The sequence below is a fragment of the Schistocerca serialis genome, chromosome 2, assembly GCF_023864345.2.
Source record: "Schistocerca serialis cubense isolate TAMUIC-IGC-003099 chromosome 2, iqSchSeri2.2, whole genome shotgun sequence".
NCBI lineage: Eukaryota > Metazoa > Arthropoda > Insecta > Orthoptera > Acrididae > Schistocerca > Schistocerca serialis.
Window position 1 is genome coordinate 1,111,230,113 of NC_064639.1, and position 72,089 is coordinate 1,111,302,201.

Below are 72,089 nucleotides of genomic sequence, written 5' to 3' on the forward strand. Positions count from 1 at the left end.
ATTAGTTAAGAAGACTATTGGTGAAGTTTCGACATTAGTTTCATATCATATGAGCGTGTTTTAATAGCTTTTCGTCTAATATGTGTCTGCAGGTCATCTGAAGAAGTCCATTTGGAAAGAACCGGAGATCTAGCGGTTGTGGTTTTTACTAACATTACTTAACATAATGGAAGCTGATTCCAAGCGCGTTTGGTGCAACCATCGACCAGGTAATATTCATGGGCTACTGATAATGTATAGACAGTTAAACAGGTATGTCCACTAAACAGTTTTGTGAGGACTGACAAAAACTTCGTAGTAATATGATAAGTTAATCTGAAAATTGTTTCGAGTATGAACTGATCTGTGTGTTTCATTGGATGAGGTATTCTGATTGTTGTGATGGTGTGCACACACAGAAAGTTGCTCTTCCGAAAAATGTCAGTTTATTTTGATTAGGTTTTGAAGGGATTAACTTTATGAATTTGGTTGAGCGGAAATACTCTCTTAAAATGTTAAATTAGAAATGCGACCACGTTTGTGTGTGTTTGTGGAAAAATGAAAATGATATATCCGCTCTGCACAAAAATTTCAGTGGTAGGCCGTAACTGATTATCTCTTTTGGTAATAGATGTTCGAAATCTGTGGAACAAATTTCCGAAACAAATATTCACGTTTTTATCGCTCTGGCTACTAGAAATGTAACGCTGGAATATTTTCAAAAAAATTGTGCTGAGGATCGTGGGAGACACTCCGTGATTGCCGATACATGTACGTTTGACAAGTGTATCGCTGTCTACCATATAATAACAGTGACTTGTGGTTTGCTATTTGGGCTCGGCAGGCGTCGCGAGGTAGAAGCGAAGACGCAGTGAAAGACTTTGGCGGCAGAAAAGCGGCGCGCCCCTTGTGGTTAGTCTGGCCCGCAGCGCTCGAGTGCCGGGCCTCCTTTTAAGCCGTCACGCACACACAGCGCGGCCGGCTTTCAGACGGCATGACAGCGCCGCGCCGGCTACACGAGTGCAGGGGCCCGCGGCTGTTGTCGCAACCGCCACGCGGGCGCAGCCGCTGCGTTTATTCAATCGTCTGCGGGCGGCGTGGGCGTTTCCGGGCGAGAGCCGAGCGCCGGCCGGCTTTCTGTGGAACAAAGGCGCCCACGCGCTGGCCACGTCACGGTGCTTTTCCTCGAGCCACTTCCGCCCAGTTCACAATAGGGGTGTTGTTTCTGCACGGCAGGCTGCAGGGTGAAGGCGTCGTCGGGTATGATGTTCAACGGCTGTAAAATTCAGAGCTCGACACTTGCTACTTGCTCATGACATTAATTCTTTAGGGAGCATGGCAGAACCTCTGCGTAAATGAAAGGTGGCAAAAACCGGGTAACATTCGACAGTGAAGTCAAATACGGTAATACTCTATCCGCAGACGGACTGCAAGCACTACTATGGTGGCCTCAATGTTTTATTTTTTTCCTATATATTTATTTATTTTTATAGCGGTCGGACATTATCCCGTTACAACTAAACCTACCCAACGGATAAACTTCGATGTTGATCAGTTTTGAATATGTTATAGTGTAGAGCAAAATAAGAGACACATATTTTCTTATTCATACCCATACGGCTGTTAAGTGGGTGCAATATCACTTTGAAAAAATTGTGTTTAATTGTCCTGAATGAAATTCTATGATTTTTAATGCACGTCACAACTGTGCACCCATATTTGTAGGAAAAGTAATTTTTTCGAAATCCCCTCATATTCAGCACATTTTGTGACCCAAACAGTTCTACACTTCATTATAACACAGATTTGCAATAACGTCACAATAATTTCTTAGCAAGACGTGGAATCCTGTATTATCTCGCATCAAAACTGAACGTTCTTCGGTGCGGCCTTGATTGCGACATATCGTTGCCAGCAGTTTTTCACTAAGGGCGGCGCCACCTCCCTGTCTTGGAAGGCAGAAACCGTGATGGGCGGCGCATGCGCCATGTACTGAACAGTGGCCTATATAGGACGTCGATTTGCAACCTGGTGTCAGTTGTCAGCGGGACTCATCAGCAGAAGCAGCATTTTCCTGAAGATGGGGACCAGTCGGATCGCCGAAATATCAAGTTGATTTTAGGATCCGGCAGCAAACCCGAAGAGACTTTCAAGACTTATTACGCCGGGAAAGCCTACGTAATCATATTTCAAATATAACGTAATTAAATCCATAAAGATTGCAACTTGAAAAAAGGCATAAATTGTAAAAAGAAAACACAAATACAACAAAAGATATTTTATTCAGATAAAAGAAAAAATAAATATCGAACAATATAGGTAGAATATACATTTAGAACATGTTTATTTGGGAAAGACTTATTGAACCCAACATAACAAATGGCGTTGAAGCAGACATATCCTGCTCACATACAATGAAATAAAGGTGTTTATAGCTTATGTCTGACAAATGCGTCTTTAGAATATCACTTCATCATATACGACTGAATCTCCTGCTAATGCTATTAGTTAAATGCCTAAATGAAACCAAAATAGTGTTGGGGGACGGGATTACTCTCTGTCCATCCGAACAGGCCTTGGAAGGCCCAACGGTACCGACCTGCCGCCGTGTCATCCTCAGCCCACAGGCGTCACTGGATGCGGATATGGAGGGGCCTGTGGTCAGCACGCCGCTATCCCGGCCGTATGTCAGTTTCCGAGACCGGAGCCGCTACTTCTCAATCAAGTAGCTCCTCAGTTTGCCTCAAAAGGGCTGAGTGCACCTCACATTCCAACAGCGCTCGGAAGACCAGATGGTCACCCATCAAAGTGCTAGCCCAGCCTGACAGCGCTTAACTTCGGTTATCTGATGGGAACCGGTTTTACCACTGTGGCAAGCCGGTTGACCAGGGCGGGGGGTGGACGGATTTCGAAAAAAAAAAGACTTTCTCGACAAATATGGGTGCACCGTTGTAACGTACTTAAAAACTGCTATACTTTTATTTGAAGTTTATTTTCATATCTGTTACTGTTTCAACGACTATTAGTCAGAAAAATTAAACGCAGTTTTTTTTCAAGGGGTGTTTCATTCCCTTAACGGCCGTATAGGCCTGTATAAGAAAATAAGTGCCTCTTATTATCATCTACGATACAACGTATTCAAAGCCGATCAAAATTGAAGTGTACCCCTCGGGTATTCGTAAACCAAAATTTAAACAAGTTCGTTGAAAAGCGACTACCCAATTTACACGAGAGTCACAAGTGTTATCACCCATGTCACCATGTAAAAACGAATCTGTTCGTTTTATTTATACAGTGGAGTACAAAACTTAAGGGCGAAAGTAACTTTCACACGATGTGTCACCGCAAAGTAACATGGCTCGATGAAACTTGAACCATTCATAGAAAGAACTGCTACAATGTCGTACAGTCGGTAACTGAAAGAAATACGCAATGAGACGAACAGAAAAGACTTTCTTATTCAAAGACAATAATTATGTGGAAGTCACTGCATTTCATGATGGACCTCTATAAAGAGAGGACGTAGTCTGTGATCACCACAGAAGACCGTGTGTGCTCTGCAACGTGCGCCTACGGTGGCCACGAGTTGTTTTTGTCGTACGGCGTTCCATTCCTCCAACTGCTTGATGTCCTTTGGTACATGTGGACGTGCTGCAAACGTCTCCCCAGTGCATGCTAACCGTGCTCGATGGGATTTTAATTATGGGATGGGGGATGGGGGATGGGAGATGGGGGATGGAGAAGTGGGATGGGGGATGGGGGATGGGAGATGGAGGACGGGAGATGGGGGATGGAGACGTGGGATGGGGGATGGAGGACAGGGGACGGGGGATGGGATATGGGGGACGTGAGATGGGGGACGGGGGACGGGGGGGGGGGGTGGGGGTGGCAGTCCATTCGCCAAATATTCTCTCGTTCCAAGGGCAGCTCCAGCTGTGAAATTCGTTGCGGTCAAAATTATCATCAATAAAAACCGGTTAAGAGTCAGTGGACGCACTCTCTGAGTATGCTCTACAAAATTAATTACATATGTATATAATAATAACTTCGTGTGGCTCAATAGCCTAGTTAAAGTCTTCCTAATGGACGCCACTTTGGTAAACTGCGTTCCCTAACCTAAGCAAGGTATCCAGCCGGTGAAATAGGACCTACAGTTTAACATGGAATCCAAACCACATGTTGTTTGTGGTGACTCCTCACATCGTTGAAAGGTGAAGGCTAGGTCAAAACTAAGACTGAAAAATCGGTGGTCTGACTGAGATTTACTTTTGAATACATTATGGGAGTGACATTGATCAATGTGTTACAACTATTTACTATCAAAAACAGTCTTGGTCACAATTTATTTATCACGGTGACCAGTTTCGACCACTACTGTGGTCATCTTCAGAATTACAAGTCGTATACAAAGCTTTAATTAGAGGGCTACGTACATTAAAGTTATAAAGCTATAGAACGATGAATTACCAATGAGTAAAAACCGCCTTCTGCTGGAGAATCACTACTGGAGAAACCAGTGCACGTCTTACTACATACAATGGAGGCTCCGTCCACTTCTGACGGAATGATGTCATTACTAAAGTAGCCCTCTAATTAAAACTTTGTATACGACTTGTAGGTCTGAAGATGACCACAGTAGTGGTCGAAACCGTTCACCGTGATAAATAAATTGTGATCAAGACTGTTTTTGATAGTAAACGACTGAGATTTGATCCCGCGACCTCGGTTTCCAGGCGCGCGCGCCCTTTACTGTTAGACCACCAGCCCGAATTGTGTGTGTGACATGTATGGTCATATCTTTTTCATTGCATTGACTTACAAACTTCAGTTATTTGCAGTGCCAAGGGACCATGGACTGTACATAAGACAAATTTCAGCTTCATACCTCTACCCACGATTGTCATACAGACAAACAGACGGGGTAGAAGATGGACAAGGAAGAGACCCTGCAAAGCTACTGTTTTTATAGACTGAGGTGTGGAAGCTTAAAAATGAAGTCAGAGCCGAATGCACCAGTGAAAGACGCACTTAGGGAAGAATACAGTGTCACAATAACGTTGACGAATGAGAGTACCGTCTTCATCAGAGCGTATACTCAGAAAGTAGTTTCGTACTTGAAAAAAGCTCAGAATAGGAACTGTTTACGTGTATGCACTAAAAGGTCTGGTAGTGACGTCATCAGGTGTAAGGTTACGGAACCGCGCTGAGGTGTGTTATGAAGCGTGAAGTGTGGAACAACATTTGTATCGCTGAAGACTGGACCAGTGTTATTCATAAGCTTCCTACGTACTTTTCAACAGATAGGCATGCAGCTAATATTTATTGTCGACAGAGATGTAAACTAACGGAGAAGACAGAAATGATGCACACACGGAGGTAGATATTTTTAACTGCACACGATATGGCTTGAAGATTAACAGAGCAAAGACGAAGGTAATGAATAGCAAATGAAATCAGGAAAACAACTTACTTAATATAGTAACTGCAGAAGTGAAAGAATTTTCCTATCTACGTAGCAACATTACAGAGCATGGGAGTAGCGTGGAAGATAACGGGAGGAGGCTGCCACAGGGACAGAAATCCTTAATCAGTGAAAGAGTTCTGGTGTCAGATACTGACATGCAGTTCAGGAAGAAATTCAGAAAAAGTCTCTGGGAGAGGCAAGGTTAACGTAAATCTATTAAGGTATCAAGGAGCAGTTAATATGGCGCTGTAAAGAACAGCACAGGCGAAAATAAGGGGCAGAACAAAAGCATATTATACAAAAAAAATATACAAGATGTGGGGATTACTAGTTCCGGAAAGAAATCAAAAGTATCACAAGATAGGGATGGATGGAAGGCAGCGTCAAAACAGCCGAAAGGCTGAGGACATAAAAAAAAGAAACCGTACGTAAGCTGGAAAAGGTATACGGCCCGTAATACTTGCGTAAGATTTCAGCTTGAAGAAGTACGAACGTTAGATCGTTTTTACGTCTACTTACGCAAATTATTACTTTGTGCGCTTCACCGACACAGATAGCCAAACCACACATGAGTCGTACTGTGGAGAGAGCAGAATAACATATGTTTCGTGAAGAGAGAAAGCAGAGTTTTTATTATTTAAAGGAGCAACAGTGTAGATAATCGACCGATCAGGCTCTGTAACACTAGCCAACATGGCCTTGCACTGTTGGTACTGCGGACGGCTGAAAGCAAGGGGAAGGTACAGCCGTTATATTTCAGGAGGAGATGCTGTGCTACTGTGTGATATAATGACGATGGCACGCTTCTAGGTAAAGTAGTCCCCCATACGGGTCTTTCGGCGAGGAGTATTGGGAAGGACGTCATCAGAAACAACAAATGTGACGTTCTACGGATAGAAACGTGGAATGCGAGATCCTTTATTTATGCTGGTAGAATTGAGAACTTGAAAACAGAAAGTGGTAGGTTGGAGGTAGATGCAATGGGAAAGAGCGAAGTATGGGGGTTGGTAGAATAGGATTTACCATATGGTGAGTACAGGGCTACCAAAACCATAACTAATAAGGATTATAATGAAAAAGAAAATAAGAATTCAGACCAACTACTTTGAACAGCATTGAGAACGCGTCATCGTAGGCAAGGAAGATCTACCGCAGTACTAAGAGTGTATTTACATACTAGCCTTGCAGATGACGAGACTGAAAAAAATGTACGACGAAATGAAAGGAAAGTAGGATAAAAAAGAGGAAGCGCTGGAGTAAGATACAAATTTAGAAACCATAATTTAAACTGAAAAACATTTCTAGATCAGAAAGTACTCTGAACATAATTTATTAGTTATGGGGTGCAAATTAAAGTTAAAGAAATAGGAGAAAGGGAGGAAACTAAGGCTACGGGATTTGGATAAGTAATAAAACTAGAGATCGTTGAGATTTGCGAAGGAAGCATAGAAAAAAACGGACAGGAATAGGGAGAAGAAATGCAACAGAACATGAATGGCTGTGTTTTTGAGATGAAATAGTGAAGGCAGGAAAGGAACTAATAAGCACAAAGATATGGGTTAGCAGGAATCGTTGGATAAAAAATGACATATTAAATTTCATTGATGAAATGAGAGATTGTAAAAATGCAACGAACGAATCTGGCAAAAGCGAAAGCATACTTCTAAGAAGCTAGGTTGCCAGAAGATGCATGTGGCACAGAAGGAATGGCTACAGAAGAAATTCAATTCAGTAAAAGCATACATGACGGGTAGATGCCACGAAGAGGAGAACTTCGAGAAAAGAGAAGCTGCTGTACGATCATCAAGACATCAGATAGTATGGTATGCCTGTACGAAGAAAAGAACGGAAGGAACATGCAGAATGACTATATAAAAGAATGAATGTTGGGGACTATAAAATGTAAAGGAAGTTTACGCAGAGGAGATGATGGATACGATACTACGAGAAGAATTCGGCAACACTGAAAGACCTATGTAGAAAGTAACCACCTGGAGTAGACAACATTCCCTCAGAATTATTGATATCCCACGAAGAAGCAACAACAACGAAACTGTTCCACCTACTATATAGGATAGACGAGACTTGAGAAGTGCCCTCAGACTTCTGGGTAGGTATTACAGAAGTATCAGCTTAGAAAGTCATACTACACTAAATCATCCATAGACGGAGGGAACTATTGGGAGAAGCCGATCTGGGGAAGGGGTAGCTTGGTAAGACTCATTCTGAGGTACAGAAGAATAGGTTATTTGAAGGTCAAGAAAATCTGCAGAGAGGGGAACTGGGAGGTTAAAAATCGTAGAGGGAGACCATGAAGCATCTATAGCAAGCACGTTCAAATGGAGATAGGCTGCAGTAGTTACGCAGAGGTGAGCGATATAAGGAAGATAGATCAGCGTTGAGAGCTGCATAAAACCAGACTGAAGACCATAATAAGTAGAAGAAAAGAAGCACATGTAAGCGACGATGTAGAAACCGTCTGTCAGTAGCACACAGAGCAGAACCAAAACGCGTTGTCATAAAATTATGCACAAAATTTTACAAAGAGAAAATCAATTTCCACTGATTCGTTCGTTCTTTTATTCTTCTTGTAATTCCTACGTGCAGAAGCGAGTCAAAAATCTTTTTAAAGTCATTTTTTAACAAATTCTCCAAACATTAATACCATGTGGCTCAAGAGTTGTTGCAGGTCATTAAATTGGACACCACTTCGGCAACATGCATATCACAAATATACCTAGTAGTCCTACCGGGGAAAAGGGACTTAAAGTTTAACGCGGAAGCCGAGCCGTGAGTCGTTAGTAGCGAATCTTCACGAATCTTCACATTATTTAGAGGTGATGGCTAGGTTAAGGCAGACTGAAATATTCTGGGATTCGATACCATGGTTTTAGGGTGTCCAGGCACGTTTATCACTAGAACATCAGACCAGACTACATACCAGTGCAATGTACGCAAAAGAGCAACTTGCAAACAGAAAAGCTAAAATATGGGTACGAATCGCAAATTTGATACGTATTCTGTTGACAAATGTGTAAAATCAAGTAAAACAGATACTGTATCATTTAAACGTCTAATCAGAACGGTATCTATCTACAGTACGAGATATCCCTCCAAACCACAGTCACAAGAAGGCAAATTCAGACACACGTAGCACAAATTACTTAGCATTCCGAAAGCAAATAGCAATTTACATGTATTTCTTACTATTTACAAACGCATAAGATTCGATTCAAGAGTTTGAGGTACGTTACTGGACATATTATGCCATGCAATAACAGTTGTGTGAACTAATGTCAGGTGATAATCTATAATACTGTATTTAATACAAAATCACTTAATGAGCACCGCATTTTACAAGCAAAGTCTTTTTGGGTACAGCTGCCAGAACTATCTGCTCCAACAGCCGGTCGGAGCATAGAGACCACTAGATGTTGACAGCAAGCTTTGTTTTGCTCAGTAAGGAGATAGTTTTCACTTATGAATAATGTTGTCACAGTCAGCTTACCGCAGAAATGGAATTAACACTGTGGCCTAAAACCGCTCTGATATGTCTCTCAAATTTGACTTCATCAGTGTGTTGCTGCAGTAGTGAAATCTGATACGTCTCAGGAAACAGTTCAATATCTTTATCAGTGCTCAAAGAATATGGACGGCTCAAATGAAAACTGCTTAAGCCACGCCTGCAGTATATCTGGGAAGAGCTTTCAGAGAATATTGTAGCACTTTTCGGCGTACAGTCGCTTTCCCACATCGCTACAGGATGTCCGGAGGCCATAGAACCGAGATCCGTGTAGTAGGATACTCAGCAACGAACAAACACTTGGCATGTTATACGAAATGGTCCTCGTTTCCGAATTTTGTCCTTGTCGTGTTACAGAATACAGTATATGATATCATTATCAACCTATTTTACAATGAACAACTTTACAAAATATATGAGCAGCAAGGAGTGTGAGACAAAAATGTTGTATTACATTGTATCGAGAAGGATAATATTATTTCATGAAAGCAAAAGCACCCCTTCCCACCACCAGTTCCACTTTTAACTAACGGAGTGTTATTCTCACGAGGCTACATGGTATAATATGTATCGCTTTTCAGCTTTTTACATTAACTGTTTTATAATGTACATGATCGAATGAAAAAATAAAGATGATGAAATGTCGAAATATTTGTTTATAAGGGACTGGTAGTAAATTTGGTAGTTGTAGTCTGTGTTGGTCAACAAGAAAAAAGAGAAAAAATTCCACAGCCCTTAAAATCATTCGAAACGACCCTCAGTCTGCAAGTGATTGTATTTCAAGAAAAACAAAACAATGCGTGATAGAACTTAAGATAATCATAAGATGACTAGGTTCGGTGAAGAAAATTTTGATTAACAAATAAATATTTGGTTTCCCGGTAGTATTTCCGACATTACCTCAGTTGGAAGAAACGTTTCGGGAAGTTTATTTGTTTCAGTGTCTAAGTTTTAGTTCGTGGGATATTTTCAGCGCTTGCTACACTAGTGTCCACACCTCGTTGTATCTGGAAATATGGAATACACGCTTGTCCATCGGCAATGAAATCTGCATAAACAGAAGTAGATCGTGCCGGTCACGAAACAGAGAGCCGCCTTGTACATTTAGGTTCGCTTTCGACCTTCCGTGTGGGCACTACCGTTTATTACGAGAGATAAATGTGTGTAAGATTGATTCGCGTTTCCGATTTGGTTTCGCGTTTAAAAGAGCTAGGTACGTCTGGAACTGCAGGTGCTCACTAGCAGAAAATCTACATATCATGTGAAGGTGTGTCAAATAACCTGAATTGAGACTTAGATTTCCTTAATAGCTCGCTGAATACAACTCAATGAAGTGACTGTGTTATATTCGAAACATTAACTAATTCAGTCAGTAGTTTCCCAGTCTCTCTTCACATTGTCACTTCAAATGTCGAAAAATTTGGAGCATATGCCAAGAATTACAGTTTTCAATAGTCAAATAATTTGACGAAGATCTGCGAAGAAGGTTGCGTGCACCTGTCCAAAGGTTCCTAAGGTTGTGTGCACCTGTCAAAAGGTTCCTATGTTCCGATATTTTTTACGTATTTGTAGGTGTTTCTTAATTTGGTAAAAAAATGTTGTTGTCGAAATAAGACGTGTGTATAAGAGACAGTTCAAAGAATGAAACGTCCGACTCTAAGATATATTACAGTCTGCAGGCTGTTTCAAGCTGAAATGGACATACATGAAGTGTACTACGAATGTACTCTTCTGAAGGGAAACACTTGTACATTGGTTTCCTAGGTCTGAAACTGCCATTAACGGGAATGTCGTAGGTCAAAGTAAATTAACACGTTATTGCTGCTTTATTGTAGCGTTGCCTTTTAAACTCTTATTAACAAATGCCACTGGACATTCTCCACTGTAAGTGGTACAGCACACACATGAAGCCAATCTTAGGGGTTGAAAAGGCATGGTCGTGTGCCCACCAAGATTACATGCCATTTCTATATGTCATTAGTGTCTATAAGATTACGTGAAGAGAGAAAACTATATGAAAAAAGAAAAACTAGACGTTAATCGCTAGGATTTTTAATACTTGTGTATGAGTTGATATAAGATTTAGATACGAGGAACCAATATCAACACATGTATCTTGATACAAATGCTGCAAGAAAAGTTGGGAGAGTTTATTGAACAGTCCTGGCTGCAGCCAACACTTGGCTTAAGAAGAGCTATTGAATTTCTTACTCATCTTCATCTGTTCGTTGGTATTTTGAATGCAAGACTCGTCTAATACGTAGAGTCAGTTGGTAAGACTGTGAATGCACTGGCTGGAAATGTAAGCAGATTCTCACAAGTAACGTGTAAGGTCTCGGGTGGTCATAAAAAAGCATGATTAGAGATTTGTTTTTAACAACAAAATTATATCTGCAATATACATCGAATTTGCTAAGAGACGATCTTACAGATCTCATATTTTGCATATTTTTATTCAATAATGTCAAATGGAATAATGTTCTGAAGAAACTCATCTGTTTCCAAAATAAAATCTACACCTTAAATACAGCTGGAAGAATTTCTTCATTTTTAATCTAAATTTGTACCAGCTGACGTCCCACTGTCCTGCATTTCAACTATGGATGTACGAAGATTTAAGAAGAAAGTCTTCATTGCGCAAAAACGTGTTTTAAGAGTAATATGTGGTGCTCACCCACAATCACCTTGTGGATATCTCTTTAAGAAATTCGGCAATGTGACTGTGGCTTCACAATATATTTATCCCCTCATGAAGTTTGTTGTAAATAATCCACTACAGTTTATAAGGAACAACGACGTGCATAATTACAATATCGGAAGGAAAAATGATGCCAGACTGAAATTCATTGGAAGAATCCTAAGGAAATTCAATCCGAAAACAAAGGAAGTAGATTACAGTACGCTTGTTCGCCCACTGCTTGAATACTGCTCAGCAGTGTGGGATCCGTACCAGATAGGGTTGATAGAAGAGATAGAGAAGATCCAACGGAGAGCAGCGCGCTTCGTTACAGGATCATTTAGTAATCGCGAAAGCGTTACGGAGATGATAGATAAACTCCAGTCGAAGACTCTGCAGAAGAGACGCTCAGTAGCTCGGTACGGGCTTTTGTTGAAGTTTCGAGAACATACCTTCACCGAGGAATCAAGCAGTATATTGCTCCCTCCTACGTATATCTCGAGAAGAGACCATGAGGATAAAATCAGAGACATTAGATCGCACACAGAGGCATACCGATAATCCTTCTTTCCACGAACAATACGAGACTGGAATAGATGGGAGAACCGATAGAGCTACTCAAGGTACCCTCCGCCACACTGTCAGGTGGCTTGCGGAGTATGGATGTAGATGCAGAATGACATCCATTTTAAAGTTGTCTTTAGTACAAAGAGGGATGCAGAATCCTGTAAACATATTTTGGTCACTTACTCAGAGATATAAAGTGTCTGACAGATTGAGAAAGTTTCTCCTTGACAACGCCTTCTGTTCCGTAGACGGAGATGGGTAGGAATTACTAACTCAATGTTTACTTTTTGTAAAAAAGAAAAAAAATAAAGAAAAAAAGCTGAACAAACTTAGAAATGTTCAGAATGTTATCCATATGAGGAATTTAACTTGACATGTGAATGTGCAATGACTGGTTCAACATCATTACGATCTATCGTACAAAATGATCAATGGAACATGTAACTAACTCGATCCTGTTCCTGGTAGTTTCATACTCTTAAATCTAGGAAACCATTGCGACTAAAGTATACTGTGTTTTGTCTTCAGAATATGCTGTAGCAACACCTGTTATCGCATACCCGTATGCTGCTGTGGAACACCTGCATATGTTACAGCGACATGCGAGCTGTCCTTTTGAACGACAGGCCGTGAAATAGGAGCGAACTCCAACGATTTAGAGGTACATGCTACCACAGTCGCAGAAAAGAGCACCACCATTGGTATCGCTTCTAATTTCACAAGCGCCGAGTCACTGTGCTTAGTTTGGGAGGACGACCGCTAGGGGCGCGGCCCTGAGAAGGTGTTCTGCTTGCTCTGTCCGCGCGTGTCGCGCCGCACTTGGGCAGGCCGCCGCTAGAGGCGCGACTTGTCGAGTGGTGGCGAGCCGTCGCACGTCTTGTCGGTGTGGAAGAGCGCCGTCTGCACGGTGGAGTTGTGGCGGGAGCCGCCGTGGCAGCGGCCGCGCACCGTGCTGCGCAGGTGCGCCAGCGACGTGTGGTCGGCGCCGTCTGCGCGCGCCGCCGTGCACGAGCTGCCGCTGCGCGCGCGCCCCTGCCCCGGGCGCGCGCAGCAGCAGAACAGGTACTTGTTGAAATGCTTGCGGAAGGCGCCGCTCACGCAGTACAGCGTGATGGGGTTCACGCACGAGTTGATGTAGCTCAGGCAGAAGCCCACGATGCGCAGCCCGTGCCACGCCAGGTTGTAGTCCAGTCGGGAGTTTGGATACAGGTGGAACCTGCAGACATTGACAGTTTGTTTTTATCTTGCCTTCTCACTAACACCAGTTATGTCATGACCTTATGAGTGACTCTACAGACTGAAAAAACATTGTACAGTCATAAAGAAAATCATTCTGAGAATGTACCGGGTGATCAAAAAGCCAGTATAAATTTGAAAAGTTAGTAATGTAGATAGAGAGGTAAAAATTGACACACATGCTTGGAATGACATGGGGTTTTATTAGAACAACAAAAAAAAAAAAAAAAAACAAACGAAGTTCTTGTGGTGTGCGTACTGTAAGACCTTCGGTACACACACCATCAGATTATTTGACTTGTCGCTCTAACGAAGTAGGCGAGTGTCAGCAATATGTCTCGTGGTCTTATCGTGGCGTGTTTATCTTCTGCCGTTGGGGTTGGGTTGTCTGGGGGAGGAGACCAGACAGCGAGGTCATCAGTCTCATCGCTCATCGGATTAGGGAAGGATGGGGAAGGAAGTCGGCCATGCCCTTTCAAAGGAACCATCCCGGCATTTGCCTGGAGCGATTTAGGGAAATCACGGAAAACCTAAATCAGGATGGCCGGACGCGTGATTGAACCGTCGTCCTCCCGAATGCGAGTCCAGTGTGCTGGCCACTGCGCCACCTCGCTCGGTCTGCCGTTAGGTCAGACAATAGAAATGCAACTTGCACGCTTAGAGTAGCAGATTGACGGTGACCAACTTTAAACAGAACTTGATTAATTTTCACACACATTTATTAAAATAATAAAAACATAGATATTACGTAACTTGATTCTGGACGCTGTTTACAATTGACAATCTGAAGTTCCTTTGGTCTTGGTACGTTAATCTTATTCTCACATAGCTCTGATACTTGACAATGTGTCTATTCATTTCTCTTCATGGCTAAGTACAGGAATATGATAATCTTATTAGGCGCAGACTGAAACTTGACTACAGACTGGTGCAGACAAATGCAGACTAATGAAGACTGATGCAGACTAATGCAGACTCGTACAGACTAATGCAGACTGACTAATCGGAGGTCTGTACACTCATTATAGTACCTCGAGCGTTCAGGTATCACTGCGCGAGTGTGATCCGCGAGGAAAAAAGGTTCTACGTTAGCAGCCATCTCATTGGCTGCGTTACATATTAATACGCGGGTCGGCGGAAGCAGAATTTGGTACATCTCTAAGACAGCGCCATCTCGTAGTGCGGAGACGGACGAGTGCTGCGCCTGCCCTGTTGTGCTTAGCGGGGCGCGCTCTGTTGGGAAAGATGTGTACGCGCTGACTACGCGGAACTATGTACACAACAGTTCACAAAAAGGCCGACAGATGGCGCTGGACAGCAAAACGTCAGTGACTGCTACCGTGACGGGTGAGAGGTACGCCGATATGTTACAGAATCGCATCATACCCAGCCTGGCTGATAAACACCAGCTGGAATGTAGGATGTGTATGCAGCATGGCGCTCCACCCCATATTGCTAGACGCGTGAACGATCTCTTGCGCGCGTCGTTTGGTGATGGTCGCCTCCTCAGCCGCCACTTTCGTCATGCTTGGCCTCCCAGGTCCCCAGACCTCAGTCCGTGCGACTATTGGCTTTGGGGTTACCTCAAGTCGCAAGTGTATCGTGATCGACCGACATCTCTAGGGATGCCTCACCATACCTCAGGACATACTTTACAGTGCTGTTCACAACATTATTCCTCGACTACAGCTATTGTTGAGGAATAATGGTGGACATATTGGGCGTTTCCCATAAAGAACATCAACTTTGCTTTGTCTTACTTTGTTATGCTAATTATTGCTATTCTGATCAAATGAAGCGCCATCTGTACGACATCTTTTGAACTTTTGTATTTATTTGTTTAAACCCCATGTCATTCCAAGCATGTGTGTCAATTTGTACATCTCTATCTACATTATTCCGTGATTTATTCAGTTTTCAAATTTATACTGACTTTTTGATCACTTGGTACATTAGAAGACAGCAATAGTAAAAATCCTCTAGAAATAACTTGTTCTTTACAAATGATGACTTCAAATCGTCGAAAAAAGTAAAACAAACAGGGTGTCCCAAACATTTGCATCAAGTTGAAACAGATGACAGTGTCCACAAGTGATTATACTAAAATATGGAACCATCGCTCAGAAATACATATTTATTGTGTTATGGAAATGCACAGCATACACCACATAACAAAACGTTCTTTTTTCTTTCTCTTGTGCCCTTGTCCTGCAGGTAGCCAGGGTCACCGTGGTTAATCGGATTTGGCAATGTTAGTTTAAAGGATGCCCGGATGCCCTTCCTGCCGCCACCCCATACCCCCCCCCCCCCCCCCCCAGGACGGAATTAGTGTACCCCAACTGTTTGCGACTAGTGTAATCCGTGGAATAATGCAAAAGTGTTCAGATGTCTGCGAGCCATATAACTGAAGCGGGACGTGGGGACCAGACCGGTATTCACCTAGGGGGATGTGGAAAACCACCTATAAAACCACATCCAGGCTGTCTGGCACACCGACGGTGGTCGTTAATCCGCCGGGCGGATTCGATCCGGGGCCAGCGCGCCTGCCCGAGTCCACGAAGCAGCGCATTAGCGCTCTTTTTTTTTTTTTTTTTTTTTTTTTTTTTTAATTGACTTAACATCTATGGTCATCAGTCCCCTAGAACTTAGAACTACTTTTTTTTTCTTTTTTTTTTTTCCGACCCAGCCGGGAATCGAACCCGGGCCCTTAGGATTGACAGTCTGTCGCGCTGACCACTTTTTTTTCTTTTATTTGTTTTTTTTTTGTTTTTTTTTATTTTTTTTATTTTTTTATTTGGATCAGGTAGTGGGCTGGAGGAGGCAAGGTGGGCAGGGGTCGCGTCCCGAGGCCTGTCCACGATGTCTCCCCCCTCCCATCCTGGGGATGTGAAGTGGTACAAAGGATGCTGTTGGTGTATTATTGTGATTTTTTTAATTTTATTTATTCATTTATTTATTTTGATTTTTTTTTAATTTTTTTTTTGTTCATTTTTAAAAAAAAATTTTTTTTAACAGTAATTAACTGAAAACTAGTAAGTGCACTCTTTGCGTCGAGTTGGGGACGCACATAACTAAAACCATGCTAATAGTTGTAGAAAAAGGCATAAAGAAAGAGAACAAAGTGCGGGGCGAAGGAAACCATGAAACAAAACTGAAGGGTGGAATCCATACCACCATTAACCAGTGCTACATCTTGCACCGGATGGGGAAACTAAAACTGCGAAGACCTTTTCGCACCGGGGACAAAAAGAGGAAATGGGGCAAATACTGCTACAGAGTGTGAGGGTTCACAACGAAACTCTCCATCTGCTGTATCATCCAGGTATGACTTCTCGTAATGATGAAAGTAGATCCCACGTCGTACCGTGTAGTGTTCTATCATCGTATTGTAATTTTAGCTTCTCTTACCCATGATGTTCCAGCTACGTGGAGGGTCGTGGAACGCACTCCACAAAAAATTGGAAAAATATTGTCGATACTTAGGGTTACGGAGGATCTTGCAATGTCGTTCCTGCAAATAGTTCCAAAAGTCCAAAGTGTCCTTAGTGCCGTCTTGAAACAAATAATGCACTGCGTGTCCACGAAGCCACGTCATTGCATTAGTTTTAGTGCGTGGGTAATACGTCTCATCCTGGAATAAGATAATCTTGGGGTCGATATGATTCGGCGTTACCCGAAGGAAGTATGCTGACATTTGCCTCACTAAGTGCCACACTGCCGTAGACTCGCCACAGCTAAGACGGTGTTCATCGTCGTCTTGAACGCCACAGTACGTGCACGTGGGTGAGTCCACCATGTGGATCGCATGTAGCCTTGATCTGGTCACCTGCTTACCGTTGACAGTGATATACCACATCGACGTGACGTCAGTGTCCAGTGTTACGTGGTGAATTGTCCTCCACACTACTCGCCAGTTGACGTTCGGGTGCTTACTCTCCACGACGTTATCGGGTCGTCCACGTTGTAGGACCCTATAAACCGTCTTTGCCGTCGCCAGTTGAGTCGCTGGTAAGGCAAGTCGAACGTAACTGAGTTCGAGGTAAAAGACACCGATGTAGAAGAGCGAGGAGGGGACGTGGTGTATCGGCACAGGCGGCAACAGGCAGGGCGGTGCTAGTTCTTCTATTAACAAACTGGTCAGACTGTCCGGACGGCGGTGCCGTAGTTTGACTAATGTGCTCACAAATAGGGCGACCGCTCTGTCACAAACGTGATAAAGGCCAAGCCCTCCCCGATCCGGAGGGAGGGTGAGAGTCTCATATTTGATCTTGAAAAGCATTCCTGAACTCACGAAGGACCCAAAAGCCGCATGTATACGGCGTGCTAACATCACCGGTATAGGTAATATCTGGGCGATGTGCGGAATGCGTGACGCTAAATGTGAGTTAACATACTGGGTCCGTTGGACGATGTCCAGGGCTCGTAGGCGGTTGTTGGCAATTCCAGTCCGAACATTCCGTAAAAGCCGTCGAAAGTTGTGAGCAGCGGTCCGTCGTATATCGTCTGTAAAGTCAATGCCGAGACATTTCAAACTATCTCTGAGCTGTAAGGGGGTGACACTGTTCTCAGACAATCCGACCCCGATGTTCATCGCCACCGATTTTGCGACGTTGATACGACTACCAGCGGCCATGCCATATTTCGTTATCCAATTTAGTGTGCTAGAGGTGTCGTTACCGTGGCGGATGACAATCACCAGGTCGTCAGCGTACGCTTTACACCGGAAAGTGTGGCCTCGTAACGTCATACCCGTTAGTCGTTGGCGCAGGCCGCAGAGGAGAGGTTCCATGGCCACAGCGTAAAGTAAAGTGGACAGAGGGCACCCTTGGCGTATCGATCGAGAAATGGTGAGGGGGCTGCGAAGGTCGGCCGTTGACGATCACCTTGGACGTCGCGCCACGGAGTAGTCGCATGACGACAGTGACGAATGGCTGTGGGTACCGCATATGTTGGAGGACCGCTTCCAAATAGTTGTGGTCCACTCGGTCGAAAGCTTGACTAAAATCGATTGCCGCCAGTGCACCCTTCAGACGACATGCCCTCGCCAGTGAGATCAAGTCACGATATTCACTGAGTGCTGTTTGAATATTATTGTCGCCTCCTAATGACGTTTGATCGGGTGAGATAACATTTCGTAGGGTCTGGCGTATCCGCGCCGCCAACAGTCGAGAAAAGATCTTAAAGTCGCAGTTCAATAGCGTCAACGGGCGGTAGTCCTGCAGTCGTGAGCCACCGGACGGTTTGTGAATAGGAATAATCATTCCTTCCACAAGGGCCGCAGGGAGCGGCACGTCCGGGGATAGGAGTTCGCGACAGATGTCCGTCCATCGGGAGGCTAATAAATATTGAAAAGTCCGGTAAAATTCCAAGGGGAGGCCATCAGGACCCGGAGACTTGTTGACAGCACCTTTTCGAAAGGCGTCGATCACTTCTTCTTCTGTAATTTCTTCCATCAAGGCCGCTTCCATTGCCGGGGTGACGGTGCCGTAAATCGTCTGAGAGACGTCCTCCAGTGCTGTCGGATCAGGGGTCTGAGCGGAATAGAGTTGGGAATAATGATTGTAGAACGCTGTGTTTATGTCTTGTTGCGTGGTGAGGCGATGACCGTCCTCCGTGTCGATGAAGCGTATCAGCGCTCGTTGGCGTCGTTTACGTTCACGAAGGACGTGGAACATTGACGGGCGTTCGCTCGGTATCCGATCCTGCGTCCTCGAGCGGATGACTACCCCCTCTAGGTGGCGTCGCAGATGAGCGAGGATCTGAGCCTTAGCACGGTGGACCGCCGTTTGTCGTTCCGGAGACGGCGCCATAGCATCGCAGTCGCGCAGGACCCGGAAGTAAAAGTCGAGTGTATGTCTTCGCCAGGTAGCGTGGTCACGACCGTAGGTTATCAACGTTCGCCTCAGTGCCGGTTTGGCGCAGTCCAACCACCAGCGGATCGTTGTGGGATATGCACGGAGGCGATTTGCACACGAATGCCACGTATCCTCAACGGCTTGGCGGCAATCCGGGTACGACAGGTGAGCGATGTTTAATTTCCACGGGCTGCGGCTTCTCCACACTTGTTACCGCCGCAGGGTGACGGCACAAATGTAAGCTGAGTGGTCCGAGAATGCTGCAGGCCACAGTTCCGCATCCTGTGTTCCAGCGGCGAGAGAGCGTGAGACATAGATCCGATCGATACGACTGGAAGAGTGACTTGTGAAGTGCGTGAATCCCGGTCGGTGGCCGTGAAGATGTTCCCAAGTGTCCACCATCTGCAGGTCTCGAATTAGCGTCCCGAGTTCCGGGAACGGATTATGTCGTGGGAGTTGATCTCTTGGCGCCAGTACGCAATTGTAGTCACCTCCAAACACCAGATGGTCGTGGCGGCCTTGGAAGAGCGGGGCGACGTCTTCCGCAAAGAATTGTGAACGTTCGCGACGTTTGTCCGTCCCGGAAGGTGCGTAGATATTGATAAGGCGGACACCCAGTACTGTGAGTGCCATTCCTCTTGCCCCAGGCAGAAACAGGATATCGTCCGCCACTATCCCTTCCCGAAGAAGTACAGCGACACCGCTGCCTGTTGGGGAAGCTGGAGAGACGCAAGCATCGTAACCGTACATGCCTGGGAAGTCGTCGACGTACACTTCCTGGAGAAGGGCGATGTCGATGGAAGCAGAGTTCAACATATCCTGAAGCAAGGATAACTTAGCGCGCGTCCGTATAGTGTTAATGTTTATAGTTGCAACGCGATAAGTTTGAGGTCTATCCACAGCATCCGTGTTGGCCATCAATACCCTGGTAAGGCTGTCTCGTCACTGTAACTGACGGCGGGAAAGGATCAACACTGGTGGGGTAAATTTCCCCCCCGTGTCGTCCGACACGATGGGCAAGGAGTGTTCCTCACAGTCGTCCGCCCAGTCGCCGTGAAACACCATCGGCTGTTGGTGGCTGTTAGTGGCTGCTGCGGCACTCGGCGCTGACTCCATCGGCTCTGCTGGCTGGGAATCGGCAGCGGATGTCTGCTTGCGATCCTGCTGTGCTGTGGGGTCTGAGGGGCTGAAGCCGTCACCACGGCGATCTGTTGAGTTTGAAGTTACAGCGGCCTCTGTACCGCCGGTACCGTCGTCGGAATTTCCATAGTCCATGTCAGACGATCGCTGCAAACACTCTTCCGATGGAGCACGCCGCCGTCTCTTGTGTTTTCGCGGGGAACGCTGTTTACGGACGTGTGTTTCAGTATCTGAATGTGGGTGGATTTCGTCAGCTGCTCCGGTGTCTGGAAGAAAAGCCGCTGTCGGCACAACCCGTGGGTCAATGTCCATTCTGGCATCCACGCCTTCTTGCAAGGTCGATCGGTGATTATCTTCAGGTGGGGGCGCCGTTGTAGAGGCCGGATCCTGTACTGCAGAAGCCATTTTGGTCTCTCCATCGGGGGCGGCTATCGGACTACTGTCGTCAGCATCGGAAAGAGTTGCTGCCCGTGTAACTTCGGCGTAATTGAGAGGAAGGGTCGTCACCGTAGGAGGAGTCATAGATTCACCTGTCGGGATTTGAGTAAGCCGTCGTCGGAGACAATCCGACCGGACGTGCCCTTCTTGGCCACAACCAGAACAAGTGCGTGGCTGACCGTCATACATAATGATCGCCCTACATCCGCCGATGACAAGATATGACGGAACATGTTTGGTCAGTTCAATTTTAATCTGTCGTACCCCGTTAAGAACGGGGTACGTTGTAAAGGTGGTCCATTTTTCGGCCATATGGCTGATCACTCTGCCGTAGGGCTGGAAAGCCGCGGTGACTACGTCCGGTGGTACTTCGAAAGGGAGTTCGAAGACGCGTATCGTACGGAGGCCAAGCCCCGCGTGATCGATAGAGACCGCCCCAATATGGCCATCAGAATGTTTGAATTTAAGATCGTTCGCATGTGCGCTCACGATTCTGTTGCACACCTCGTCACTTACTAGCTTGACGTAGACAACACTGCTCGTGATAGAGAGATGGATACCAATTATGTCTCGCGGGTCAATTTTAACGTCGTCACGTATAAAACGTTCCACTTCAAAAGCTCGCGGTCGTGCATGATCGGTTTGAAAACTGACCTTGATGGTGGTTTGTCTGTATGAATGTGCCATGTTGCGTCGGTAGTGATGGACTCTAAACTAGCGGCGACGAAGTAGTAAACAACTACGGGCACTCGCGACCGCGCGGACGGGACGTAAACAAGACGTCCTCGCCGCAGCGCTGCGGAAAGCAGACTGCGCTCTCGGCTAACGTGGCGGGTACACCACATAACAAAAACATATCTCACAGTAATTGTTTAAAGTCACGATTGCTTGTCTCAGGGCTTATATGGCAGTGGCGCTTGCAGCTCTGCCGCACGCTCGTCTACAGGGGTTTCGTACACCAACATCTTGACGTAACCACAGAGGGAAAAATCCAGAGTCGTCAGATCCAGCAGTCGCACTGGCCATGGGGTAGGACCTCCCCTTCTAATTGCTCAGGCGCTCGCGAGTATTATCACCAAAGTGGCTTGGTACACCGTTGTGCCGAAACCATATACTTCTGTGGACAACAACTGATATAGTCTCCAAGAATTGTGGCAGCACATCTCTCAGGAACAGTAGCTAACATGGACCAGTCATACAGGGAGGCAGTATATAAGCTCGTATTAGGTGATCTTCGACAGTGCCCGGCCATACGTTGATAGAGGATCGTTGCTGGTGGCTACCGCTGTCGGTGGTATGGGGATTGTTCTCGCTCCAGACATGGCTGCTGTGGCTGTCGGAAACATCATCACAAGTGAATGAGGCGACATATGTGAACAATACAAACTTTACAAAGTTCGGCACAATTCACAGAGTGAATGTGGGGTTGAAAATCCGTTGGTCCCAATGTTTCAGCCCGCCCGGCTAGCCGTGCAATCTAACTCGCTGCTTCCCGAGCAGAAGGCGTGCCGGTCCTCGGAACGAATCCACCCGGCAGATTAGTGTCGAGATCTGGTGTGCCGGCCAGCCTGTGGATGGTTTTTAAGGCGGGCAGGTTCCCCTTATTCGGTCTCAGTTACACTACGTCGGCGATTGATAACCAAACACTTTCTCCACGTATGCGTACACCACCATTACTCTACCACGGAAACATTTGGGGTTACACTCGTCTGGTACGAGACGTTCTTCGGGGAGTCCACTGGGGGCTGAACCGCACAATAACCCTGGGTTCGGTGTGGGGCGGCGGTGGGGTGGGTGGACTGCAGTGACCTCTTGTGGGGTTGTGAACAACTAAGGACTACGCTGGGACGAAGCCTCGCCATCGTTCCTAGGTCCGCGGTTCAGTACACAATAGGCACAATGTTTCAACATGCACTTTATTATAGGGGTTTAATACCCGCTCCACACTGTAACATTTGAAGTTTGCGTTTCTAGGGCGAGTTGATGGGTCCTTGTCGCTGGGTGGTCAGTCACATGATCCATCTCCACAATGTCTGGTGATCGGAAGTGGTGGGTAACTTGGCTGGCTCTCTGTGACGTCAACGACCCCATCTCTCGTAAGTTGGTAACTCCATAGATAAATTTCTTCCAATTAGGCTGATGCCTATTGAGAACTTGTTCTGTGCACATTCGAGCTGCTTTATGCAAACTACATCCTGCCGCCCCATATATTAAATGCATGTCCGACAACTCTCGTATTGAGTAATATTTCATCTCTGACTACACGCCATGCCTGTATGCAGTAGCCGGCCAGTGTGGCCGAGCGGTTCTATGCGGTTCAGTCTGGAACCGCGCGACCACTACGGTCGCAGGTTCGAATCCTGCCTCGGGCATGGCTGTGTGTGATGTCCTTAGGTTAGTTAGGTTCAAGTAGTTCTAAGTCTAGGGCACTGATGACCTCAGATATTAAGTCCCACAGCGCTCAGAGCCATTTGAACCATTTTGAACATTTCTACATTAAGTTCTACAAGGCTGCACATGACAAACTGTCGAAGGAAACAGGAAAACAAGTGCAATACAAACGATAAAAAAACCCAGAAAAACCGCGACTGGGTAAGAGAAGAAAAGAAAAGAATGTCTTTTGCTCAAGGCGAACCCCTTCCAAAAACAAATTTATTTGTCAGCTTCAACCTTAAGATGATTAAAGACATACAATTTCTGAAAGAGAGGTCCTATCTGTAATCGTTCTGTATTTAGGGAGTGTAGATGTACTGTCTACTACCTACTTTTTGAGGTTATGCTCAATCGCTAACGTTACCATATCTTAACGTTTGTAGAACGCTTTACACCATTTTGATCCCACAGAATGCTACAGTTCTACCGGAAGCAGTGTGCATCGTTGTCAGCGTGTCTCAGGTAGCTGCAGGCTGTCGGCTAATGGAGTGCTGATTCCAGATGGACACTCAGAAAAGAAGCGCCATCAAGTCCAGTATCTGTGGGGTATGGCGCAGGATAGGCTTAAAGCCGCAACACCAGCCTCAAACCCACACCACAGGGTCGCCTTGTACAAGTCATTGCGATGGGAGGTACTAAACTAAGCAACCAAAACGCGACGAAACCCGGAGGATTTACGTATACAGCTCAGAATGGTGCACTGCGTTTGGTACACCAACTGCTGACGGAGTTCAAACACCACAGATCCTTAAAATGACAAGCTCGCCCCACCACTTGCCCCTCTCTCTTCTAAGGGGACTTTCCCGGGAGACTGCAAGTTTATTTCAGGAAGAGGCTCGGCGTCAAGACACGAACGCCAGCTCAGTGGCAGTACGAGATTGCGAGACCTACTTCCCCGGTCATCCGCATCTGATTATAAGAAAACCATGTGTATTACATAAATCACCATTTCAACAAAACAGAGGAGCGAACCTAAAGGTTGGACACATAAGTCATACTGAAGAAGCCCCTGAAACACTTCTGCTCCAGTCTTGTGAAATAGTAGGAGCTTTAACTTTTGCGTGGCGAATGAAAAGAAATATCCTTTTGCACTTGATGGCGCGAGTTGTCCAATCTCGGTGAAAGCATTGCTACCCGCCCATCGGAGATAGAGATTACAGCCTAGGCTGTCCAATATCGTTACCTACTACGATTGCCAGCACGCATCGATCCCCATCAAAGACAAATTAGCTATCGCAGTACACCTGGCTATGGAGAAGCATTATCTCTAATAGTGAGATCAACGGCTCGCATATGTCTCTGACATATCTGAAGCAAGATTTTGATTTATGATGGACCGCAAATATTGTTAATATTTCTTAATATTTTATTTGTCGATGTATTGATGCAAAAAGATTTTCCTACAATGGAAACTAGAAGGAAAATTATGTAAACGCTTCTTAATGTCTGTAATTAAGTGCTCCGCAATAATATTCGGGGAATGTGCTAAACATGACATAGAAATTTGGTGGCACAGCAAAATTGTACTAGGATTGCCAAGCGTTGAAACCTACTTTACTAGAAGAAACTGGTGTTACTGTTAGCAGCTGGATTCAGTCTTATGAAATATGTTTGTCACAGGGATCGTCGCCGACTATCATCAGTTGAAACAGTTGATACACGGACCTTAGTGCAGCTTATCTTTAGTCGTTTCCATTCTGGACAACAACAAACAATCGTAACCCATACCATCCAGAAACAGCGCCCTACAGTTGTGTCTCTGCTCACCGCACTCATAGGGTAAATCTTAATATGTATACAAATTCTGCAACCCACACTATGTTAGATGATGGAGGGTACTTCGTGCCAACATTATCCACTCTCTGTTGTGTTCCATTCTCGCACTGCCTATAAATCTCCGTACTCGTCCTAATCTCTGTTATCCTCATGATCCCCAAGCAAGACAATTGATGGTGGCAGCATAATGCTCCCACTAATCTTCTTCGAGTACACCCTCGCTAAATATATTCAACAAGTTTTCGTAGGAACTGCGTTGTATCTCTTTCCCAAGCATTTCTGTTACACTTTCGTACCGGCTATAAAGACATGTTAGATCCTAGCAGAGTTTCTTTCATTTCTTTCGCTGTCTGTTGTCCTGCCTACCTGCTGAGAACTCCAAATTATGGAACAAAACTGTAAAATTGGTCAGGCTAGCGTCTTGTAAGCGGTATTGTTTACAGATTTAGAGGAATATCCCAGAACATTTCCATAAAATGTAAGTCTTTTATTGGCCATTCTTAATACTATTTCGATGTGATCGTCTCATACCATACTGCTTCTTAATATTTCCACATATACTTATGCAATGGGACGGGCTCAGTATTTTGTAATCAGATATTGTCGGTTCTTTCTCTTTATTATGGGCATTGTCTTGCATATATTCACATTTAAAGAGCGTTTGCCATTCATTACACAGAATGGAAATTTTGCCCAAGTCTTTCCACTTTTCTTCGGCATATACTTTCCTGTTACAATCAACTGCAAATAATAATTTGTTCATTTTCTGACCTAAATTTTCCATGAATTGTATTAAGCACTTTGGCACTAATAAAACGTTCTAGGCTTCCGTTAAGTCCAATTAACGCATGGGCTATGTCTATTAATCTTGTATCTTAAAGTTCTTCGTTGTGTGAAGAGTATGAATGGCGTAACTAGCCGGTGTTGGAAGGTAAGTAACTATCCTTGATGGAATAAATTTCTTTTCTCAGTTATAGTTGTGCTGCGCGATTGTACAGAGGGAATCACTTAAAGCTCTAAATTTTGTGAAACGTTCAAGACGTCGACACTAGGTTTGGAACGAACGCAGAGGGACAGGTAACTTAGTTGCGTGTTTAATCAAGAGAAGTATTCAAGAAAGTAAATTTCATAAATGGAATCCTTTTCTAACTTCCTAAAGTTTCTTAAGAGGGGAGAACAGTTAACGCTGGCGTTGAAACATTTCGAAGAAGTGTCCGAGAAATGAACCAGGAATAAAAAGCAAGTTTGTCAGTTGCCGTAAGACTGTGCGATTGTACAGAGCGAGTCACTTAAAACTCTAAATTTTGTGAATCGGTGGTATGTGTGGCATCTGAATCCTTTTCCTTTGAGACGCTACAGTATGTGGTGGGAAAATTCACGGTTCATTCTCGTGACCTCCGTACTCATAGCGGCAGGTATTTCTAAAAGATTGGGATGTGATTGCCAAGACTGCTTGCAAAAGACGAGTTTAATTATGCAGCGCTGATACTGTACGAGCTACACAGCGTACGGGAACATCTATTAGCAGTTTTTCGAATTATTTCGAAACTTCTGTATGACTTTTGTTCTCACAGATTTCACGATAAACATAATTTTTGTTGCACTCGTGATCTTAGTTTTAGAACTATTTCATTTTGAAATGGTGGTCTCCTTTGCTGGACACCCTGTAGCATACCAGACGGGGAGGGAAAATGATTTTAGATATGTGTACGTACTCATCTCTAAGCGAACAACTTTTGCGAAAACGAGTAGACAGCCGAAAGTCGTGATATATCACAACAGTCAGTTCTGACCAGATTGGCTTCCAATATTAGCTCAGCTCACGGATATTTTTTGGGAAGTTTCAACACCAATATTAACAAGAAATACATCATAGAATTCCTCTTTTCAAGAGATAATGTTGATACTGTCGTATGCCGAAAACCTAATTTCAATGTTCTGAAAGGTTCACGAAATGAAGACGGCGCAAGTTTGAAGTATTTCACGATATTTTGGTGGAAATTCAGGTCGCAGCTTAATAAAACAGATTCATTAAATTAATCTTTTTCCCCTTTTTTATGTAGACAACTGGAACCAGTCACTTTTTTGGATAATAATGCTTTATTACATGAATCGGTTTCGAACCTTTTCAGGTTCATCTTTAGATGGTTTCTGGAGGATCCGGGAAGTTGCATCATTACTGGTAGTAGCATAATGCTGGCTGCTGGTTTGCGACAGTATAGGCGGCTTTTCTCGGATCTGTCTGCCTCCATTTTGATGTCCAGAACACTTTCACACAAACTATATTAGTTCACACTTTGTCAGTGACACTTTACCAGCATCTAGCATCCAGGTTGTAAAGCGCATGCTGGATGCTGGTAAAGTGTCACTGACAAAGTGTGAACTAATATAGTTTGTGTGAAAGTGTTCTGGACATCAAAATGGAGGCAGACAGATCCGAAAAAAGCCGCCTATACTGTCGCAAACCAGCACCCAGCATTATGCTACTACCAGTAATGATGTAACTTCCCGGATCCTCCAGAAACCATCTAAAGATGAACCTGAAAAGGTTCGAAAACCGGTTCATGCAATAAAGCATTATTATCCAAAAAAGTGACTGGTTGCAGTTGTGTATAACTTATTTACATTCAATATACAGTCACGGTTCTAAAATATCCGTAATGGATAAGCATAATCCTTTTTTTATTGTCCGTTAACCACTCACTAACTTGAGATGAAAAGATTGTTTCACTAAAATGAAATGAATTAATTACCGAAAATTCTTAAGCGTAAGTCGGTCTCCTCATAGCATTATGATTTGAAATTTATTCAGAAATGCTTGGTATCTACATAAACTTGGCTTACATGAGGTTGTGGAACTCTCAGACCGAAGGCCTTCCTGTCTTTTGTCGTAATAATGAATGTTCCTGTTGACAGGAAGAAGAGCACGATAAATGCGGCGCTAATCCTGTTTTTGTACACAGCAGGTCACAGCTATGATAGTGGCCCGTTATCTCGCGTGGCCGCCCGTATTTTGGGAAACCGCACGTCTGGCATGTGTGCGGTATGGCAGGAATGCACGCGCCCTGGAATGTCAGTGTATTGGGACGCGTCTGCGTAGCGAGCGCTGCTTCAGATAAAAAAGTTTGTTTCCCACAGTTTTTTTGTACAGTCTTCGCAATATTCACAGTGATCGTGCCTGCTGCGTACAGTACGGGTATTTCACAGGGTGCAACGCGAAATACTTCTTTGGCTGCGGCAGATTTGCAGGTAAAACTCAGAATATGTCCACTCGACCTCAGATACGGACAAAATAACAGGAATAATGGACAAAAAAAAGCAGCAAATTCACAATCAGATCCTCCACCTACGGGAGAAACGACTGGATGACAGAAACTACTCGATGATACCCAAACAGCGACCGGCACCTATAGTTTTCTCCCAGATGTAAAACAGACTCGAAAGAGGCACCTGAATTCCTCAAAAGCCTGTCAGGCTGCTTGACTGGTCATGGACGTTGTGCCACCCATCGGCACCAAAAACTGGTAGAAGAGAAATCTCCAAATGTGTCTGTGGTCAAGATAGCAAGCCTAGGCAAGATAGCAAGCCTAGGGATATCCACTGTATGCCTAAGTTGCTGATGACGATCGACAACAACTGGCTCGACACGGAATACTCAATTTCAAGCAGATGGTGTGTTACGGGGCAGAGGATCCTGAACAATACTGTCTGCCCTGTTTCCAGAAAGGCTTAGGTAGTGCCTTACGTTATCAATCTACCACCGTCTACTTCACCACTTGGAGGTTGCGACAGAAGATCCAGAACCAACACAGAGATGACATGTAAGGTCAACCAGTTGCGGCAGATGAACAACCAACACCGCATGAATGGCAGTCGTAGCGATTCCAGTAGTGTGACGTGCGGCCGGTTGCCGTGTCTATCGCCATCCAAGGAACTAGAACCAGCGCGATGAGGACGACCCCCATGCGTCTACACTTCTCGCCTTCAGCAACGGGTCTTCCTGGGAACTGACGAGTCTTTTCCTGCAGTTAGGAAGCCGACAGACAAAGGGAGAGGCAAATGCAACAACAATGTCCTCTACAGCGCCCAAGCAACAGTGTAAGTAGGCTGTTTAGGTTTCTATGTTGGTAACGCCACGTAGCGCTGTATGAAAATCACTGACTGTGCTGTGTGCAGTCTGTGGCTGGTTTGCATTGTTGGAATATTTGCTATTGTAGTGTTGGGCAGTTGGATGTGAACAGCGCGTAGCGTTGCGCAGTTGGAGGTGAGCTACCAGCAATGGTGGATTTGGAGAGAGAGATGGCACAATTTTGAGAGCAGACGATCTGGACGTTTGTCCGTCAGAAAAAAGGAATTTGTAAGACTGGATGTCATGAACTGATACATATGTTATGACTTTTGAACACTATTAAGGTAAATACATTGTTTGTTCTCTATCAAAATCTTTCATTTGCTAACTATGCCTATCAGTAGTTAGTGCCTTCAGTAGTTTGAATCTTTTATTTAGCTGGCAGTATTGGCGCTCGCTGCGTTGCAGTAGTTCGAGTAACGAAGATTTGTGTGAGGTAAGTGACTCATGAAAGGTAAAGGTTATTGTTAGTCACGGACATTCTTTTGTGGAGATTACTGAAAGTCAGACTGCGCTGCGCTAAAAATATTGTGTGTCAGTTTAGTGATGATCAGAATAAGTAAAGAGAGAAATGTCTGAGTACGTTCAGTTTTGCTCATCTGTTTGAAAATCAAATAACGTAGAAGTTCACCAGCACAGTAATATATAATTTTCCAAAGTGGACGTTACAACAGGTAAAGCGTACTTCCAAATCGGGAGCGATGTAGTGCATTGTGGAACTGATGGCTTTACTGCTTATAACTGTTTCACTTGTTACGGTGTATACTAGCGACAAACAGGAAGAAAACAATCATATGTTAGTAATAGTGCTAGACATCGCTTCGATAGAAGGTGTAATCTTAGTAAAAATAGTAATAATAGTATAAATAACAATGGTGTTGGAAAGCAGTATGTCTTGGATGTAATAATCTATATTACATAATTAGTTACCGGTGTGTATGGAAAATTGTTTGAGATAGTAACAGTTTGTGTAAGAACGAATACACCCAGTGTTTAAACTATACTACAGATAAGACACTGAGGTGACAAAAGTCATGGGTTACTTTCTTCCCACCATAGCGCAGGAACTCGACGTGGCATGGACTGAGCATGTCGCTGGAAGTCCCCTGGAGAAATGCTGAGCCATGCCGCCTCGTGAAGGTGTTGCCCGCGCAGGATTTTGTGCACCAACTCACCTCTCGATTACATCACGTAAATGCTTGATGGGACTCGTGTCGGGCGATCTGGGTTGTCAATCCATTCCCTGGAACTGTTCAGAACATTCTTCAAGCCAATTGCGAACAACTGTGGCCCGGTGACACGACTCACTGTCATCCATACAAATTCCATCGTTGTTTGGGAACGTGAAGTCCATGAATGGCTGCAAATGGCCTCCCAGTAGCCACACTCGGACCTGCCGTCAGCTAGCTCTTACCAGCTGGAATCGGCACTCATCGGATCAAGGCCCCATTTGACAGTCGTCTAGGGTCCAACCAACATTGTCACGAGCCCAGGAGTCGCGCTGTAGACGATGTCGTGTTGTTAGCAAAGGCACTTGCATCGGCCGTCTGTTGGCATAGACCATTATAGCCAAATTTCGCTGCACTATTCTCATACTTTCGTCGTACGTCCCACATTGATTTCTGCGGCTATTTCAAGCAGGTATATAGAAAAGGCAGGTAGGCCATTCCGGCCCTAAGCGATGCAAGTTAATGACGTCTTTGATGTCCTGAACTGTAAGAGTTCCAAAAGATGAATGCTCACCCATGCGTAGTGGGTTTGGAATGAATATCATAATTCAAGAAAATACTTTGAAGAGATTCTTAGACATCTGTTCAGCAATGCGAGTTGGTGACAAAGAAATAATATTGCCTTTCCAAAAACGTTTCATAACTTCAATAAAATCTCTCTTTGGTCTTTTCGAAAATCTGAAAAGTGTGAAAGTTAGCTACACTCCTGGAAATGGAAAAAAGAACACATTGACACCGGTGTGTGAGACCCACCATACTTGCTCCGGACACTGCGAGAGGGCTGTACAAGCAATGATCACACGCACGGCACAGCGGACACACCAGGAACCGCGGTGTTGGCCGTCGAATGGCGCTAGCTGCGCAGCATTTGTGCACCGCCGCCGTCAGTGTCAGCCAGTTTGCCGTGGCATACGGAGCTCCATCGCAGTCTTTACCACTGGTAGCATGCCGCGACGGCGTGGACGTGAACCGTATGTGCAGTTGACGGACTTTGAGCGAGGGCGTATAGTGGGCATGCGGGAGGCCGGGTGGACGTACCGCCGAATTGCTCAACACGTGGGGCGTGAGGTCTCCACAGTACATCGATGTTGTCGCCAGTGGTCGGCGGAAGGTGCACGTGCCCGTCGACCTGGGACCGGACCGCAGCGACGCACGGATGCACGCCAAGACCGTAGGATCCTACGCAGTGCCGTAGGGGACCGCACCGCCACTTCCCAGCAAATTAGGGACACCGTTGCTGCTGGGATATCGGCGAGGACCATTCGCAACCGTCTCCATGAAGCTGGGCTACGGTCCCGCACACCGTTAGGCCGTCTTCCGCTCACGCCCCAACATCGTGCAGCCCGCCTCCAGTGGTGTCGCGACAGGCGTGAATGGAGGGACGAATGGAGACGTGTCGTCTTCAGCGATGAGAGTCGCTTCTGCCTTGGTGCCAATGATGGTCGTATGCGTGTTTGGCGCCGTGCAGGTGAGCGCCACAATCAGGACTGCATACGACCGAGGCACACAGGGCCAACACCCGGCATCATGGTGTGGGGAGCGATCTCCTACACTGGCTGTACACCACTGGTGATCGTCGAGGGGACACTGAATAGTGCACGGTACGTCCAAACCGTCATCGAACCCATCGTTCTACCATTCCGAGACTGGCAAGGGAACTTGCTGTTCCAACAGGACAATGCACGTCCGCATGTATCCCGTGCCACCCAACGTGCTCTAGAAGGTGTAAGTCAACTACCATGGCCAGCAAGATCTCCGGATCTGTCCCCCATTGAGCATGTTCGGGACTGGATGAAGCGTCGTCTCACGCGGTCTGCACGTCCAGCACGAACGCTGGTCCAACTGAGGCGCCAGGTGGAAATGGCATGGCAAGCCGTTCCACAGGACTACATCCAGCATCTCTACGATCGTCTCCATGGGAGAATAGCAGCCTGCGTTGCTGCGAAAGGTGGATATACACTGTACTAATGCTGACATTGTGCATGCTCTGTTGCCTGTGTCTATGTGCCTGTGGTTCTGTCAGTGTGATCATGTGATGTATCTGACCCCAGGAATGTGTCAATAAAGTTTCCCCTTCCTGGGACAATGAATTCACGGTGTTCTTATTTCAATTTCCAGGAGTGTATATATGAACTTGTAGACTGAATCAAGATTGCCTGGATAACTTTTTTTCTAAGGTACGAGGATTATGTATATCCTACAACTTTTGAAGTAAGGAACAGGATACGTCTCCTTATAATGATGGGTAATGCAAGTGATATTTCTTTCTCTGGGAACACGCCAGTTACTAAAGAATTAAACACAGAGTCTTCCCAGTGTGACGTCGAACCGGATTCTGCTTCCCTAAGTTTCATTACCAGGGAGCTCTGTGTAAATGTTGTTGACGAAGCGCCACTATGAGAAATCCCAGAAACTGAGAATGTGGAAGAAAATTTACTGACAGATGTGGTAACAAAGGGGGATGACTCTGTAATCTCAGATGTTCTTCCAGATGCGGTAAAATACATTGCAGGCTATATTGCATTTAAGTGCCACAACATTGATAAATCACTAGGCTTTCCAGCAGCAAAAAGTGAAGGAGATCATACTGCAGACTGGATATGAATTATATCTCGTGGTGGTCTTTAAACTCCAACGCCAGCATGAGAAAACAGAGTGTTGCACTTTGAAGAATAATTTGCTGCTTTTCACGGAAATAGAGTGTGTAAACAAAAAAAGTGTAAAGTCTCTATGCTCTATTTTAAAACAAAAGTTTCCTGAGGTTCATGAAGCAGTTATTACTCTTTACATAAAAACGAGAACATTTATATGGATTAGGCATCTCAATCAAGAAGCAAACTTGGAAGCAAAGAGGAAGCAGTTATGGATTGCATCGTCATCTGGTAAAGGGCAGTAGAAACAGACTATATTAACATTTGCTTCTTCATCGAACGAGTGAGTTATTTTTCATCTTCATTATCATTTATTTACTTTTAATGTGTACAAAACATGTCATTCCCCTTGTTTTGATTTGTACAGATGCGTATCGAACGAAACCGAAAGTAAAGTGAACGAGTAACATTGCACTGAGTCTGTGGTGCGACGCATTTGCTGTGTAAGCACACGGCTGCACTGCGCTAGGGTCCTCGTCGTGACGTCACGGCGCTCCATCCAATAGCAAGCGTTTTCGCCTCAGTGCCCCTCCCCTGTGCTGTTTGTCTGTTGGCACGGAAAACTCTACGCAAACGTCGCTGCTCTTGGTCGTTGGCAACTGCGTTTTCTGAGGTGAGAGGTAATACCTGAAAATTGGTATATTCGGCACACTCTTGACACTATGGATCTCGGGATACTGAATTCCCTAACGATTTCCGAAATGCAATGTCCTATGGGTCTAGCTTCAACTACCATTCCGCGTTCAAAGTCAGTTAACTCCTGTCGTGCAACGATAATCACGTTGGAAACATTTTCACGTGAGACCTGAGTGTAAATGATATCTCCGCCAACACACCGCTCTTTTATACCTTGTGTACGCGATACTAGTGCCATCTCTACAGGGTGGTCCAATGATCGTGACTGGGTCAAACATCTCACGAAATAAGCGTCAAACGAAAAAACTACAAAGAACGAAACTTGTCTAGCTTGAAGGGGGAAACCAGATGGCGCTATGGCTGGCCCGCCAGGTGGCGCTCCCATAGTCAAACGGGTATCAATTGCGTTTTTTTAAGTATGAACCCACAAAAAAAATGGCTCTGAGCACTATGCGACTTAACTTCTGAGGTCATCAGTCGCCTAGAACTTAGAACTAATTAAACCTAAGGACATCACACACATCCATGCCCGAGGCAGGATTCGAACCTGCGACCGTAGCGGTCACGCGGTTCCAGACTGAAGCGCCTTTAACCGCACGGCCACACCGGCCGGCTAGGAACCCCCATTTTTATTACATGTTCGTCTAGTACGTAAAGAAATATCGATGTTTCAGTTGGGCCACTTTTTTCGCTTTGTGACAGATGGCGCTGTAATAGTTACAAACATATGGCTCACAATTTTAGACGAACAATTGGTAACAGCTAGGTTTTTTAAACTAAAATACAGAACGTAGGTACCTTTGAACATTTTATTTCGGTTGTTCCAATGTGATACATGTACCTTTGTGAACTTATCATTTCTAAGAACGCATGCTGTTACAGTGTGATTACCAGTAAATACCACATTAATGCAATAAATCCTCAAAATGATGTCCGTCAAACTCAATGCATTTGCCAATACATGTAACGACATTCGTCTCAGCAGCGAGAAGTTCGCCTTCCGTAATGTTCGCACATGCATTGACAATGCGCTGACGCATGTTGTCAGGCGTTGTCGGTGGATCACGATAATAAATATCCTTCGACTTCCCCCACAGAAAGAAATCCGGGGACGTCAGATCCGGTGAACGTGCGGGCCATTGTATGGTGCTTCGACGACCAATCCGCCTGTCATGAAATGTGCTATTGAATACCGCTTCAACCGCACGCGAGCTATGTGCCGGACATCCATCATGTTGGAATTACATTGCCATTCTGTAATGCAGTGAAACATCTTGTAGTATCATCGGTATAACATTACGTAGGAAATCAGCATACATTGCACCATTTAGATTGCCATCTATAAAATGGGTGCCAGTTATCCTTCCTCTCATAATGCCGCACCATACATTAACCCGCCAAGACCGCTGATGTTCCACTTGTCGCAACCATCGTGAATTTTACGTTGCCCAGTAGTGCATATTATGCCGGTTTACTTTACCGCTGTTGGTAAATGACGGTTCGTCGGAAAATAGAAAGCGTGAAAAAAATCTGTCATCGTCCCGTAATTTCTCTTGTGGCCAGTGCCAGAACTGTACACGACGTTCAGAGTCGTCGCCACGCAATTCCTGGTGCATAGAAATATGGTACGGGTGCAATCGATGTTGATGTAGCATTCTCAACACCGAAATTTTTGAGATTCCCCATTCTCGCGCAATTTGTCTGCTACTTATGTGCGAATTAGCCGCGACAGCAGGTAAAACACCTACATGGGCATCATCATTTGTTTAAGATTGTGGATGACGTTTCACATGTGGCTGAACACTTCCTGTTTCCTTGAATAACGTAACTATCCGGCGAACGGTCCGGACACTTGGATGATGTCGTCCAGGATACCGAGCTGCATACATAGCACACGCCCGTTGGGCATTTTGAGCACAATAGCCATACATCAACACGATATCGACCTTTTCCGCAATTGCTAAACGGTCCATTTTAACACGGATAATGTATCATGAAGCAAATACCGTCCGCACTGGCGTAATGTTACGTGATACGACGTACTTATACGTTTGTGACTATAAAAGCACCATCTATTACAAAGCGAAAAAAGTGGTCCAACTAAACCATCCGTACTTCTTTACGTACTACACGAATATCTAATAAAAAAATGGGGGTTCCTATTTTAAAAAACCCAGTTGATATCCGTTTGACCTGTGGCAGCGCCATCTAGAGGGCCAACAGCAGCGCCATCTGGTTTCCCCATTCAAGGTCGACAAGTTTCGTTCTTTGTAGTTTTTTCTTTTGACGCTTATTTCGTGAGATATTTGGCCCAGTCACGATCAATGGACTATCCTGTATATGTGCGCTTCGCAATCTCACGACTGTTGTCAGCTCAGTGTAGGCTACAATATAATAAATAAATATGAAACGTAGACGTGGACGCTCCTAGTGTCATAGCACATGAAAAAGTTAAAATTCAATTTGTAGCTAGAAAATGTTTCAGAAGAAGTCAATAATCAGAAATAAGTGGAGACATCACAACGTTTGATAAAGGCCTTCATACTTTTAAAGAAATAAAATGGCTCTGAGCACTATGAGACTTAACTGCTGTGTCATCTGTCCCCTAGAACTTAGAACTACTTAAACCTAACTAACTTAAGGACATCACACACATCCATGCACGAGGCAGGATTCGAACCTGCGACCGTAGCGGTCGCGCGGTTCCAGACTGTAGCGCCTAGAACCGCTCGGCCACTCGGGCCGGCTTTAAAGAAATCCTTACACTTTTTGTATCAGGACAAAGTTCAGCTCCATTATCTGCATCTCAGCATTTACTTGATGAAAATGGCCGAGCGACGAAATTCCAGACAACTTTAACGAGTGGAGTGACATGTCAGGTGGATAGCAAAGTTTCACACACATAAGAAATATTTAATATTCGCTGGATGTTTAGGAGTATTTCCTCATTTCAATATTGCTCCACATATTCTCTGGGTGAAGGGTACGTCTTCTGCCTCTACATTTTCCCTTCTGCACCAGTCATTGGTGAGAGTATCTGCAATCGAAGCACGAAGATCACTAATGACATTCAGTGGGATGGGACATTCGGATAAACGCGCTCCTTGATGAACACAGCCTTCCAGGAAACGAAGACAGTTTGTTAAATAGACTGGTACCAAGACACAGATGTAAATGAGACATTGGATGTTGGAGACGAGCAAATGTATCAGTTTGCTCGAGGAAATGGCCGAGAGATGAAATTCCATACAAGTTTAATGGGCAGAGTGAATATAAGGTAGATGGTAAAGTCAAGTCGCACACAGAAGAAATCTTTCATATTCAATGGATGGTGAGGAAAATATCCCAGTTTTAGTACTGCTCCAGAAGTTCTCTGAACAGGAGGTACGTTTTCGGTTTCTAACACCTTCCTCTCTGCTCCAGTTACTTTGAGAGTGTTTGCAATCGAAGCAGCGGAGATCGCTCATGATGTGCAGTCGGATAGGAAACTGAAGATAAATGCATTACTTGCAGAAATTAAACTTCTCGGAAAGGACGACAGTTTCTTAACGAGGCTGTATCTACGGAGCTGATGTAAATGGGGTGGTGAATGTTAGAGGTGGACACATGTATCAGTTTGAGATATGGGACTCTGGTCCAGGTACAAACTAGTAATTATAAGTGACAGTTAACTGATAGGCTGACAATAATCATAATCCAATAAGGCATATTTTTCTAATAATTTTAGCAGCACAGATTTTGCGAGTATATGGCATTGCTTACACTAGAGCTGTTCTGAGTGGTGTGCTGATATGCAACCGTTGCCATCGTTCTGCCATAAAGGCGACGCTGTGTCTCCAGGAGAAAGGAATGAATTTCTGATAATTTTATGAAAGAGCATAAACCACAAAAAGTATTTTTGTTGCAATAACGTGGCTATAAAGCCGATAAGATTTTGTTCAGGATCCCCTTGCTGTGGATCAAGTCGTACACGTAACTTAACAAGTGCCTCCTGAAAGTCAGCAACGACCCTTGGACGTGTAGATTTTGGTATTATGTTGTGGATGACAATATGCTACCACATAGGCCTGCCATAGGATATGAGTTCCAGGTACTTCATAACATCACGCGCTCTCTGATCGTTACTTGCGTCGCAAGTAACATCAGTCTGAAGTAAAGCCCAGGAATATAGTAGTCGCGTGACGTCACGAAGTTCCTCGTACTCATCCACTACGCCATGCCTGTATGGTTGGACATTATCGTCCATCAGATGAAACAAGCGCAAACACTGGTTCACAACATACGTGCTCGCGGAGCAAGCTGTGAGCAGCAAGGCGCGAGCACGGAGCAGCACGAGCACGCTACCCCCACTACCGGACCAGAGCGGAGAGTGGGGAAAGTCACATGGGGCACACAACAGCTGCCGCCAGTCAATGTAAATCTGCGGCCACCTGCAGGGATATCACTCATGAATTATTACTGCGACAAATGAAACAAATAAAGGAGAATGTACACATTCCACATAATTTTATTAGCTTAGTGTATGCCTCTACATTAGCATTAATTTGTGAACTGTTACACAATAAAAGGTGTCACTGAAGTGTGGGATTCTCGGTTATCTTGTACTTTTTGCCCTTTACAATTGCGTCTATGTTCGGAGTAATTGTTCTTGTGCATTTTAGGCGCAGCGTGCAGTTCAAATTTCGATCAGACAATGCGTTTCTCAGGCGCATCTTGTTACATTTCATTGCAGAGCACAATTGTTCACAAACATACGTGGAACCGAACATTGATATTATTGTAGCCGCCAGTTTGTGCAAACGATGAAATCTATCCTGAGGGAAGTGTCTGTAGAATTCCAGAATGTTTTTCTTGTTCTAAAATTTGTCTCTGTACTCTGTCACACTGCAGTTCAATAATTTCTAGTTGCAGCTCAGGACGAATCTCTTAAATATTCGCTGAATATGGAGAGAACAGATCAAAATCACTGTCTAGTGCTGTCAGATCTTGAAAGCGCTGATCAACTAAACTATGTGAATAACGTTCACAGTCTTTGTGAACATCTTGCATGGATAATAATTTAGGAAAATGAGCTATCTTTCCTGTTTCCAGCTGACTCACCCAAAGTGTCAATTTCATTGTAAAAGCTCGTATTCGATCTATGAAATGAGTAATTAGCAGATCTTTACCTTGTAGTAAAATGTTCAAAGCATTCAGTTGGCTAGTTAAATCTGCTAAGAACGCGAGATCACATTCAAACGCGCGCGCGCATTTCCCCTCCCTCCCTACTCCGCGACCTTCCACCTGCTCGCGAGCACGTGCCTGAGCAGACGCGAGTACTCGCGCTCACAACCGGCCAGTTGTTAAGCCCTGTTGTAGACAGCAGCCTACATAGTTAGGGAACATAGGCAGCGACATAACTACTCGGAACGTTATGCCGCTCCAGACGAGAACACAGCGTCGCCTAAGCGACATCTTTACACAGTAAGGCAGGGTTCATAATATGACTCAGGGCACACCAGCTGATGGGAAGACTCCTCCAGATGGCTAAGTTGTGACTGATCCTTGATACTTCACTAATGTTCAAGAATCCACTCAAGGTGGGCAAGACCCCACACTCAACGAGTGAAAAGATTGCAATTCGCGAGGCTGGTGCAGGCAGGGAGGGTGGAGGGGAGTAAGCGGAAGTGTATATGACGACGATACACAGTCCCACGTGAGGTTTGTTTACGTCTGAAGCATAAAACTGTAAGCAATTTGAAACATGGATCATGGGAAACGTGAAGAAAGAAAAGCATTTCAAACCTGAGATAAGTAAAATGTTAAGGACAAAGTTTGTCGAAGTGTGTAAGAACAATTTGCTTGAAATAGCTGGTGAGAATATATTTAAAGTAATTGGCGAGGATACATGTCCACACAAAATCCTTACTAGAAGAAGCCACGATTTTGTAGTTCATTTGCTTGTGTAGGGTGAATAAAAATCATAAAATGTAGAACAGGTTTTAGAGGCGGTAGGATGTATTACTTGTGCAGAGGAAGACTTATGACCAAATGTATATTACGTTACGAAAGAACAGTAACAGAATTGGCTTTTGTCTGTAACTCCATGAAAATTTTGTGCTACCAGTCCAAGTCAGAGCACATATCGAGACATCATCAGAATGCTCAAAGGAGTGAATGGTTGAATATGTGCAGCTAGCATGCTCATAACCAATGCCAAGAACTGTATTTCCATGATTACCATACTTTTACTCTAGATATGTGGTCAGCTGGATATCGTTAGATTTCAGTTATAGTATACTTCATTCTATGCAGCACTGAAATAAAGGCTGTGTGAGTACTCCTAGTTTATCATGCTGACAAGTAAGCATGTGTTCTGGTTTATAGCATGACCAGTTTTTTTCAAACGCTAGCCAGTCTGCAAGAAAAATCTGTAAATTTGTGAACTCCATATAACTGAACTTGTCACAGTCTCACGTTACTCATTTATGTACATTCTTACAAATTTCATTTCATTAGAAGCTTTTAAGTTAGATGAATCACATGTGTGGATCTCCAAAGCAGAACTGCAATCTTACGTACGTCAATTAAGAAATCTAATATATGGTAAGAAATATTTTTACACTTAACAACCACTTTAAAATCTGAGAACATGACCTACCTACTGAAGTCGCTTGATGTTTCATTGTTACAGCTATATTTTTGCACATTAAGTAAACAGACGTGTATTTGAGGCCATATTCTAATAAGACATGTGTTATATACATTACAAAACTGTCGAACTATCTCGATGCTCAAATTAAGAAAAGGTACTTACAGACATTCTTCATAAATAATTTCGTAGCGATATTCTGCCACTTAATGATGTTGATTTATACAAATATTGCCTTAGTACCATAATCTTCTGTGAGAACGATGCTGTGTTATTTAAGGTACAGCTGAAGTTCGCACAGAAGTAAGGAAACGGAACCAAACTCGTGCAAAAGAAGCAACTTCAGACGGTAGATCAGGAGAGATAATGGAACGAATACGACGGAGAAGAAGGCGAGAGACCAGAGCATGAAGACGTGGTAGGGCAGGAAGCAGAGGAAGAAGATGGCGACGAAGGCGAGCACCATCTTGGCGACCTTCTTGCGCGCGCGCACCTGCGCGCTCTGGCCCTGCGGTTCTCCCGGCATGCACCGCGCCGCCGACTGCAGCTGGGCCGCCATCATGGTGTAGAACACGGTGATGATCACCAGGGGCACCGCGTAGTACGTCAGGAACTTGAACAGCACCATGAAGGCCGCGTAGCCCTCGCCCAGGTACTCAGGAAATGGGTTGCACACCTGGAAACATGAAACACATGTTGCCTGTTAATTACTCAATGTTGAAATCATTCAGTCTGTCATCTAATGAACTAGCCACACGAAGTAATCATCATCATCATCATTTAAGACTGATTATGCCTTTCAGCGTTCAGTCTGGAGCATAGACCCCTTATAAAATTCCTCCATGATCCCCTATTCAGTGCTAACATTGGTGCCTCTTCTGATGTTAAGCCTATTCAAAATCATTCTTAGCCGAATCCAGGTACCTTCTCCTTGGTCTACCCCGACTCCTCCTACCCTCTACTGCGGAACCCATGAGTCTCTTGGGTAACCTTGCTTCTCCCATGCGTGTAACATGACCCCACCATCTAAGCCTGTTCACCCTGACTGCTACATCTATAGAGTTCATTCCAACTTTTTCTTTGATTTCCTCACTGTGGACACCCTACTGCCATTGTTCCCATCTACTAGTACCTGCAATCATCCTAGCTACTTTCATATCTGTAACCTCAACCTTGTTGATAAGGTAACCCGAATCCACCCAGCTTTCTCTCCCATACAACCAAGTTGGTCGAAAGATTGAACGGTGCACAGATAACTTAGTCTTGGTACTGACTTCCTTCTTGCAGAAGAGAGTAGATCGTAGCTGAGCGCTCACTGCATTAGCTTTGCTACACCTCGCTTCCAGTTCTTTCACTATGTTGCCATCCTGTGAGAATATGAATCCTAAGTACTTGAAACCGTCCACCTGCTCTAACTTTGTTCCTCCTATTTGGCAATCAATCGGTTTATATCTCTTTCCCACTGACATTACTTTCGTTTTGGAGATGCTAATCTTCATGCCATAGTCCTTACATTTCTCAACTAGCTCTGAAATATTACTTTGCAAACATTCAATCGAATCTGCCATCACAACTAAGTCATCCGCATATGCGAGACTGCTTACTTTGTGTTCACATATCTTAATCTCACCCAGACAGTCTATTGTTTTCAACATATGATCCATAAATAGTATGAAGAACAGTGGAGACAGGTTGCAGCCTTGTCTTACCCCTGAAACTACTCTGAACCATGGACTCAGTTTACCGTCAAATCTAACAGCTGCCTGACTATCTATCTAAAGACCTTTAATTGCTTGCAAAAGTTTGCCTCCTATTCCATAATCTCGTAGAAAAGACAATAACTTCCTCCTAGAAACCCGGTCGTATGCCTTTTCTAGATCTATAAAGCATAGATACAATTCCCTGTTGCACTAGCAACACTTCTCCATTATTTGCTGTAAGCTAAAGATCTGGTCCTTACAACCTCTAAGAGGTCTAAACCCACACTGATTTTCATCCAATTTGTCCTCAACTAATAGTTGCACTTTCCTTTCAACATGACCTGAGAAGATTTTACCCACAACGCTGATTAAAGAGATACCTCTGTAGTTGTTACAGTATTTTCTGTTTCCATGTTTAAAGATTGGTGTAATTACTGCTTTCGTCCAGTCTGATGGAACCTGTCCCGACTCCCACGCCATTTCAGTTATCCTGTGTAGCCATTTAAGACCTGCCATTCCACTGTATTTGATGAGTCCCGACTTAATTTCATCCACCCCAGCCGCTTTATTGCACTGCAATCTATTGACCATTTTCTCCACTTCCTCAAATGTGATCCTATTTTCATCATCATTCCTATCCCATTGTACATCGAAATCTGAAACATTACTGATCGTATTTTCACCTACATTGAGCAACTCCCACGCCATTTCAGTTATCCTGTGTAGCCATTTAAGTCCTGACGTTCCACTGTATTTGATGAGTCCCGACTTAATTTCATCCACCCCAGCCGCTTTATTGCACTGCAATCTATTGACCATTTTCTCCACTTCCTCAAATGTGATCCTATTTTCATCATCATTCCTATCCCATTGTACATCGATATCTGAAACATTACTGATCGTATTTTCACCTACATTGAGCAACTCTTCAAAATATTCCCTCCATCCCCCAAGGCATCATCAGGATTCACCAGCAGTTTTCCTGACCTGTCCAAAATATTTGTTATTTCCTTCTTACCTCCCTTTCGAAGACTGCTAATTACACTCCAGACTGGTTTTCCAGCAGCTTGGCCCAAAGTCTCCAACCTGTTTCCAAAGTCTTCCCAAAATTTCTTCTTGGATGCTGCAGTTATGTTTGGCTTTGTTTCTTTCTTCAACATAGCTTTCTCTGTCTACCTGAGTTCTAGTATGTAGCCATTTTTGATACGCCTTCTTTTTTCTTTTACAGCTGTTTGCTTCATCCTACCTTTACACACTATTGTTCCAAGACATTCTTTAGGCACTTCTAGTACTGTGTCCCTGTACCTTGTCCATTCCTTTTCCAATGACTGTAATTGACTACATTCAACTAACTGGTACCTTCCTGAGATCGCTGTTATGTACTTGTGCCTGATTTCCTTATCATGAAGTTTCTCCACTCTTATCCTCCTCACAATACCAATTTCACTGCAGATTAAATAGTGATCAGTGTCATCAAATAATCCCCTGAACACACGTGTGTCCCTCACAGCCTTCCGGAATTCCTGATTTGTTATTATATAGACAATGACAGATCTGGTTCCCCTGCCGTCCCAAGTATACTGGTGAATGTTCTTATGTTTAAAAAAGGAATTTGTGATTACTAAGCCCATACTGGCACAGAAATCCAAGAGTTGTTTATCGTTCCCGTTGGCCTCCATATCCTCTCCAAATTTACCCATAACCTTTTCATACCTTCTGTTCGATTTCTAATCCTGGCATTAAAATCACCCATGAGCAGAACGCTGTCCTTGTCCTTTACTCTAACAACTACTCGAAGTAATATGTAAAGTAATTAATCAGTTCATACACTACTGGCCATTAAAATTGCTACACCAAGAAAAAAGCAGATGATAAACGGGTATTCATTGGACAAATATATTATACTAGAGTTGACACGTGATTAAATTTTCACGCAATTTGGGTGCAAGATCCTGAGAAATTAGTACCCAGAACAACTACCTCTGGCCGTAATAACGGCCTTGATACGCCTGGGCATTGAGTCAGACAGAGCTTGGATGGCGTGTACAGTTACAGCTGCCCATGCAGCTTCAACACCATACCACAGTTCATCAACAGTAGTGACCGGCGTATTGTGACGAGCCAGTTGCTCGGCCACCATTGACCAGACGTTTTCAATTGGTGAGAGATCTGGAAAATGTGCTGGCCAGGGCAGCAGTCGAACATTTTCTGTATCCAGAAAGGCCCGTACAGGACCTGCAACATGCGGTCGTGCATTATCCTGCTGAAATGTAGTGTTTCGCAGGGATCGAATTAAGGGTAGAGCCACGGGTCGTAACACATCTGAAATGTAACGTACACTGTTCAAAGTGCCGTCAGTGCGAACAAGAGGTGACCGAGACGTGTAACCAATGGCACCTCATACCATCACGCCGGGTGATACGCCAGTATGGCGATGTCGAATACACGCTTGCAATGTGCGCTCACCGCGATGTCGCCAAACACGGATGCGACCGTCATGATGCTGTAAACAGAACCTGGATTCATCCGAGAAAATGACGTTTTGCCATTCGTGCACCCAGGTTCGTCGTCGAGTACACCATCGCAGGCGCTCCTGTCTGTGATGCAGCATCAAGGGTGACCGCAGCCATGGTCTCTGAGCTGTTAGTCCATGCTGCTGCAAACGTGGCCGAACTGTTTGTGTAGATGGTTGTTGTCTTGCAAACATCCCCATCTGTTGATTCAGGGATCGAGACGTGGCTACACGATCCGTTACAGCCATGCGGATAAGATGCCTATCATCTCGACTGATAGTGATACGAGGCCGTTGGGATCCAGCCCGACGTTCACTATTACCGTCCTGAACCCACAGATTCCATATTCTGCTAACAGTCATTGGATCTCGACCAACGCGAGCAGCAATGTTGCGATACGATAAACCGCAATCGCCATAGGCTACAATCCGACCTTTGTCAAAGTCAGAAACGTGCTGGTACGCATTTTTCCTCCTTACACGAGGCATCACAACAAAGTTTCACCCGGCAACGCCGGTCAACTGCTGTTTGTGTATGGGAAATCGATTGGAAACTTTCCTCATATCAGCACGCCGTAGATGTCACCACCGGCGCCAACCTTGTGTGAACGCTCTGAAAAGCTAATCATTTGTATATCACAGTATCGTCTTCCTATCGGTTAAATTTCGCGTCTGTATTGCGTCATCTTCGTGGTGTAGCAATTTTAATGGCCAGTAGTGTATTTTACTGGTATCTGAATCTGCTTTTTAATGCAACCTGTGAAATAATATCTGTTCAGTGACACAAAATGCGTGTACAGGCGCTTTCTGAACCACGAGTTATTGAAGTTCGCTAGGCGTAATTTAACCCCTTCACGTCTACAACCAAATATTAACTTCAGCCACCTGCAAGGAGTTTGGAATGATGGGATGGTGCCAGGGTAGGGTACTGTGTAATATCCAGGGTGTCTGATGTTCGTACAGCGTGGAGCGACAAAAGAATAGAATGATAGTTCTTTACTTAAATTTTTCTCACAACTTATGTGATTTATACTGGTAACTAGTTTCGAATGTAACCGCTCATTTTCATACTTTGGTAACGTCCACATAACTCATGATCATACAACAAATATGGAGTGAAAACGAATCACCTGCCACAACGGGAGCATGGAATGGTTCCATTCGAAAGCAATCACCGCTCACAGTAAGACATTTATCCCACTGAGTGACAAGACTATCAATTCCTGTTTCGTCTGAGGCGGTCAGCTGCTGACGAATCCACAACTGTATCCACTCCTGCACTTCCTCGTCTGAGTGGATTTGACGCCCACACATGTCTTTCTCCAGGTCGCCCAAGATGTAAAAGTCACACGGTGAAAGATGCGAGCTGTAAGGAGTATGTTGCAGTGTATCCCAATCAAATCTCTGAAGCGTAGCCTTCGCCCAGTAGGCAGTACGGAGGCGGGCATTATCGTGCACCAAGATGAATCCGCTCGACAGCTTTCCTGGGCGTTCCACATTCGATGACATCGACGAGAAGATGGCTCCAGCAATCGAAGAAAGCTATCAAGACCTTACTGGAACTTATTGAAAAAGCACTGGATTCATTTAGCGGGGGAGATGTAGGGTGCCTTCACTGTTGGCTTTGCTATTTGCTCTTGGACTGTGAGAATGTTGTCAAACGGAATCATCCTATTGCACTATGATGCCTGCTTCCACATTTCGGTTTCAAATAGTGCAGTATATGACCTCGATTCACGGCTTGTAGAAAATAAACTAACGCAAAATCACAGTAAGTCACAGTTTTTACAGTTTCTAAAACACAATTCAACAAAACCTGACATTTTAATTCCACAGAACGGGTATATGATTAGTGAAACTGAACTGTTCAAATTTCTAGGTGTTCAGATAGATATTAAGCTGTCGTGGAAAGCCCACGTTCAGGATCTTGTTCAAAGACTTAATACTGCTATTTTTGCTATTCGAACGGTATCAGAAGTGAGTGATCGTTCGACAAGAAAATTAGTCTACTTTGCTTATTTTCATTCGCTATTGTCGTATGGTATTATATTTTGGGGTAACTCTTCCCATTCTAAAAGGATATTTTTGGCCCAGAAACGGGAGGTTCGGGCAATAAGTGGTGTTAGTTCGTGAACCTCTTGTCGACCTCTGTTCACGAGTCTGGGTATTTCGACATTGGCCTCCCAATACGTTTATTCCTTATTGTCGTTTCTTGTTACCAATATTAGTTTATTCCAAAAAATAAGCAACTTTCACTCGGTTAATACTCGGCAGAAATCAAACCTCCATTTGTACTGGACTTCCTTAACTCTCGTGCAAAAAGGTGTGCAGTATACTGCTGCATCCATTTTCAATAAGCTGCCATTCGAATTCAAAAATCTTAGCAGTAATTCATGCGCTTTCAAATCGAAACTGAAGAGTTTCCTCATCGGCCACTCCTATTCTGTCGAGAAGTTCCTTGAAAAATTAAGCTGAGTTTTATTGTATTGCTGATAGCGTTTACTTAGACTTATGGACTGACTTTTTTAAGGTTCACGAACATTTATTTTTATCTGATATTACGGTTATGTTGTATTGCATGTACTGACACGTTCCATGACCTTGGAGATTTGCTGCTCAATTTGTTCCTACGAAATTTGACGAGTAAATTAAAAAAAAAACTGCCAATCGTACAAAGGCTGCACTTCAGTGATTTGGTTGGGAAACACTACAATATCCTCCGTACAGCGCGGATCTTTCACTGTGTGATTTTCACATATTTGGCGACCTGAAGAAAGACATGCATTGACGTTGCTTTCAATCAGATGAAAAAGTGCAATAGTGGCTGCTGCTGCGAATCTGTTAGTGGCGACCGCGTTCTACAAAACGGAAACTGGCCATCTCATCAGCCAGCGAAATAAATGTCTTAACGCATGTGGTGATTACTCTAAGTGGATCCATTGCATGGTCCTATTATAGTATACGTTCGGTTTTCATTTGACTGCCCCTCGTACATGTGTAATACATTCAACAAATGAAACTGCAGTTTAATCTGTTCAGTCTACCAGATTTTGAAACCAAAACTGAAACCAAGTATCTTGGTGAACCATCGTCAGCTGTATGTCGGAAAGATGACAATGAAGATTTGTGTTGGACCAGGACTCGAATCCGAATTTCCCCTTCACACGAGAAGGCGCCTTGACCTCTTCGGCTATCCATGCATGAATCGTGACCATGTCATCGCCCTTGTGTCACAACCTGGGCTTCTACAATACGTACATTCCCGTTCAGGAAGGACAAACTTATTGAGAGTCGAGGGCCCGCTGTTGGCGAATAAATACGAAGTAGCAGCGCCTCTGTTGTTGAGAAGTAGATGGAATGTTCCTTCAGACATGCACGGATGTCCGAAGGAACATTGCATCGTACTTGTTAATAATGAAGGCACTGCTGTGTCGTACTAAGTAGGGCAAGTCTGTGAGAATTGTACCACTTTTCTTCTTCAAAATAAAATTTGTTTTTTTCAACTTTTGTCCTCATCTGGCAGCATGTTCTTGTGCAGTATCATACAAGCTTAAGTACAATACATTACTGAGGCATTGTCACTCAAAATACAAGAGATATCATGAAAATGTACATGAGTGGTCGACAGGGGTATGAGTGAGATGGAGCACAGTACTGGGAGAGATTGACCATAAAGAACGGCTATGTATGAGAAAAGAGACAATTAAAATTACATGTTTTTATTTGAAATATTTTGTAATGAATACAGAACTATAGGATTAAATATATTAGTCCAAAGCAAATTTATCAGTTTATTGTAAATCTTGATTGAACGTTGGCTTTTCTGATGAGTTGTTGTTTTCTTGAAGCAGTATCCTATCTTTCTCTCATCACAGGAATTGCACTTTTTACCAAATGTTGAACAAAATTCATTTGGCAATCGTGAACGACAAACACACTGATTCCAATCGTCAATTTTATTAATTTCCTAATTGGTTTGAGACCACTCAACATATTCATCCTGATCCTATTCAAAGTTATTTTCATAATTCGCTACAATTGCTGTATCTGATGAACATGGTGAGCTGGTTAGATTATTTTTCCTTTTTAGCTTCTTTACACTGTTTCTTCACCAACATTTTCTTTTGGTGATCTTTTTGGCGTTTTCCCCCCTTTATTTTCATTTCTCTCTTTTTCTTTACAGTTTGAATATTTTCTGCAAACTTTAGTCATTTGGATAGAGTTGTTGCCTTTCTCTTGAGATTCATTGTTCTGTCAATAGAAGAAACAGTTGCTATTTCTTGCAAAAGTCTTGTCTGTGTTGGCTTAGGAGTAGACATTTTCTCGTGGAAGTTTCAGTTTTAGCAGGAGTGTAGTCCGAAGTGGTGTCAGTGTAGGAGTTTGTCTTGTACAGGTAGCTCTGCTCTTATGATGTGCTCGGCGTCACAGGACCTTTTGATGAGCTTTGGTTTGCTGGTCTGTGTGAGATTCTGCTCTTCCGTTTCTTGGCACGGACATATCTTCCTACAAATTAGCATAGCCTGAGTCTGCGATCATCTGCTCTGGGATTATTCACATGCTTCGAAAGAAAATTTAATTACACTCCACTTCTCACACAGTAAAACAAGTGGTCAATTTCTCCGAAAATAACACTGGTGTATCTATGCCTATTGTCTGGGAGAGATGGACCACCACGACTTCTATCTGCACATAGCGAAATCGAAGGCCATTTTAGGTTAGTTTCATGGCTACACGTTTGTCAAGCTCTCAGTAAAAAGAAAACTACATGAATATAGTGCAAAACATGCCTAAAAACTAAAATTATGTAGCTGTACGATAAAATTTTTAGGCCTACCGGAACAGGAATTTCATTTTTCTCCAGAACTAACACGAAAATAACAGCAACACTTTCGCACTTTTTTCACTAAAGAGCTTCCTCACAATTAGCGGTGGCTGCTCTCCAGCGTCGCATTTGTGATACAGGGTGGTCCATTGATAGTGACCGGGCCAGATATCTCACGAAATAAGCATCAAACGAGAAAACTACAAAGAACGAAACTCATCTAGTTTGAAGGGGGAAACCAGATGACGCTATGGTTGGCTCGCTACATGGCGCTGCCATAGGTCAAACGGCTATAAACTGCGTTTTTTTAAAATAGGAACCCCCATTTTATTACATATTCGTGAAGTACGTACAGAAATATGAATGTTTTAGTTGGACCACTTTTTTCGCTTTGTGATAGATGGCGCTGTAATACTCACAAACGTATAAATAAGTGGTATCGCGTAACATTCCGCCAGTGCGGACGGTATTTGCTTCGTGATACATTACCCGCGTTAAAATGGACCGCTTACCAATTGCAGAAAACGTCGATATCGTGTTGATATATGGCTATTGTGATCAAAATGCCCAACGGGCGTGTGCTATGTATGCTGATCGGTATCCTGGACGACATCATCCAAGTGTCCGGACCGTTCGCCGGGTAGTTACGCTATTTAAGGATACAGGAAGTGTTCAGCCACGTGTGAAACGTCATGCACGACCTGCAACAAATGATGATGCCCAAGTAGATGTTTTAGCTGCTGTCGCGGCTAAACCGCACATCAGTAGTAGACAAATTGCTCGAGAATCGGGAATCTCAAAAACGTCGGTGGGGAGAATGCTATATCAAGATCGATTGCACCCATGCCATATTGCTAAGCACCAGGAATTGCATGACGACAGCTTTGAACGTCGTGTACAATTCTGCCACTGGGCACAAGAGAAATTACGGGACGATGACATATTTTTTGCACACGTTCTGTTTAGCGACGAAGCGTCATTCACCCACAGAGGTAACGTAATCCGGCTTAATATGCATTATTGGGCAACGGAAAATCCACGATGGCTGCGACAAGTGGAACATCAGTGACCTTCGCTGCGGCATTATGGGAGGAACGATAATTGGCCCCCATTTTATCGTTGGCAATCTAAATGGTGCAATGTATACTGATTTCCTACGTAATGTTATACCAATGTCACTACAAGATGTGTCACTGCATGACAGAATGGCGATGTACTTCCAACATGATGGATGTCCGGCACATAGCTTGCGTGCGGTTGAAGCGGTATTGAATAGCATATTTCATGACAGGTGGATTTGTCGTCGAAGCACCACACCATGGTCTGCACCTTCACCGGAGCGGACGTCCCCGGATTTCTTTCTGTGGGGGAAGTTGAAGGATATTTGTTATGGTGATCCACCGACAACGCCTGACAACATGCGTCGGCGCATTGTCAATGCATGTGCGAACATTACGGAAGGCGAACTACTCGCTGTTGAGAGAAATGTCGTTACACGTATTGGCAAATGCATTGAGGTTGACGGACATCATTTTGAGCATTTATTGCATTAATGGGTATTTACCGGTAATCAGCTGTAACAGCATGAGTTCTCAGAAATGATAAGTTCACAAAGGTACATGTGTCACATTGGAACAACCGAAATAAAATGTTCAAACGTACCTACGTTCTGTATTTTAATTTAAGAAACCTACCTGTTAGCAACTGTTCGTCTAAAATTGTGAGCCATATGTTTGTGACTATTAAAGCAACATCTATCACACAGCGAAAAAAGTGGTCCAATTAAAACATTCATATTTCTTTACGTACTACATGAATATGTAATAAAAAATTGGGGGTCCTATTTAAAAAACGCAATTGATATCCGTTTGACGTATGGTAGCCGGCCGGAGAGGCCGAGCGGTTCTAGGCGCTACAGTCTGGAACGGCGGGAGCGCTACCGTCGCAGGTTCGAACGCTGCCTCGGGCATGGATGTGTGTGATGTCCGTAGGTTAGTTAGGTTTAAGTAGTTCTAATTTCTAGGGGACTGATGACCTCAGAAGTTAAGTCCCATAGTGCTCAGAGCCATTTGAACCCTCTGAACCTGGGCCAACCATAGCGCCATCTGGTTTCCCCCTTCAAGCTAGACAACTTTCGTTCATTGTAGTTTTTTAGGTTGACGCTTAGTTCGTGAGATATTTGGCCCGGTCAGGATCAGTGGACCACCCTGTATAGGCCTCTAGTCCGTGTCACCCGGTGGTCCAACTCTCCCGGTGTTAGTATCTTATTTCGGGAGACGTGCAGCCCGCCGCTACTGTTAAACATAGGATGGTCCGCGGCCGGCCGGCTCACCTGTATGGTCCTGTTGACGGAGGAGAGGTTGACCTCGGGCACGTGCGAGTAGAGGGCGGCGGGCAGCGCCAGCAGCAGCGCCAGCGCCCAGATGGCGGCGGCCGACAGCACTGCGAGCAGCCGGGAACCGAGGCGCGCGCCCAGCCGGCCGGCCGCGTGCCGCCGCATCGGGTTGACGATGGCGCAGTAGCGCTCGGCGCTCAGCGCCGTCAGCGTGAACACCGACACGCCGATCGACACGTCCTTGGCGCACTCGCTCAGCTTGCACACGAGCGTGCCCCACGGCCACGACTCGAGCGTGTACACGATCGACGTGAAGGGCACGCACGTGACGATGACGAGCAGGTCGCCGAGCGCCAGCGAGATGATGTAGGTGTTGGGCGCGTTGCGCATGGTGCGGTGCCGGGCGAAGATGACGACCAGCGTGCCGTTGCCCAGCACGCCCGCCAGGAAGATCAGCGCGAACAGCACCGGCACCACGTACGTCTCGGGCCGCTCCGAGTACGGCGTGTACTCCACCTGCTCCAGGTCGTCGCCCAGCAGCGAGAAGTTGCCCTCCTCCTCCACCACGCCGTCCATCCTGCACAGCACGAAACGGCCCGTTTACAGTACACATCAACACGATACAAGGCTCGAAGATCTTCTGACTAGTACGAGGGTCACTCCAAAACAAATGCACACTATATTTAAAAAAAAAATCCATCTTTTATTCTAAATGTTTGAAAGTTTCACAGTGTTTAGATACATCCTTTAGGAACAATATTTTCATTTCTCCACATAATTTCCATCCCTCTCAACTGCGTTACGCCATCTTGAAACCAGCGCCTGTACACCCGCACGGTAAAATTCTGGACCAACCTGTTGGAGGCACTGTTTGGCAGCCTGCACAAGGCAGTCATCATCTTCAAACCTCGTTCCACGAAGAGAGTCTTTCAGTTTCCCAAAGGCCGCGCGGGATTAGCCGAGCAGTCTATGGCGCTGCAGTCATTGACTGTGCAGCTGGTTCCGGCTGAGGTTCGAGTCCTCCCTCGGGCATGGGTGTGTGTGTCATTAGGACATTTTAGGTTAAGTAGTGTGTAACCTGAGGGACTGATGACATTAGCAGTAAAGTCCCATAAGATTTCACACACATTTGAACATTTGTTTCAGTTTCGGAAAGAGATGATAGTCACATGGAGCCAGGCCAGCACTGTAAGGCGGGTGTTTCAGTGTTGTGCATCTGAGTTTTGTGATCGCTTCCGTGGTTTTTTTGACTGACATGTGGCAGTGCATTGTCGTGCAACAGCAAAACATCCTGCTTTTGCCGATGTGGTCGAACACGACTCAGTCGAGCTTGAAGTTTATTCAGTGCCGTCACATATGCATCAGAATTTATGGTGGTTCCACTTGGCACGATGTCCACAAGCAAGAGTCCTTTGGAATCGAAAAACACCGTAGCCATAACTTTTCCAGCAGAGGGTGTGTTTTTGAATTTTTTTTCTTGGGTGAATTTGCATGATGCCACTCTATTGATTGCCTCTTCGTCTCTTGTGAAAAATGATGGAGCCATGTTTCATCACCTATCACAATTCGTCCAAGAAGTTCATTTCCACCATTCTTGTACTGTTCCAAAAGTTCGTTGCATACCGTTTCCAGTCTGGAACCGCGTGACCGCTACGGTCGCAGGTTCGAATCCTGCCTCGGGCATGGATGTGTGTGATGTCCTTAGGTTAGTTAGGTTTAATTAGTTCTACGTTCTAGGCGACTGATGACCTCAGAAGTTAAGTCGCATAGTCCTCACAGCCATTTGAACCATTTTGAGCCATACGTTTTTCTTGTTTCTTTGTGAGCCACTGTCAACATCCTGGGAACCCAACTGGCGCAAACCTTTTTTAACGCCAACACTTTCAGTATTCTGCAAATACTTCATTCCCCTATCCCAAAGTAGCGTGACAATTCGTTCACTGTGATCCGTCTGTCAGCAGTCACCAATTCGTTAACTCTCTGCACATTGTCTGGAGTGCGTGCAGTTCGAGGCCTGCCGCTGCGAGGACAATCCTCAATATTCCCGTGCCCGCTTTCATCACGTAACTTGCTTGCCCACCGACTAACTGTACTGTGATCGACAGCAGCATCTCCATACACCTTTTTCAACTTCTTGTGTGTGTTTCCCACTGTCTCGTTTTCACAGCACAGGAATTCTAAGACAGCACGTTGTTTCTGACGAACGTCAAGTGTAGCAGCCATCTTGAAAACATGCTGTGACGGCGCCACTACGGGAACATGTTGAATTAAGTTTGAAAACAAGCGGGAAGGATGTATCTACACGCTGTAAAACTTTCACACATGTAGAATGAAAAATGTGTTTTTTTACAAAAATAGTGTGCATTGCTTTTGGAGTGACCCTCGTAGAACCAATTACGAAGGCGAGCTGAAAAGTAATATCTTCGGTTTTATCCATACTGGATGAGAGGTCGTGGTTGTGAATGTCAATGTTAAAAATATATCGGCTCAACCACTTGTTTGTAGTGTAAAACACTAAGACTGACGCGTTTCGGAAGTCAAGCTTCCATCATCAGACTAATAAAAAGTAAAAGAATCTGTTAAGACTCGCTAATATGGAACATGCACCAGACACAATAAAATTGATAATAAAATTAAAACAGCTTGGCTACTTCCCTTGTTGCAGCCGTGACTTCCAAGGTGCATCTCCACATGGTCGTCACCACTTTTGACTATGTGGAGACGCACCTTGGAAGTCACAGTTGCAACAAGGGAAGTAGCGAAGCTGTTTTAATTTTATTATCAATTTTATTGTGCCTGGTGCATGTTCCATATTAGCGAGTCTTAACAGATTCTTTTACTTTTTATTACTCTGATGATGGAAGCTTGACTTCCGAAACGCGTCAATCTTAGTGTTTTACACTATAAACAAGTGGTTGAGCCGATATATTTTTAACATTAATATCTTCGCAGCTCTTAAGCCTTTTTGAATAAAGTAAACTTCAAACAATCCTGTCGGAGGAACATCCTCAACTGAGCATTATACCAGAGGCTGAAAATACCACTACAGTTGGAAGGTGCTTTTATTTAGAACATGACCGGTTTCTGGCTTTTATATGCCCGTCTTCAGGTGTTCTTGTTCAAACGGTTCAAATGGCTCTGAGCACTATGGGACTTAACATCTGAGGTCATCAGTCCCCTAGAACTTAGAACTACTTAGCCCGCATCTCGTGGTCGTGAGGTAGCGTTCTCGCTTCCCACGCCCGGGTTCCCGGGTTCGATTCCCGGCGGGGTCAGGGATTTTCTCTGCCTCGTGATGGCTGGGTGTTGTGTGATGTCCTTAGGTTAGTTAGGTTTAAGTAGTTCTAAGTTCTAGGGGACTGATGACCATAGATGCTAAGTCCCATAGTGCTCAGAGCCATTTGAACCATTTTTTAGAACTACTTAAACCTAACTAACCTAAGGACATCACACACATCCTTGCCTGAGGCAGGATTCGAACCTGCGACCGTAGCAGTCGCGCGGCTCCGGACTGAAGCGCCTAGAACCGCTCGGCCACCGCGGCCGGCCCAGGTGTTCTTACTTCGTGCTGTGACTCCGAGCGCCGCGGTGGACTAGTACTGGACGCGGTGTATTACCAGCTGTTATTACACCGCGTCCTGTACTAGTCACAGCACGAACTAATACTCGGGCGAATGAAAGCCCGAAACCGGTCGTGTTCTAAGTAAAAGAACCTTACAACTGCAGCGGTATTTTCAACGTCTGGTAAAATAAAATTTATTAACATTCTACATCTTTATTCTTCGGGTCTACAAATTTATTTTTCGAAACAGTCACGCTGACGACGTTACATTTCTCTCAACCACATCTACATCTACGTCTACATTTATTCTCCGCAAGCCACCCAACGGTGTGTGGCGGAGGGCACTTTCCATGCCACTGTTATTACCTCCCTTTCCTGTTCCACTCGCGTATGGTTCGCGGGAAGAACGACTGTCTGAAAGCCTCCGTGCGCGCTCTAATCTCTCTAATTTGACATTCGTGATCTCCTCTGGAGGTATAAGTAGGGAGAAGCAATATATTCGATACCTCATCCAGAAACGCACCCTCTCGAAACCTGGCGAGCAAGCTACACCGCGATGCCGAGCGCCTCTCTTGCAGAGTCTGCCACTTGAGTTTGTTAAACATCTCCGTAACGCTATCACGGTTACCAAATAAAACTGTGACGAAATGCACCGCTCTTCTTTGGATCTTCTCTATCTCCTCCGTCAACCCGATCTGGTACGGATCCCACACTGATCAGCAATACTCAAGTATAGGTCGAACGAATGTTTTGTAAGCCACCTCCTTTGTTGATGGACTACATTTTCTAAGGACTCTCCCAATGAATCTCAACCTGGTACCCGCCTTACCAACAATCAATTTTATATGATCATTCCACTTCAAATCGTTCCGCACGCATACTCCCAGATATTTTACAGAAGTAACTGCTACCAGTGTTTGTTCCGCTATCATATAATCATACAATAAAGGATCCTTCTTTCTGTGTATTCGCAATAGATTGCATTTGTCTATGTTAAGGGTCAGTTGCCACTCCCTGCACCAAGTGCGTATCCGCTGCAGATCTTCCTGCATTTCGCTACAATTTTCTAATGCTACAACTTCTCTGTATACTACAGCATCATCCGCGAAAAGCCGCATGGAACTTCCGGCACTATCTACTAGGTCATTTATATATATTGTGAAAAGCAATGGTCCCATAACACTCCCCTGTGGCACGCCAGAGGTTACCTTAACGTCTGTAGACGTCTCTCCATTGGGAACAACATGCTGTGTTCTGTTTGCTAAAAACTCTTCAATCCAGCCACACAGCTGGTCTGATATTCCGTAGGCTCTTACTTTGTTTATCAGGCGACAGTGCGGAACTGTATCGAACGCCTTCCGGAAGTCAAGAAAAATAGCATCTACCTGGGAGCCTGTATCTAATATTTTCTGTGTCTCATGAACAAATGAAGCGAGTTGGGTCTCACACGATCGCTGTTTCCGGAATCCATGTTGATTCCTACATAGTAGATTCTGGGTTTCCAAAAACCACATGATAGTCGAGCAAAAAACATGTTCTAAAATTCTACAACAGATCGACGTCAGAGATATAGGTCTATAGTTTTGCGCATCTGCTCGACTACCCTTCTTGAAGACTGGGACTACCTGTGCTCTTTTCCAATCATTTGGAACCTTCCGTTCCTCTAGAGACTTGCGGTACACGGCTGTTAGAAGGGGGGCAAGTTCTTTCGCGTAATCTGTGTAGAACCAGAGGCCGGTTTGTTGATACCGTAAGTGTAGAACAGGCCTGGCCAAAATTTCCGCTTCCAGAGAGCGCACGAGCTCCACTAGCGCAGGTGAGTCTGCTCAGCGTTCTGGCCTCCCCCACCACTGCGCTTTTCCGAGCAACCGAAGACTGTACAGGTAAGAATCTTGCAAAGGTTAACTCCTGCCCCCTCCTCCCCCTCAGATTTAATGGTAGAATGGCCCGGCCCAGTGGATACTCTGAAACTGAATGCAAATCAAGCATGAAAACAGGAAGGAGCTGTACTGAATCGTGAAAAAAGAAGCAAAATAGAAACAGTGAACGGGCAAGTTTAAGATGTGCAACACTGACCAAGTTTTAACTGTCATAGTGTCGTAGTTCTGCGGTCACGGCGTTGAATTGCGAAGTGGGAGATGCGTGTCTGAATCTGCAACGTGCCCCAGTTTTCTTTTTTTTTTTTCACAAAATTTCGAACTGTCCGTCCGGTCATTGAAGTGTGTATAATGTTGGCAATTGTCATACCGTACATTGGTTACAGAATATTAAACATGAGGTAAGAATATATTACTGTCGCAAGTAAATAAGATGAGTAGGGAGAGTAGGAGACATGAAAACAACAATAAATGAATGTGGACTATCGTAAAACAAAGGAATTCAGCAGTCAGTACTTCCAAAACGAAACTCAAGAGTCATAACACGTCGTATTTGTGCAGAACAAATAGGAGGTACATACGTCTAAGGGTCCCTTCATTACCCCTCGCTGTTGCAATCGGACGACACAGACGCAAATTTGAGTACAGCGAACAGACACGTCAATGACCGGACGGACAGCTTATAATTTTGTGAAAAAAAAAAGAGGTATGATGGAGATTTAAACATGTATCTCCCTTGGCGCAGTCCATCACCTTGACCATATCACCACGACGCCATGACTATTCAAGTTCGCCTAATGTTGCTCGTTTTATGCTTGATCTGTGTTCAGTTTTTGACGGACTACCCACTGGGCCATTCTACCACTAAATCTGAGAGGACTGCTATAACATCCAGGATATATATATATATATATGTATATATTTATTACGAGTGGAATATGAACGTGTGGAAAATTACGTAACTCAATAACATTCATTCAATTATGTAATTATTTCTTAAAAAGATGGTAATTATGTAAAACAGAGACAATATTTGTTTCACATTCTTTGTTAATCTATGTCATCCTTTTCTTTTGTTTTGTACCCTTTTGTCGTCTTCTTCTGATGTACGTCGCTGACGCAAGACGCGAATCGATTTGAGGTGTGTTGAATGAAAAACATTTAATGTAAAATTATTGTACTTTAATGTACATTTGTTGGTAAAAACAAATAGAGCCAAATGCGTTACAACTATTTATGATTAATTATTGAAAATTCATTTCCTCTTTTAATTATAATTTTGTATTAATTGTTTTATCATAGCTGCAAGAAGCGCAGCCATTGTTATAGTTCAATTCTTTTATCTTGGCGGCTCGCGCATGCCCGCCCAGACGCGGGAGATTGCTGCGTTGCCAGTTGCACACGACGCACGCGCCAATAGAAGCAGCGCCATAGTATAGCATAGTTCGCAAGCTTACGTTTAGGGGGGAGCGCGCAGTTCATGAAGTAAAGCCACCACGGCTGCATTAACCCTTTCGCTGCTACAGAGACGTGCACCCCGGATTCCGCGCTGTGGGCGATTTTGTCACTGCACTGCTCGCCTGTGCAGACACACGGTGTTCCGATTGCTTTGACACTCTTTATCATTCGATACCACAAAAACTATTTGTCTCAAAAATTAGATTTTTACACATCTTTTTGACTGATACCTTCCCCCCATAAATGACTTAATTTTGTTTCGATGTTCAACGCAGTTATTATAGTAAACCATTGCACGAAATTTTGAAGAGTTTGCAGAGGTAAAGTCCATAGAGTATACTTTCCGTATGGTCGATTTTAGTTGCCACAATGTTGAGAATGAAATGTGGACAAGATACCTATATATTTAATTTAATTTAAGTACCACATAAGTGTCGTATGTAATATTGAGAAATATTCCACCTTTCGCGACTGTAACGAAAGTTTTACTTACACTGGGCACGTTTGGCTTTATTTTAAAGCACTTCAATCAATCAAAAGGAAGTAGACAAAATACATTAAACAAAACTGTGGACTTACAAAAAACATTAGGACTTGAATATACCGTCTGTCAGTGAAGTGCTCAGAGCTATGTCAAATATAATTTTGTGTGTGGCACACACAAACAGCATTTATTTGCTAAAACACTGATCAGCCGACACAAACGTTGAATATTGTGTTACCGCAGCACAAAACTACGAAAGGTGACTTGGCAATGGAGGAGACAAAATACTGTCCACTGAAGATGCTACAAAAGAGAGAAACGCGTCTGGTCTAAATAAGTCGCTTATTACAGTTGCAGAAGAGGAATATGTTTCAATACCATAGGTAAAACTGCGACTGTGGAACAAAAACAAGAAAGAGAACATGAGTACCATTGTGTATGTACCATACCTTTCATTGATTGAAGTGCTTTAAAATAAAGCCAAAAGCGCCTGGTGTAAATAAAACTTTTATTACAGTCGCGAAAGATGGAATATTTCTCAATATTACATACGACACCTATGCCATACTTAAATTAAATGAGATATTGTTATACAGCAAATTTTATATGAAATTTAGGTATCTTGTCCACATTTCATTCTCAACATTGTGGCAACTAAAATCGACCGTACGGAAAGTATACGCTATGGACTTTTACCTCTGCAAACTCTTCAAAATTTCGTGCAATGGTTTACTACATTTAATGCTGCACAATAACTGCGTTGAACATCGAAACAAAATTAAGTCATTTATGGAGGGAAGGTATCAGTCAAGAAGATGTGTAAAAATCTAATTTTTGAGTCAAATAGTTTTTGTGAAATCGAATGATAAAGTGTGTCAAAGCAGTCGGAACACCGTGTGTCTGCACAGGCGAGCAGTGCAGTGATGACAAAATCGCGCACAGCGCGGAATGCGGGAAACACGTGTCTGCAGCAGCGAAAGGGTTAATGAAGAGACAAAGCACTAGACATTTAAAAAAACTCCATTCAAACGAATAAAATTCTTGAAGTAAGACACTTCGATGTTGTTTTTAAATAAAGAAATTTATGCACCACACAGGGTTTGAACTCATAACTTTTCGCTTAGTAGCTCAGCACTTTAACCGTTACGCTAACGCAGCTCGTGTGGCAGTAATACCTCATAAGGATTCTAATATGCCAAGCAAAATACTGACAAACACTATTGGTATGACTATGAATTACTCATGCTTCGTCAAAGTACAATATGAAATAAACAATTACTGCTGTTCTTTATTGCGAAAAAGCGGTTCGTGAGATTGATACAAACACCTTCCCTTGTTATCGCCTGAATTAGGAGTCTTATTGCTTGTTTGGTTTAATTAATTAATATAATATGAAGCAATTGGTATAAAGAACACTTTTTACAAACTTTCTATAAAAGAAAGTCTGCTATCAAGACATGGCTTTTGTTCTATTACTTTATTTATGACTGAACGTTTCTAAAACTGAAGACACTCGTCCGTGCTCTGCACTGCAGCGAGATCTGGCAACGTCGTTCCCTGTTCATTCGCTGACTGTGTTTTGTGACGTCAGATGCGCAGAACGAACCTAAACTCGGCCGCCAAGATATATGACGCGCACTTTAGTTGCGATTATATAGCAACTTCGTCTGTACTTCTAGTTGAAAATAGGATTGGTTTGTGTTAAACTAATTTGCAAAACAATTTAATAATTTTTTTATTGGTAGTATCAATTTAAATGATTAATTATTTATTGAGAAAAGGAAAATCTTAATTAAAAAAGAAACCCTCTATCTTCTGTTGGCCGCCATCTTAACTTTTATCACAGTGGCAAGTTTAAATTACTTGAAACTGCAAACAATATTCCGATGCGTAAGAAATAAAGTGCACCAGTGGTACTGAACTCTATTTATAAAAGAAAAAATTAATCGAATCAGACTGCATTTTCTAAGAACAGTGCTGATGGTATTTATTGTTGAACGTAAGTTCATTGCTGATGTATGAGGCCAAAATTAAACTACGCATGAATCACGGAGAAAAACATTTCTGGTAGCATACGTCAGTGTTGTGTGCGGGTGGTATTCTGTGGTTCCTTTTCATGATCAGTTTGCTAAGAATACTTAAATCCATCGAAGACAAAAATTATAAAAGCTCTGATGTACGATCTGTAATTTTAGTGATATGAACACAACTTACAGTCAACGTTATTACACTACGTCAGGTGGAATTCTAGTGCAATTTGAACAAAATAATTATCCGGGAGAAGTTGTAGTATGAATAATGCGTTATGCATGTGTATAATATTGTCAGTATCATTTACAAAATCAAATCAATGCAACTGCTAAAAAAAAAACAACAGTGAATTCAAACCTCAGCGTACCCCATAGAGTATCATATCATCAATATTCATTGCATTTCTCCATGTTGATGATACACAATAACCGCCAAACCGCCACACTGCGATGGGGAGTTTCCCTTACTAGCAAGACGTGTTTGCAACACAGTGCCACTACTCCAACATACTCTTAGGATGATGATTTTATCACTAGTGTTTACTTTCAAATTTTTATTTTGCCCCAAAAGCAACAGCTTTAGTACTTAATTCAATAAGTACATTAGTTAGTGCTAATACAGTGAGCTGAACTAAAATACTCTACAAACAGGCATCTGACATTAAGTTGTGATGTTCATAAGTTAATTCACATTAAGATTTCAGAATATGCTATATACGAGGGTTGGAACTTAAATAGTGGTAACTATTTATTCACAACCGATACAAAAGAATTTCATGTTTCCACCTGTTACTGTCCTTCAAAGTAGTCACCAGCGTTTTGTAGAACCGTTGCCAGCGATGTGGAAAGCGTAGTATACTGTTAGCACAGGCTGTTCTGTTGATAGTGCGAATGGACCGGTCTACTGCCCGTCGAATCTCTGGAACAGTTCTGCAGTGAATGCCACGAAGTGGTTCCTTCGTCATCGGAATCAAATCAAACTCACAAGGACTTAAGTCCGTGGAGAATGGTCGATGGTACAGTACTTCCCAGCCCCATAGATCGAACAGAGCAGCCACAGCTTGCGCTGTATGCACCCACGCATTGTCGTGCAAAATAATGGGTAGCAGTGTCGCCGCTTCTTTCGCAAAGCTGGTCGCAGGTGATGTTCCAAAATCGAACAGTAATACTGTGCATTGACGGTCTGCCGTGGAGGGACGTAATGCGTTAGGATAACACAATCACAGTCGTACACGAGAATCACCATAATTTTAGACCGCTGCATTTGCATCATCAACGAAACAGGCTCTGCTAACGGTATACTACGCCTTTCACATCGCTGGCAACGGCTTCTACACAACGCTGATGACTATTTTGAAGCACAGTAACAGGTGCAAGTATGTAACTCTTTTGTTTCGTTTGTGAATAAATAGTTGCCACTATTTAAGTTCCAACCATCGTATTTGGACCTGAGATCATGATACAACCATATGGTGTTACGCAGATTAAAATCTGTTAACCCCAAACGTTAGCTGAACTTTCTCAGTTTCGCAGTGGAAGAAATACTGTTCTCACACTTACGTCGGACCAAATACTGAAATAACTTTAACGACTTCTCTGTGCAGTCGAAGACAATCTCAACCTTGCCCGCAACATTTGCTACAAAATAATTCTCCCCTTGCATTAAAACGCTTAATGAATTGAGTACGGTGAGTAACCGAGAGCTTAATTAAGTGAATTTTTTTTTTTTTTTTTTTTTTTTTTGTGGTGTGAGCCATAAAAGATTTTGTCACAACCTTTTTCACGTAACGCCCGCACTCAGCCAGCATTCACTGTTGCTCATCACAAGATAAATGCATCATATAGACGTGCTGTGATGATCTCCCAATGAATATTTATTCCAACTCATAACAGCGCTAGGGGAGCGCTGTTTGGCCAGCCGTGCTGCAGAATGTTTGACTTTATTGACAGATCCAAACATCACCTCTGCTTGCACCGTTTCATCACTATCGACGTGAAGTCCTTGATGGTGTTCTTGAAGTTTTGGAAACAGGTAAAAATCGTATGGGGCCAGTTCGGGTCTGTATGAAGGATGATCGATGAAAGTGAACACAAGGTGTCGGATTGTTGCAGATGTCGGAAGAGATCGTGTATGGGCTGGCATTGGCATGCTAAAGGAGTCGGTGCTCCACGTGTGGACGAACACTTAGCTTAGAGAACCGTCTGCAGAACGATTCTACAGCCAACGTTGATCTCGCGTAAAGACTTAATAAAGGAGACTGGGGCTCGTACAGACATTCACCTCTATTTTCGACTGGAACAGGAAAGGGAAAGACTCGCAATAGAACACAGTACTCACCATTTTCTGCAAGTTACGTTCCTTCACTTAGACCACTAATGCACAAGAGCACGTCCATATCACGTCATTCCGTCCTACTCTATCCGCTTTAACACGTACAACTTTTGGGGTAACTCATCCAGTCAAAGTTTTCCAATTCCAAAAGCGTCTAATTCGAATTATCGGTCGTGTGAACTCAAGAACGTTCCGCAGAGCCTTGCTTAAGAAACTGAAGTTACTAGCTACTGATTCCCAATATATTCATTTCTTAATGAAATTTGCATTTAATACATATATCTTTTTTTCTAACCAACAGCTTAGTTCCATGAATCAGTGCTAGAGATGAGAGTAATCTTCACAAAGATTTATAGTAATTTTATTTGGTCCAAGAACGTGTCCGTTACCAGACTCCATAAAACTTTAACTGCTACTAAACTTCAATTTAAGAGGGACCTGAAGTACTCATTGGTGGCTAACTCTGTGACGAATTTCTCAGCAGAACCGGCTAATGTTTGTGTGTTCTTAATAGTATCAAATAATTCGAATATTACGTACCACCTTACTTCCGCACAAATTCAGTGCTGTAATGTGACTAATATAAATGACTTTTCTATTTGACGATGCGTATCTACAATAGTCTAAGAATATACACGTTAATGTATTGAACACTTACATGCTTTGTGACACATACATTATTACCTTTTAAACGAAAGCGTGTTAATCCTCGAGTGGGAGAACCTGTTTTGTAAAGTGCGCCACCGACATTGTTTTGTACCGCTTCATTGTTGTTTTAGAAATGCGAACCCTTACCTATTCCTCCATTACTGTTTCTGCTAACACAGTGCTATGTTGTGCCATGGTACCGTAAAGGCAACAGTGATGAATCTAAACGGAATTTTTATGTTTTATTACGTTGCCAAGACCGTTAATAGTTAGAGTTCATTACTGATAACATGACGTAATATCTTTAAAATTTTATTTATTTTTTGTTTATTCTTTGGTAGCAAAGATGTGATAATTCTGGGATAGCTGCTAAGTAAAGAGTCAATAAAGAAGTCTTAAGCAGGCAAAGTGGCGTGTGTTCTTGGTGATTTAAAATTAGACTAAATATCATCAAGCAACATCTTATGGGAACTGCCGCAAATATTACGTTACAGCAGTTATAGTACTTTGAAGTGAGCAGCGGTAATATTCAACAAACAACGAGCTATGCGAGAAAAAAAAAAATTACGATCCGAATGATGCAGCTGTCTACGAGATGGATGGCTATAGAATAAGCGGTTGGCTGAGATCTGTTCCATGATTTGAGTGGTCATTACTACGGGGTAACACAGGCAAGCGGCAACGGAGTTTATGTTATTAATGTTTAACTAACAGGTGATTTAACTCATAATATATAGGTTTACTTTACCGTTGTTTGATGAAACTAAGAAAACCATGTTCTTTTGTTCATACATATTTACCTTAGTAACAAAGACAGCTCTTTTTTCCGTGTATACAAAGCATTCATCGGGCCCATCGTGTATTAAAAAAACGACACGTCCGCTCGAGGGTTATACTTTTGTCGCTTATTCTACATAGATGAGGACCATTTCACTTGCTACCTGTGGAAGCTCTCTTTCTTTATAAATATTTATCCTTGTTTTTTAACTAGTTCTACATCCTCACTATAGATTCATTGGAAAGAAAACTACATCTAATTTACTCTAATTTCTGATCTCTTCGTCCTCCTGAATGTAGTACACTATCATTTACCACATTACAAGCTGAGTGTGCTTTGCAGTTCAGTATTCCATTCTACATTGTTACCTAAGTATGATATAATTAAGGTTGTAACATATAGATATTTTTCTTTTATCAGAAGGGTACGCAACAGAATTTTAATACGATATAATAAAGATTGTAATTATTAATACACCCTTAATCCACTATTTCTGTTTGATGTTGTAATGTAAATCAAATATAATGTATGGTTTAAAACTGGTTTTATATTGCATGTAACTCTAACTGTACGAAATTTACGTGTACATTTTATACACTTCGGTCCGGTACGAAATGTTGTCTCCGTGATATTCTGCAGAAAGAAAAGTACAAAGAAAATAAAGGCAGTTGACAATATTATGTGGTACTGTATTGATGTACAGATGTACAGAAGGGTAATGTCGGATCGTTAGTGGAAAGCCACTTATATTTTACAAATAGAAGGTGTTAATGATGGAAAAAGTTGATAATTTCGCAGAAGGAGCAGCAGTTTCCCTTGTGGTGGAAGTCAAAAGATTTAAGAGGAAAGGAGAAATACTGTTCTGAGACAGAGGATGCTAAGTTAGTGTGTAGATGGGTGGAACATAGAAGTTTCTGGAAAACTCTCGCTTTGACACTGTTTCAGTGAAAAACGAAATCTTCTAGATCTGACTTCGAAAATTCATCAATGAAGAGGACTCGCAAGAGAGGAAGATTGGAAGAAAGAAGAAAGCAGGAAACAAGATTTTCAAGACAGAAGATTTAACAAGAAATAAGTGTAGAAAACGACGGCGCTTCCCGACCAACAATACGCCGGGAGAAAGGGAACTATGAGCAGTTTCATCACAAAACACGAATGTACGAGAGGAAAGTGTAGTGAACAGAATCAGCTTTGTTCTGAAACCATGAACTATGTCAGAGTTTCTGACTTATGAAGAGTGTACAGCGGTCACTCATATTGGGAGTACATGGACTGTGAAGACTGTTGTGGAGGTCAAAGGTTTTATTTGAAAGTGAAATGTTAACCAAGTTACCATAAGCTAGATAAGTATATTGTTAGATGGTGGTTCATTGTTTAGCCTTGAAATACCGTTTCAAATACCTGTCAAATCACAGTCTCCTATCCTATCAAAAATAGTTCTGATGTTCAACAGTGAAAGATCTATACAGCAGGAAGTTGCAGCGGAGTAGCAATAGAATTATTTGCTATTTTCTAAAATTTATTTTTCATCGACAAGATAGCACACAGCATCTTATTCTGTTCCAGCAAAGCAAATTAGCTTGTATCAGCAACAGGTAATATTCTCATACTTGACGCAGCTAATTGCAGGAAGGAAGATTCCACAACTGTGAATAAATTTCATAAATTTGGTAAAGCTGCAAGAACGTTACCAATGACAGGTCAGTTCTATCACCGGCTTGAGCCAAGCCATTTCCCATTCAATTCATCAAAACCATTGAGGAACCAATAAGGACGAATAAACGAAAAGCGTTATTAGCACTTTCAAAATTGTGGAGGTGATCTGTCGTAACTTCAGATAGCGCCCAGCTATGGCTTCTGATATCATCTTCGCCGCTCAATATGCTACTCGGCTGCAACCCTTGTCACCACTGAAATAGCGGCGTCCTTTCCACCGCTCGCTCTTTTATACAGCAAGGTAAGCACAACGGCTTGTAAATATAACCAAACATTTTACAATGATAGCCTTCCTTTACTCCTACATCGCTCTGTGAATAATTTTCTTAAAGGAGTGAGGAAACAAGTTTGTCCGTAGCTTCTATCAAGGAATTATGGAACGCTAGAAAATATTAACAGAAGTACGAGCAATTTATACATCAGTGACTGTATATACAGAACAGGGAATCAGTGATCATAAGGCCGTTGCAGCATCCCTGAATATGGAAGTTAATAGGAATATAAAAAAAGGGAGGAAGGTTTATCTGTTTAGCAAGAGTAATAGAAGGCAGATTTCAGACTACCTAACAGATCAAAACGAAAATTTCTGTTCCGACACTGACAATGTTGAGTGTTTATGGAAAAAGTTCAAGGCAATCGTAAAATGCGTTTTAGACAGGTACGTGCCGAGTAAAACTGTGAGGGACGGGAAAAACCCACCGTGGTACAACAACAAAGTTAGGAAACTACTGCGAAAGCAAAGAGAGCTCCACTCCAAGTTTAAACGCAGCCAAAACCTCTCAGACAAACTGAAGCTAAACGATGTCAAAGTTAGCGTAAGGAGGGCTATGCGTGAAGCGTTCATTGAATTCGAAAGTAAAATTCTATGTACCGACTTGACAGAAAATCCTAGGAAGTTCTGGTCTTACGTTAAATCAGTAAGTGGCTCGAAACAGCATATCCAGACACTACGGGATGATGATGGCATTGAAACAGAGGATGACACGCGTAAAGCTGAAATACTAAACACCTTTTTCCAGAGCTGTTTCACAGAGGAAGACCGCACTGCAGTTCCTTCTCTAAATCCTCGCACAAACGAAAAAAATGGCTGACATCGAAATAAGTGTCCAAGGAATAGAAAAGCAACTGGAATCACTCAATAGAGGAAAGTCCACTGGACCTGACGGGATACCAATTCGATTCTACACAGAGTACGCGAAAGAACTTGCCCCCCTTCTAACAGCCGTGTACCGCAAGTCTCTAGAGGAACGGAGGGTTCCAAATGATTGGAAAAGAGCACAGATAGTCCCAGTCTTCAAGAAGGGTCGTCGAGCAGATGCGCAAAACTATAGACCTATATCTCTTACGTCGATCTCTTGTAGAATTTTAGAACATGTTTTTTGCTCGCGTATCATGTCATTTCTGGAAACCCAGAATCTACTATTTAGGAATCAACATGGATTCCGGAAACAGCGATCGTGTGAGACCCAACTCGCCTTATTTGTTCATGAGACCCAGAAAATATTAGATACAGGCTCCCAGGTAGATGCTATTTTTCTTGACTTCCGGAAGGCGTTCGATACAGTTCCGCACTGTCGCCTGATAAACAAAGTAAGAGCCTACGGAATATCAGACCAGCTGTGTGGCTGGATTGAAGAGTTTTTAGCAAACAGAACACAGCATGTTGTTATCAATGGAGAGACGTCTACAGACGTTAAAGTAACCTCTGGCGTGCCACAGGGGAGTGTTATGGGACCATTGCTTTTCACAATATATATAAATGACTTAGTAGATAGTGTCGGAAGTTCCATGCGGCTTTTCGCGGATGATGCTGTAGTATACAGAGAAGTTGCTGCATTAGAAAATTGTAGCGAAATACAGGAAGATCTGCAGCGGATAGGCACTTGGTGCAGGGAGTGGCAACTGACCCTTAACACAGACAAATGTAATGTATTGCGAATACATAGAAAGAAGGATCCTTTATTGTATGATTATATGATAGCGGAACAAACACCGGTAGCAGTTACTTCTGTAAAATATCTGGGAGTATGCGTACGGAACGATTTGAAGTGGAATGATCATATAAAACTAATTGTTGGTAAGGCGGGTACCAGGTTGAGATTCATTGGGAGAGCGCTTAGAAAATGTAGTCCATCAACAAAGGAGGTGGCTTACAAAACACTCATTCGACCTATACTTGAGTATTGCTCATCAGTGTGGGATCCGTACCAGGTCGGGTTGACGGAGGAGATAGAGAAGATCCAAAGAAGAGCGGCGCGTTTCGTCACTGGGTTATTTGGTAACCGTGATAGCGTTACGGAGATGTTTAATAAACTCAAGTGGCAGACTCTGCAAGAGAGGCGCTCTGCATCGCGGTGTAGCTTGCTCGCCAGGTTTCGAGAGGGTGCGTTTCTGGATGAGGTATCGAATATATTGCTTCCCCCTACTTATACTTCCCGAGGAGATCACGAATGTAAAATTAGAGAGATTAGAGCGCGCACGGAGGCTTTCAGACAGTCGTTCTTCCCGCGAACTATACGCGACTGGAACAGGAAAGGGAGGTAATGACAGTGGCACGTAAAGTGCCCTCCGCCACACACCGTTGGGTGGCTTGCGGAGTATCAGTGTAGATGTAGATGTAGTATCCAACCCAGCACTCACTGTTAATCTCATTCCGAACATCACATAACGTACACATTAATCAGTGTACAGTAGTAGTTCACTTTGGTTTACTCACTCTTAGCTCCACATTATGGAAGACGTCTCACACACAACAACTTTTTTAGGTAATTTGTTTATCTTTCAAGTAATTGTATCTACACAAGCTATTCTGATTTTATATCTGTACTTGTTATTTTCATATAAGTGTATATGTGTGTGTGTTTTACATCGCTGACACCAGACTAAGATAGAAATGAGGCTAGTAGAGAATACGTCCTACAGAACAGACAAGGGCACTAGTACAGTGGGCGTTTAGCAGCTGTGTCGCACGGTGATAATGAGCAAACCGTTAGTAATGCTACCTAATATTTTAAACATTTTACTTCCTATAAACAGTGAGAAAGTAACATTACGACTGACTGAAATTGTCTGTGGCTGCTGGCAATACTCTGACACACATCAGAGATGTTGAAGCATATGAGAACACCAGTGCAGTGTGCACAGGGAGTCGTATAGTGGTGGACATCACATTATCACAGACAATTATTCGCGAGGAGTTAGTTAGCTGATTATTACTTGATGGTTTTAAACTGATATTTTGTAATGGCTCAAATGGTTCAAATGGTTCTGAGCACTATGGGACTTAACATCTGAGGTCATCAGTCCCCTTTAGAACTACTTAAACCTAACTAACCCAAGGACATCACACACATCCATGCCCGAGGCATGATTCGAACCTGCGACAGTAGCGGTCGCGCTGTTCCAGACTGTAGCGCCTAGAACCGCTCGGCCACTCCGGCCGGCGATATTTTATAATGCATGTGGGTTGCTTCCAAGTATACCTTCTATTATTACTGCAGGAAAGTGTGCTCGCTACAGCATCACAAAACATGTTTCGAAACCGTCCTCTCGCAAGTAATTCCCCTATCCGAACTATTCGCCAGTAAACATCTCAAACTGCTTTTAGCGCTCTCTTCGCCTCAACCTTCAGAAGAAGAAACCTGTCATCCCTCAGAGCCACTCACTTGCCTACCTCCATAACTGCATTAGTTACAAAATAGCTGAAAATATTGTCACTTCCCTGTAACCACTTGAAACTATACACGTCACATTTAATTTCATGTTACATTCATCCTCCACCTGTTAATCGCGTTCTTTCTCCATTATATCCATTATGTCATCCGTCCACCATCGGTAGCTGAGTAGTGCCGGCTCGGTAGCTCAGCGTGTTCGGTCAGAGGGCTGCGTGCTCTCTGTAATTAAAAAAAAACTGACTCAAGGAAACAACGATCACCTTGAAAGGATGGCTTGTGACGTCCGCCCAGACCAAACGCAACGAACTATAATGAAAATAAAAAAAAAAGTGGTCTGCGCGACGGAATGTCTATCCTGAGATCTCTGGTTCGATTCCCGGCTAGATCAGATTTTCTCCGCTCAGGGACTGGGTGTTGTGTTGTCCTAATCATCATTTCATCCCCATCGACGTGCAAACCGAAAGACTTGCACCCGGCGAACGCTCTACCCGACGGGAGGCCCTAGTCACACGACATTTATTTTATTTATTATGTCATCCGAATGTGCGTCCATTTTATCTCTGGTTTACTTTATATCTGACTTATCTTCGTGTTAAAGTTTTAGAAGATCGCATGTTTTATGGATGCACTTCTTATATTAGTCCTGCACATTCCGTGGCCTTTACGAAACTATAATCACTATCACTCACAATTTGCTGACGTCTTACTGTAATTATATTTGAGACTGAAGCTTCAAAAACACATCGTCAATTACACTGGAGAGTGAAAGAAACTAGTACACCTGCCTAATATCGTGTAGGACTCCCGCGAGCACGCGGAAGTACGGCAACGCGACGTGGCATGGACTCGACTAATGTCTGAAGTAGTACTGGAGGGAACTGAAATCATGAATCCTGCAGGGCTGTACATAAATCCGTAAGAGAGCGAGGGGCTGGAGATCTCTTCTGAACAGCACGTTGCAAGGCATCTCACATATGTTCAATAATGTTCATGTCAGGAGTTTGGAGACAAGCGGAAGTGTTTAAACTCAAAAGCGTGTTCCTGGAGCCACTCTGTGTCAATTCTGGACTTGTGGGGTGTCGAATAGTCCTGCTGGAATTTCACAAGTTCATCGGAATGCACAATGGACATGAATGGATGCAGGTGATCAGCCAGGATGCTTACGTACGTGTCACCTGTCGAAGTCGTATCTCGACGTATCAGGAGTCCCATATCACTCCACCAGCACACGCCCCACGCCATTATAGAGCCTCCACCAGCTTGAACAGCCCTGCTGAGATGCCGGTTCCATGGATTCATGAGGTTGTCTCCATACTCGTACACGTCCATCCACTCGATACAATTTGAAACGAGACTCGTCTGACCAGGCAACGTATTTCTTATCATCAACAGTCCAATGTCGGTGTTGACGGGGCCCAGGCTAGGCGTAAAGCTTTATCTCGTGCAGTCATCAGGGGTACACAAATGGACCCTCGGCTCCGAAACCCCGTATAGGCGATGTTTCGTAGAATGGTTCGCACGTTGACACTTGTTGATGGCGCTACATTGCGGAAGGGTCGCACTTCTGTCACGTTGAACGATTCTCTTCAGTCGTCGTTGGTCCCGTTCTTGCAGGATCTTTTTCCGGCCGCAGCGATGTCGGAGATTTGATGTTTTACCGGATCCCTGATATTCTCGGTACACTCGTGAGGTGGCCGTACTGGAAAATCCCCACTTCATCGCTACGTCGGAGATGCTGTATCCCATCGCTTGTGCGCCGACTACAACACCACGTTCAAACTCACTTAAATCTTGATA

At 43.7% G+C, this 72,089-nt stretch overlaps 1 protein-coding gene across 1 annotated transcript; it reads right to left on the reverse strand.

The window, feature by feature from the left end:
* Positions 1–13,233: 13,233 nt before the first annotated feature.
* On the reverse strand, positions 13,234–52,309 carry LOC126456650 (neuropeptide CCHamide-1 receptor-like; the record flags this gene model as incomplete). The annotated part of the gene is made up of 3 exons (XM_050092394.1): positions 51,731–52,309; positions 40,766–41,040; positions 13,234–13,426 (listed from the first exon to the last, which is right to left on the reverse strand). Coding segments are annotated over exons 1-3 (1,047 nt in total), but the record flags the coding sequence as incomplete, so codon positions are not given.
* Between the last annotated feature and the right edge of the window lie 19,780 nt (positions 52,310–72,089).